This window comes from Calidris pugnax, unplaced genomic scaffold (genome assembly GCF_001431845.1).
Source record: "Calidris pugnax isolate Ruff unplaced genomic scaffold, ASM143184v1 scaffold304, whole genome shotgun sequence".
Taxonomy (NCBI): Eukaryota; Metazoa; Chordata; class Aves; order Charadriiformes; family Scolopacidae; genus Calidris; species Calidris pugnax.
This window is the reverse complement of record NW_015091068.1, coordinates 519,897-590,959: the sequence shown is the minus strand read 5'-3', so window position 1 is coordinate 590,959 and position 71,063 is coordinate 519,897. Positions and strand designations below refer to the sequence as shown.

The 71,063-nt window shown below is 43.1% G+C and overlaps 2 protein-coding genes across 2 annotated transcripts in view; both read left to right on the top strand.

Annotated features, from left to right (window-relative positions):
* LOC106896758 (myosin heavy chain, skeletal muscle, adult) overlaps positions 1-4,720 on the top strand; it is a 20,822-nt gene extending 16,102 nt beyond the window's left edge. Inside the window, exons 27-38 of the mRNA XM_014956974.1 lie at positions 126-244; positions 697-893; positions 1,191-1,374; positions 1,461-1,626; positions 1,789-1,913; positions 2,077-2,385; positions 2,545-2,748; positions 3,009-3,134; positions 3,230-3,400; positions 3,487-3,591; positions 3,735-3,830; positions 4,431-4,720. Of these exons, the coding sequence (XP_014812460.1) occupies positions 126-244; positions 697-893; positions 1,191-1,374; positions 1,461-1,626; positions 1,789-1,913; positions 2,077-2,385; positions 2,545-2,748; positions 3,009-3,134; positions 3,230-3,400; positions 3,487-3,591; positions 3,735-3,830; positions 4,431-4,586 (1,958 nt within the window). The 3' untranslated portion in view covers positions 4,587-4,720. The remainder of the gene's footprint in view (positions 1-125; positions 245-696; positions 894-1,190; positions 1,375-1,460; positions 1,627-1,788; positions 1,914-2,076; positions 2,386-2,544; positions 2,749-3,008; positions 3,135-3,229; positions 3,401-3,486; positions 3,592-3,734; positions 3,831-4,430) is intronic.
* Positions 4,721-31,062: 26,342 nt separating this feature from the next.
* LOC106896755 (myosin heavy chain, skeletal muscle, adult-like) lies at positions 31,063-56,020 on the top strand. Its single transcript, XM_014956971.1, has 37 exons — positions 31,063-31,266; positions 31,355-31,498; positions 31,594-31,750; positions 33,882-33,909; positions 34,008-34,125; positions 34,212-34,304; positions 35,030-35,093; positions 35,186-35,284; positions 35,378-35,481; positions 35,562-35,700; positions 39,121-39,239; positions 39,341-39,490; positions 40,555-40,725; positions 41,485-41,791; positions 41,885-41,955; positions 43,242-43,329; positions 43,421-43,538; positions 44,696-44,819; positions 45,539-45,675; positions 45,874-46,129; positions 46,999-47,241; positions 47,327-47,503; positions 47,589-47,734; positions 47,822-47,912; positions 48,001-48,390; positions 48,513-48,614; positions 49,212-49,408; positions 49,706-49,889; positions 49,976-50,141; positions 50,304-50,428; positions 50,665-50,973; positions 51,078-51,281; positions 51,566-51,691; positions 51,786-51,956; positions 52,042-52,146; positions 52,290-52,385; positions 55,880-56,020. The coding sequence occupies exons 1-37, from the start codon at positions 31,063-31,065 to the stop codon at positions 56,018-56,020; spliced, it is 5,664 nt and encodes a 1,887-aa protein (XP_014812457.1).
* The last annotated feature ends 15,043 nt before the right edge of the window (positions 56,021-71,063 follow it).

Sequence of the window (71,063 nt, the reverse complement as noted above, 5' to 3'; positions counted from 1 at the left end):
CGCAAAGGGACAACTGGGGTCACCTCTCCAGGCCGCTCTTGATTTCATGGGTTTACAGGCAGAAACTGTTGAAACAGTCATATCATTGATAGCTTAGTTACTTTTTTTCACTTTACCCTTCCCAGGTGAATATTCGCGCCAGGTGGAGGAAAAAGATGCTCTGATTTCTCAGCTGTCTAGGGGCAAGCAAGGATTTACACAACAGATTGAGGAACTCAAGAGACATCTAGAGGAAGAAATAAAGGTCTGGAATAACCCTACTGTCCGCAACCTACATCACCCCTAAAAGCATCTGGAGAATATTGGTTCAGTATTCTTTCCCCAAACACATGCAGTACTGGAGGGAACACCAGTAATGCACGTCCCCCAACTCATAGGCGAGAGAGGGAAGGAAGCGCAAAGATTTTGATGCTGGAGAAAGTCACTCACGAGGCTTTCAGCAGATTCTGATGATACTCTCCAAGACAGGGTTCAAACACATATGCTTACACAGTTTCAGAAAGAGGGGACTAGTGTCCCCGGAGCACCTGTCACCAACACATCCCCATCCTCCGGAACATGTTAATGAAGGCTCCATCAGCTCCCAGCTTTGCAGTTGCCTAATTAGAGTTTCAGTCTAATTTCACTGTCATTGTCACTGTCAAGAGAGGCAACTCAAGACAGATATTCAGGTTACCAATCCCAGTGTCTCCACAGGCCAAGAACGCCCTGGCCCACGCCTTGCAGTCTGCTCGCCACGACTGTGACTTGCTCCGGGAACAATATGAGGAGGAGCAGGAGGCCAAGGGGGAGCTGCAGCGTGCCCTGTCCAAGGCCAACAGCGAAGTGGCCCAGTGGAGAACCAAATACGAGACGGACGCTATTCAGCGCACGGAGGAGCTGGAGGAGGCCAAGTACGTGGGAAGTGGGAAGTCAAATGGCTGTAGAAGACTGAGACTGTCAAGGGAAACTGGAGCCTCTGAGAGTGGGCTAGGACAGGGGTGGGATGAAGGCAGGGACATACAGTCTTTGTGGTAAAGGGGAGAGAGAGGGAGAAGAAAAAAATGTTCTGGGAAAAGTGAAGATTGGAAGGACAAACGTAGCCTTTAGGGCTAGAAAGCGTAAGACAGGCCAAATGCTCAGTAGGCGCTGAGACACAAATGCCATTGACCGTTTAGCTCTAACCTGGAGCTGTGCTTATCTCCTCCCAGGAAGAAGCTGGCACAGCGCCTGCAGGATGCAGAGGAACACGTTGAAGCTGTCAATGCCAAATGTGCCTCCCTGGAAAAGACAAAGCAGAGGCTGCAGAATGAAGTGGAGGACCTGATGATTGACGTGGAGCGATCAAATGCTGCCTGCGCAGCTCTGGATAAGAAGCAGAAGAACTTTGACAAGGTGCTTTGGGCTCCAGGCCTGGGGCTCCTGGGCAGAGCTTCCCCTCCTCATTGCCACATGCATACTCACACCCCGTTTCTCTTCAGATCCTGGCAGAGTGGAAGCAGAAGTATGAGGAAACGCAGGCTGAGCTGGAAGCCTCCCAGAAGGAGTCTCGCTCTCTCAGCACGGAGCTCTTTAAGATGAAGAATGCCTATGAGGAGTCCTTGGACCACCTGGAAACGCTGAAGCGTGAGAACAAGAACTTGCAGCGTAAGTCCCTGGCCCTCTGCTCCTGGCAGGGCTTTCTCCAGGTCCACCATTCCCTATGGGTCTGTGCCCGCAGGTCACCCAAGAGGCTTGTCACCTTGGTGTGACGGGGCCCTTCCCATTCTGCTCTGTGCCTGACCATGCCATTGGTCTTTGTTCCCACAGAGGAGATTTCCGACCTCACGGAGCAGATTGCCGAGGGAGGAAAGGCGATTCATGAGCTGGAGAAAGTCAAGAAGCAGATTGAGCAGGAGAAATCTGAACTCCAAGCCTCCCTGGAGGAAGCCGAGGTAGACACAGTGCTAATAAATGGTGTCTGGACTGAAAGTGTGGAAGTAACAATTTCCTGCAGAGATGGCAGGAAATCCATCTTCGGTTTCATGAAATACTGCATAAGAGATTACTTAGAAAGGAGTCAGTAGTTTAAGTCACTGTTCCTGCTGATCTGTGCAGGCTTCTCTAGAACACGAAGAGGGGAAGATCCTGCGCCTCCAGCTTGAGCTCAACCAGGTGAAGTCTGAGATTGACAGGAAGGTAGCAGAGAAAGATGAGGAGATCGACCAGCTGAAGAGAAACCACCTCAGAATCGTGGAGTCCATGCAGAGCACCCTGGACGCTGAGATCAGGAGCAGGAATGAAGCCCTGCGGCTGAAGAAGAAGATGGAGGGAGACCTGAATGAAATGGAGATCCAGCTGAGCCACGCCAACCGCCAGGCTGCAGAGGCACAAAAGAACCTGAGGAACACACAGGGAGTGCTCAAGGTTAGAAGGCCAATATAAGCACACAGGTAGCTCGCTTGCCTAGTAGAGGACCGACGTCAAAATCACACACACACATTAGGAAACGAACCATGCATGTCACCACCCAACATTGCTCCCGTGCTGTGCCATCTCATAATTTTCATTTCTTCTCTTTTACAGGATACCCAGATACACTTGGACGACGCTCTCAGGACACAGGAGGACCTGAAGGAGCAGGTGGCCATGGTGGAGCGCAGAGCAAACCTGCTGCAGGCTGAAGTTGAGGAGCTGCGGGCAGCCCTGGAGCAGACGGAGCGCTCGAGGAAAGTGGCTGAGCAGGAGCTTCTGGATGCCACTGAACGTGTGCAGCTCCTCCACACCCAGGTCAGTCACTAGGCTTGAAATTAATCCCGTCAGCAAGGGATAACACAGAAAGCAAGTGCTATGCATCTTGTAAGTGATTACCACAAAACACTTGAAGAGCTGTGCCATAATATTGCCAGTCCAGACAGGCACCTGTGTCTGGTTTGCACCTATGGCTCTAAAGAGCCTTAAAGACGTTCATAAACAGTGCTTACACTTTCAACTCTTGACGTGGAGGCATTAGGTCTAAAATTACAAATCACATCTTTCTTATTACACAGAACACCAGCTTAATTAACACCAAGAAGAAGCTGGAAACAGACATCATGCAAATTCAGGGTGAAATGGAGGATACGATCCAGGAAGCGCGCAATGCTGAAGAGAAGGCCAAGAAGGCCATCACAGATGTGAGTCGGGGGCTCCTTTCATGGCTGGTGGTGGGTGCATTCTCCCCCAAAATGCCTCCAGCCCCAAAATGGCTTTCATCCTTTGTTCTCATCAGGCAGCCATGATGGCAGAAGAGCTGAAGAAGGAGCAGGACACCAGCGCCCACCTGGAAAGGATGAAGAAGAACCTGGACCAGACGGTGAAGGACCTGCAGCACCGTCTGGATGAGGCGGAGCAGCTGGCTCTGAAGGGAGGCAAGAAGCAGCTCCAGAAGCTGGAGGCCAGAGTGCGTAGGGCTTTTATTTGTGCATGAGGGAACACGTCCCCTGGGGAGATACCAGGGGAGCTCCAAAGCTGGGCTTCTCGTTGCAGGTGCGGGAGCTGGAAGGGGAGGTGGATGCTGAGCAGAAGCGCAGCGCTGAAGCCGTGAAGGGTGTGCGCAAGTACGAGAGGAGGGTGAAGGAGCTGACCTACCAGGTACGGCCAGAGGCCTCCTTGGGCTGAACAAGTTTTCTCACAGCAAGTCACATTTTGTGAACACCACTCCCAAGGGGAATTGATAACCCCACCTGGTGGGAAACCAACAATTCATTCCCTTTCCTCCCTCCTGGCCACTCTAGTCTGAGGAAGACCGGAAGAATATTCTGAGGCTCCAGGATCTGGTGGACAAGCTGCAAACGAAGGTGAAATCCTACAAGAGACAAGCTGAGGAGGCTGTAAGTATTGCCTGGAGAACGGGCAAGAGACACCTTGCATCGGGGCAGCACCCTCATTGAGATGAGTATGAATACCAGGAAGGGAGCATGGAAGAATCTCCCATGACACAAATGACTTGACCACGCCGTTTCCCTACGGTGTCATGAGGCCTTGATCAGTTCTGGGCACCCTGCGTCAAGGATGACGTGAGGGAGGTTCTGCAGCCTGTTCTATACAGGAGGTCAGACTGAAAAAAAACAGGGGCCACATCCCCTGATGGAGAAGTTTGTGAATCTCTGCTGCTGATCGACAGCAGAATGCGTCAGGCTCTTTCTCAACTTAGTAAGTCACACTGGTGGCTGGGCAGCAAGTAGTGGGAGAATAAGTACACAAATGTCAAAACCAAGTGATGAAGCAGCTCCTCAGGAGTGACACGGTAGTGGAGGAGCTTGTCACGGTGGGATCCTGACTAAGGATGGATGAGGAGGTCTGTGCGAGGCTTATGTGTAAGCAGTGGGGGGTGGGGGGTGGAGGTCTGGGCGTTCCCACAGAGAAGAGGCGCAGGAGGAGCCCAACCCCTGCCCTGGGCTCCTCACCACCGACTCCCTCTCCCTGCACAGGAGGAGCTCTCCAACGTCAACCTCTCCAAGTTCCGCAAGATCCAGCACGAGCTGGAGGAAGCCGAGGAGCGGGCTGACATTGCAGAGTCGCAGGTCAACAAGCTGCGAGTGAAGAGTCGGGAGTTTCATGGCAAGAAGATAGAAGAGGAAGAGTGAGGATGTCATGAGGCAGCAAAGTGACCTGAGGGTGGCACAAAATGTGAACCTCTCGGTCGCTTTTTCTGCAATGAGTCTTTGTAGCCATGTCAATGTCTAGAGAATAAAGACCGTAGATTGCTGTGCATATACAATATGAGTAGCTTCTTCTCACTGTCTCTGTTTTCCTACTTTGGTCTCCCAATTAGCTATGGGATTGGCAAATGTTTAGCTTGTGTCCATTAGCTGTCTGACGTGTGGCGGATGCTTTTATTTCACAAGCATCTAAAAGTATAAGTAAGAATGTTATTTTTCTTGCTAGGGGAAAGGGCAGAGAAGACAACCAATTCACAGCAGACACAGCACTGTTTAGGTGCTTCATAGAACCTGACTCGTTCCTAGGACCGGAGCAGGCACAGAGTCCTGGACATCCACTTCCTGAGAACTGAGCCAAACAGCAAGCCACTGATTCTTTGACTTCTGTGTACGGGACAGGGGAAGGAAGGCCAGCCTCCACCTCAAGTGGATTTTGCGGGTAGAAAATGGTGCTGCCAGTCAGAGCATATCCACCAAATCGGGAACTCCAAGGGATCACAGGCATCAACACAGAGTTGTACTTTTATATGGGAGATGTTTTGCTTGCCGCAGCAACAACACTTCTAGGCTCTCCCAGGTTCAGACCCTTATGTGATTATTCACCAGAGAAACAGAGAAGAGGAAGGGGGGGGTTTGAGCAGCTCTACTGAGTTTACATGCCTGTGCTGTGCACATTTGCCTCTATGGCTGCCCGCCAACTACTTTAGGGATCCTTAAGGACAAGATTTTGTAAATTCAGACTACAGCTATGATTGCAATTTCCATGGGGCTGCGTGCCCAGCAGAGACTGTTGTCTTGGGATTTGCTGCCATAGCTGTAGAAGAGGAGCCAATTTCCCCTGACATGCTATTTTTGGAGTCAGGCTGCTGTCACCTGCTAAGTGCTCATGCAAAGGCAATGCATTTGCTGATGCAAATCTCAATGTTTAGATAATAAGGAATGTAGTTTCTTTTGCATACTCAATATGAGAACCAGATTTTATTTTTTTTATCTTTTTACTGATTAACCCTATATCAACATTAGCTTTCGGTCACAAATTTGGTATATAACTTTTGTGTACCTATATCACAGTACGGCTTTTTTTTTTCTTCTAGTTCCTAACTTCTTATCTCTTTTTCCCAGTGTCTGGGACATGAATAGAATATAAGGACAATAACTTCTGACAGTGATCCTTATTCAGCCTTCCTAGTGTTCTTTCCCAGACAACACCTTATGATATATTTACCCATACACCACCTCAGCACTTTCCGGTTGTGCAGTATTTCAGGTGTAAGTTGCTCCTTTTGCTGTCCAAGGCAGATTTGTGGATAATCAACAGAGTTTATGGCTTTTTGGAAAGCTCACAGAAGGTGGTCTTTAGTTGCCAGTAGGTTTGCTTCATGAATTTAATTAGAGCCATGAAGAATATCCTCCCCTTGAACTTAAACTGAAGACGGCTGGTGACAGTTCCTTTAATTCTTGTAAATGAGATCAGTGTCCATAAAAGCTGTCTCTGGCACATCACCCTCGAAAAACTCTGGCTCTACTAATCTACAACACTTTCAAAGAAGAGCCTGTCACTGGAGCTCTTGAAGTTTCCTGGGAACTGCTGAGAGTTGATAGTGGCCCCTCAGTCAATGTGTGTAGAAACCACTGTCATAGCATAGGGCTATTCTTCCAAAAGGCAAAGTGAGCTTCCAGTAAGCTTTGCTCGCTCTACTGGAATCTTCCAGCTGACATTTCCATGTCTGTATGGCTAAGACAGAATTACCAAAATGAGTCTTCAATTATTTATCTCCAAGATGCAATACACCAGTAACTTTGAGGTTGTCCTGCTGTCAGTAGAGAGGATGAAAAAGCAGAAAACCCATATCTCTGAAAGAGTGATGAGAGTGAGCTTATTTTGAACTAATCACTTTTCACCTTTGCCATCAATGTATCTTCTTTTCACTCATCCTTCTATGAGGATGAATGCCTAACCATTCTCTATCTATATTAAGATGCTTCAGTTCCTTAAAAATGCCATTATTGTAAAGCAGTAAATACGATTCTTTTCCATTAATAGCAAAAGGCTTGAGGGCTGGTATTGACCTGACAATGCATGGTCTTAGGGCTTGTCTGACCTCAAGTGGTTTTAGGTTGTTTTAATACTTGTGTAGTAGTCAAACAACTATTACCTAACCTGGTTTACGTTAAGGTCTATGAATACCATATATGGTAAAAGTCTGAATTGGGACTATAACTATGATACCACACAAAAGAGACTGTTATGAGAAAGTATTTTGTATAAAAACTTTAACTGTTTTATTAATGAAACTTTTCAATATCAATTAGATTACTTTTATAATTAGACTTAGAATGGGAACTTAGATCCACATATATGGTATGTACCAAACTGCACGTAGCAAGGAAATACCCACTTCCATGTTCCCACTAGTCAGAATGTATGAATTTTCATGTAGAATATATTTTAGAAACACTTTAAAATCACACTCAACAGACAATGCACAGGTTACTGTGAAATCTTCAGCATGTGTCAGCACCAGTTGAGTATGAGGGACCTTCCCTGTTAGAAAGGAGTGCAGGACAGAATGGTCTGGGCCTCTGTCAAAGACAGTTTTCCTTTTTTTGGGGAAACTTTCTATTATAAGCTTGTATAGAAGGAAAAGGCAAACTGCACTTCTGCAAGAAGATGCAGTATTTGTTGGAAATGTGTAAAATGACTTAGCCGATCATTTCCCATTCCAGGGACTAACCTTACAGATTTGAACCCTGCAAGTGGACCTAAAATCTCAGGATGTATACGTGGAGGTTCTACCTTATCAGCATATCTCTAGCCTATAAATTTCACTGAATTTCACTGAATTTTTAGAGTTGTAAGGGACCATAGAGATCATCTAGTCCAACTCCCCTGCTAAAGCAGGATTGCCTAGAGATGGTCAGAGCATGTTGCTCAGGACTGCATCCAGGAGTAAAATGAAGGTCAAAAGAAATCTGGTGTGCCCTTTTTAGTTGCATGCCTAAACCAGGTCTTAAAAATTTTTCACTGAGCCATCACCAATAATATTTTTGTTTGTGCCTCGTGGAAAAATCTAATCCATTCTGAGATATGAAACATATCCTCTCTCACAGCTGTCAGGCAAGAGCGAGCACAGGCTGTGCTACGAGGAGGTGCTTGCTTTGCTCTTTTCTCAGTACTTCCAAAGAATCTTTTGGAGACATAGATTTCTAACAACCTGCTTAGGAAGATCACACTTGCCATAGCTATTCTCTTCCTTTAGAAACCTGGGCTGGAGGTAGACCATCTTCTGTGTCTTAAACTGTGATGCCAAGTTACTGTGTCATATGCCCACACAATCAATATTCTCATCCCAGTGAGATTCTCATGGCTTACCTCATGAGGCTGAAATGGTACAAACGAGGCAAGCAATATCAGAGAGGGCAGCTCCAGGCTGCAGGCCCAAGCCAATGTGGCAAGGAGTGGGTGGGAACGTAAGCACCCCACCAGCTTTGTGGGGGCAGAGCCCATGGGGTGAGTGCTGGCAGAGATTGGAAGCGAACTGTCTGACTGCTTTCCCCCAGGTGTAGAGGCCCTGAGAAGATGGTGGGTGCAATGAGGCAGGGGCCCACTGTCCCATGATGACACCTGCCCCAGAAACTGCCAACAAATGAAGGAAGCGCAGCCAGCTATGGTGAGACCCCGGGGCAGGTGCTGGTGGAGGACCCAGAGACATCACTTGGGACGCTGCCCAAGCCTTTTCCCTCTCCATTTTTGGATGTCGTTATGAGGGCACAGAGCCACATCAGCTTTCTTCTGGCTTGGGACTCCAGCAGGTTCCTGTCAGTCCCAGGGAGCTCAGCCAGGCAGCAGCTGACCGGGCCCACGGCTCAAGGCACCCGTTGCCAGGTGGGGGCAGCATGGAGCCATCGAGGTGGACCCTCCTCTGGGTGGCCGGCCTGAGACCGACCTGCCAAGAAGTCTCACTTTAAAATGGGTGCTTTTAAAACTGCTGAAACTGCCTGGCCCACATGTTATCAGTGAATCACACCAGATGGGTTAAACTTCAACCAGGTGGGTCAGCCAGAATCAGGTGTTCACCACTGGGGAAGCACAAAGACAGGTGGAATGTGCCGAAGAAGGACTGGAAATGCTAGGGTCATGAATGCTGAAAGATGAGACCCTGAGCTGACAGAAGCATCCAGTGGTCAGTGTGCAGGCCCTCGTTTGCAGGGGCACATAAAGGGCACCACAGAGGTGCTTGGAAGTGTTTGACTATTGAAAGACCAACACGAAAAATCAATGGCCCTGCCAACTCCACTGGTAGAACAGTCTAAGGAGAGCGACTGCAGCACCTCTTTTGACAGCTGTGATCTGGCTGGACCTTCACAATGCAGGTACCAGGAGAGGCCCAGGGCCCTGGATCAGCCTCACTCATCTTGGGATGGCCATGAGATCCAGCCTCCACAGATGAGGACCTCCTAAACTCTTAGGCCAGCAAGGGTGAGCCAGCAAGACCTTTGCAGCCTAAAGTGTAGATGAGTCATTCCCATGCTCTGCCTTTATGCTGGCACAACCACATGAGTAAGCAGAGTATTCTTCCCCATGAAGTGGATGTGAAAATGGCACTGTGAACACAAGCAAAGCCCACCTTCACTGTTCACACACAAAAGCAGAGCAGGGCTACAGTGGGAAGGAGAACTCCTGCCCCTCATCTCCCTCATCTCCTGTCCTGAGGTTTGCCCTTGCAGAGGAAGCCCGGAGCTGGGGTGGGAGCAAACCCCTTTCCCTCTTGGACATGTCAGCAGCATCGGCTCCCTGGGAGACAGGGCTGCTGTGGGAGGCAGGGCCTGCCACTAACACACACTTGAAACACAGACTGTTTCTCATTTAGTGAGTAGAACAGCACGACAGGAGATCAGTGGGGCAGAACAGCAAGTGCTGAGGACCTGGCACCTAGACTAATGAGTTTTGAGAGAAAGGGGAGGAGTCCCAAGAGCTCAATGCCCGTCTGAGGCGGGAGCACGCTAGATGTGCCCCTGGAGCACACCTGTCCTGCAAACCACAGTGTGGGACATCAGGGAGATCTGCCTCCATAACATTTTCCTTTTGACACTAAGCATCAATGAAGACATGCTCAAAGACCTGCAATTAGTGCTGCTTGCACCATGGCAGCATGTGTGGACCCCAGCTGAGGAAGGGGCTGGGTGACACCCACCGCCAAAGACGCTCTCCCTGTCCCAGAGGGGACAGTCCAGTCTGGGAGTGTCTGTGCGGCCGAGGCTGCAGGCACAGAAATGCCCACTGGCTGCAATGCCCTAAAATCCTCTCCTTCCTCTTGCTGACAGGGATGAAGCCTTTCCCTCTACTTCTGCCCTGGCATGTGGCAATGAGCTAGCCACGTCTGCAGGAGGAGAGGGCTTTGGAAGGCCAAGAACAGATACTTGCCTTATTTAGGTGAGCTCTGCTTCATGCCCTTGGTTTTGTGGATCCCCTCTCCAAGGAGGAGTCTGTGGCCAGAATGTGACATTTCCTTCATGATACAGCTATTCAGATGGTAACAGGCTGTTCCAGCGTGAGCCTGCCAGAGACCTGGGTCTCCAGGGGTAGAAGGGTCTCGTGTAACTTATGTACAATCAAAATGTTCCCATGGGAATCCTCAGGCAGATTTTGGGGCCTGATGAATTAAGGTATATGAGCATAAAGAGCCAGACTCAGCTCAATCTGACTCATGACATAAACATAAAAATAGAGCAAGAAATTAGTCGGGCAGAAATAGCCATAATAGTTGTCTGAAATTCACATACGAAGTCTGAGATAAAGAGAGAATTGACAATGTGTCAAAACACCTGAAATAGGGACTGGAAAGGTCCCTTGTGAAAGGGAAGGACATGAAAAAGGGAAGAGGACATTTGGTGATAAGATACAAATTGATGATAGCTTTAGGGACGAAGAATAAAAACTGATAGGTGTTGGGCTTGGAAGAGTGCTGCAGGTAATGGTGTCACCAAACAGAAAGGAATAAGAGTTAGAGGTGGGAAAAAATGATGAGAAATTTTGGTGTCTGTTTATTGTAAGAATTGTTAGGCTTGATCTTTTAAATGTGTAAAATAGTTACAATTCTGATTATAAGAGCTACTATAACCATTATTATTATATTATTGTAATTAGATGTTTCATTTGGCTTACTAGTAAAAGACAATTTGAGCAAACAGCATCAAATAAGGTAAATCATATCTTTGGTTTTTTCAAACAACTTTTGACGTCAGACTGAGCATCTTGGATAAAAGAAAATGTCTATGAAGAAAAATACTGGCAGTTGAATTTTATTTTATTGAAAAACTTTCCTCTTCAGCATTTTCTATGCTGACATTTCTGAAGACACAAAGAAAAGTCTGTATACAATCAGTATAATTTGGGGTAGAACTATATGCCTGTGTCAGTCCAGTGTATATTTTCAGTAACTAAATTAAAACATTTTTAGTTGGTGTTATTATAAAACTATTTGTTTTCCGTCTGCTACCCATGTGTTCAGTACTGTCCATTTTCAATCACAGGTTGCACATTTACCCAACTCTGTACTCTCAGTTGGCTGTTTCAGGACCTTTCCAAGTGTCTAAGTTGCTTTAGTCTAGGCGTGGAACATAGACTTACAGCTAGAAAGAGAAGAATTCGTGTTTATGAAAGTCCATTTTCCAAATTCCCTATGTGGAGACATGGAATGTTTGCTTCCCCCCTGTTTATGTAGTAAGGCTAAATTAGAAATGCACAATGCATTGCAGATACTAGTTCTTGAAACCAAGAGCAGGATTAGGAAAGAGGATGGACACCTCTGCCCCTGCCTTGTATGAACTGTAGCACAACCAAGTCTTCATCAATAATATTCTCAGGAGGTTTATGTTTAGCTCTACACATTGCCTTTTACATGTGTACATAAATTATTTGGGTCCCGGCTGCCTTTCTTCCTAGAGAATTATTCCCTAACTCACACTAGTAATGATGATTACTGGGCTATCTCAAGAAATCAGTTCAAAATTCCGTCTTCCCTGGCTGCAGCACATGAAGTCTTTTTCAGGAACATTCAAACAAATTCTTAGACAAAATATTAAGAGGGTAACACAGCATGTTAAACTCCATATTTAACAGACAAGTTGGATGGTGGATATAGGAAGCATTCCCTGTAATTAATTTAATCTCATCCAATACTTAAATCTAATAAAGAAAGTCTGTTCTTACCATCTCCAGGTCCCATTCACAGCAACGTTAGTCGAAGGGCAGCAACGAGAAGATTCACTCTGAAGGATCAGTGTTCTTGCATTTCTGCTTATCATCTGCCAACATTCCTGGGACCTCTCCTTTTACCCAGGGAACAGCAGAATGAGGCTACACTTCCTACATCATATAATATACACTGACGGTTTATAGGCCATATTGATCTTTCCAAGCATGCTGTAATTCTGATAGCATGGCTGACAACAGCATTTGCAAGTTGCAGATCATATAAAGGTTGTTTTTTTTGAAATGAGTGTGCTGATCAGCTCAAGAAAATGCAGATTTTGTTCTAGATCTCTTTTTACAGAAAAAAGGTAGGTTCCATTTTGTGGATGAACTATCAGAAGTTGCAAAAACAAGTACTCTACACTCAGCTGACTGACTTAAGAAAAATAATTCTCTTTTTTATCTAGAAAGAATTGTGTTAAACTCAACTCATTGTCCCATTTCAGTGATAAGACAGGAAATTATTCCTGAAAATTCTTTTTTCAATGTGATTTGTCAGTAGCAGTAAACCCTGCACAGTGAAGCATTCTGTTCTGCCTAGAGTTATAAATTAGTCAATTTTTTATATGGCATACTGACTAGGCAGAGCCACTTCATTAAGTTTTCTGCAGTCTGCTCAAAATCTTAGAATCCCATTTTTCTCAGATACCAAAATTAGTGAGGAAGCATGAAATAAGTAGACATAATGTTTAGTTCCAATATTCTTTACAGAGTTACTCTCAAAATCACCTCAACTAGATACACTTAAATGACTATTGGCTGTCTTTGATAGAGTAGCATGAACTCTTTATCAGCTAAACCTGGATTGAGAAAAAAACTGTCTTCTGATCCTTCTGCAAAAACTTATCGTTTCTCTTTCTATTTAATTCTTCCTGAAATTGGAAATTATTTCTTCTGAACTGTCCATACATATATCTAACAATGTATGTACCTCCTTACTACCTGCTCTATTTACCCCTGCCACAAAAAGATGTTAACCTGCTCATCCATAAAAGCTGAATGATCTAGCTCTGAGCTTAACAATTCCAGCTCTGAGGATTTTTACTATCATGGGTGATATTATTATTTATTTCAACCTCCCCCTTCCTGTCTTAAACACTCAAATTTTCCATTGAAATCAATGCATTCACATTTTTGTAATATTTATGTGCTTTAATCATATAGCACTTTTTTGAAACTTACAGGTCTTGGGCACATATTGCTCTACCAGATCTAATGTGAATTTACACAATGTTTGAACATATGTAATGATTTGATACACATGAGACTTAGGACTGCCTTCTCATAAATTGCCAATGACATTTGTGGATCCTTCTGACCTTGCATCTTTTTGACCATGTGGTTAATCAAATAGCACATACTCACTGGTGAATGAACAGAGACCAATCTCTTACCTATAGGCTGTCTTCTTAACTACAATGCAGCTTATTGAGTTGACTGCTTGGGAAGAATAATATAGCTCCCCATCAGTAACGGAATACGCTCTTCTACCAGAAGGAGTGCTCCAACTTTAGTACTGCTGGGGCCATGGTTAGTGGGATTTTCAGCCTTTTTTTATTCCAATGCCTGTTACACAAGGTTACACAATTTTGAGAATATATCTTGCTTTCAGATCTGCCCTTCTCTTTATGCAAAGACTTGGGCTCCTGAACCCTTTGCCAACAAAGCATCCTGACATTTGCCTGGCTTTCATTTGGATTTTAGGTCATTCTGCTGGAGGATGGATTGGATGTTTTAGGAACCCGTCTTTACCAGTAGACTAGCTAACTTTATAGGACAATCAAAGGCATAAATTTATGGCCTATGAGCTTGCTTCAAAAAATGACATAGAGCTATTCTTCCTGGAATTTGAGAAAATCTCTGGGCATAATGGTCTGTAATTCTTATGTCCAGGATTCAGGTCTCTTTTGATAATCTTTAAGCGGCTTCCCCATGTTCCATCTTGTATTTTTTCTGGCTTTATCTAGTCTTTTTTCAACTACAGCTGTTGCTATTCTGGCTTCATTCTAAAAATTTTGTTTGCAGTATGAGCTGGGTTGAATGTTTTCAGATACATAGTCTGCCAGTGACCGGCCAGTCTGAGTCCATATGATTTGAACTAGAAGTACTTAACAATTCCAGTCTTATTTCATTCATGCTGTGTTACCATTGATCTCTGTCAATATTGACTCTTTCAGAATTTTTCCATCACAGTACTATTTTTCTATGAAAAAAATGTGTTCATATTCTGTCATGCTGCTTTTACAATGTATTAAAACTCCTTAGATAATGTCTAGAAGCAGAAATCTACTTCCTGGCTAATGAGACTGGCCCAAGCAATCTTTCATCTTGGGTTACTTACCTAACATTTCTGTAAGCACCTTTTTTGTGCAGTCTCATTACTGAGGCTTTTTCTATTTCACAGTGACTATGTGTGAATTGCTTTTGTGCTTGAGATCATTGTACTTCTGCTATCTTATCCATTAAAAAATGAATAGCACTTTCTCTTTCATCCCATTTCCACCATTCCATCCAAAAATGCCCCCTTTTTATGCCATCTAACACCCCTGTTTTTGTCACAAGGTGCTTCAAAATAACTATCAAACAAGTTAATATAGAATCAGCCAATTGTACTGCAGCTGCAAATTTGCTGGGTATTCTTAGTCTCACTCACGATTTCTTGCTAATTAACATTTTACCAGGAAACTGTCTTATAACTGTATTCTCTTGTCTGCTGTTCTTCTGGTACACATCTCTTGAAAGCTGAATACTGTTCTACATGAAGGGGCCTATACCTTAATGATTACAGCATTGTCATACAATGTTATTTGATGGTCATGCAGGCTATTGAGAGCCCACAGCACAGCTATTTCTCTATCTCATCATGTGCCGTAGTCACCAGGCATTCCTGCATCATACATTTGATTACACATCCTGGAAACTGAAAGAGATTTGTAGATAATACTCTGCCTAACCTAGATCCCAAAAGATTTAGGGAGCAAAAAGGCACCTGTCTCCCCAGGCTGAAGCTGCTTCTGAGTGAACATAACACCTAACACTGAACCTCTAAGAGCAGTTCCAGATGGCACTTGTTTAGGCAATAAGAAGTTTAACTACTGCTACAGAGAAAGCAGTCAGGTTCATTGCATTTAATAGAATTTAGGCAGTTGCCATTTTCCTCTGTAATTTTGAGGCTTATAATAGCAGAGGGCAAGATTCATTGCTTGTTCGGTGTTCCTATGATGTTCTTTGTCTAGGCTTGTTTTCTTATGATAAAGCTGACCTTTCAGCTGGCCTTAGCTGGACTGGTAGAAGTCAGTAACCACCACTAAAGATATTTTGGCAGTGTCTTAGATAACTAGTGAGTGACAAGCATGTTTGGAAAGCTCCACAGTCTGACTGGCTTGTAAGACACAAATCTTAGCATTTATCATCTATTTTAAACACACTAATTAACCAGTCAGTGTTGACAGGTAGGAAGCTTGTTAGAAAGTAAATCAGTTAAAGAAGGAGCGACAAGAACCCCTCAAAACACATAGGATTCAGGAAGGCAAATTGTCCTACTTCTGAGTCTTATGTCTTCTTGTTGGATAGAATCTGAGCTATTAAGCCAAATTCAGACACATTTAGAAACCATTCCCTCAGGTATCAGTGCAAATGGAGAAGGTATCTAAGGAGCATTTGGCTTATAAAAGATACATATGTAGTCAAGAAGAGCTCTTTTCTATTCAAGGGTTATTTTGAGTTACAGAAACAATTCAAGCAAAAACTTAATTTGAGCATTTTCTCTTCTGAGTAACAGAAATTCCTAGGTGCCAGTATGAGGCAATGTCTGGCTGATCACGAATGAATTCCATTTCTTTGCACAAATTATGTGCAATTTGGGCAATTATTATAACATTTTGGACAACTGTATGACATAAATCTAAAACCTATTCTATTCTATCCTATTGACACAGCAGCAAACTTGGCTGTTTTTTACCTATGTTCCTATTGCTTTGAGGAAAGGGACTATCAGAGTTACTGATATTAATATTCCTTCTTAACTTTCAACTTTCATAACAGTTCCTGGTCGTTAGTTCTTTTATGTATTAATTTTGTTTGTCCAGTTATGTGGACCATTTTTACATTCCATATTGAATTCTACACTCCAGTCTACATTCCATTCTACATTCCATTCTCAGAATACTTGAGATTGGAAGGCGCTTCTGGAAATCCTATAGTCTAACCTCCTTGCTCAAATAGGGTGAACTAAAGCAGGTTGCTCAAGACCTTGCCCAGTTGGATTTGAATATTTCCAGGGATGGAGGCTAAATAACCTCTCTGGGCACCCAGCTTCAATGTTTGATCACCCTCACAACAAAAACCTTTTCTTATGTTTAAAGAAATTTCCTGTATTTCAGTTTTTGCCCATTGCCTTTTATCACTGAGCACCACTGAGAAAAGTGTGGCACTTTGCAGGTTATTATTGAGGAGATAAAAAAACGTATTTCCACAGGACCTGGCCCAGTCCTGTGATTCAACAACAATTTCTCATAACTGCTATAAACAGGTGGCATTTTAGCCCAGTGCTACTCAATGTAGCCACAGTGCTGTGCAGTTCCATGTCAATATAAAAATTGAGAAAGCACAATACAATTATCAGCATTGTAGAGTCATAGAATAGTTTGAATTGGAAGGGACTTTTAAGGTGATCTAGTCTAACCCCCCTGCAATGAGCAGGGACATCTTCAACTAGACCAGGTTGCTTAGAGCCCTGTCCAATCTGACCTTGAATGTTTCCAGGGATCTACCACCTCTCTGGGCAACCTGGTCCAGTGTTTTACCATCCTCACTGTAAAAAAATATTTTCCTTATATCTAGTCTAAATCTACTTTTAGTTTAAAACCTTTACGCCTTGTCCTATTGCTGCAGGCCATGTGGTGGCGATTATTTTCACTTGAACCAGCTGTATAATTCAAGGCAGCAGTTTCTAACAAGCTTGCTGATGGAGAGGAAGTACTTTAGGAAGCATTTGGGCTGGTGGGATAAGCATTTCTAGGGTAGGGTCTGCAGAGTATTTAGGAAGCAAAAAATAACAGGTTAGCAGCAGGATGGACCATTTGGGATCTGTTTTAATGCACATACAAGTGTACCGAAGTCTCCTGCCTGAACAGCCCCTGCTTATCTTTCTTCAGGGGCAAGTAATTCCAATGGCAAATTTTTATAGCTGATGCCTTTAACCCTGCCAGTCTGTGCAGACAGGACTGCCCCTGTTCCATTCAAATGACCTGTATGTCATTGGTTGTCTCTGAATGTAATAGATGTTTTGTAATACATTTTTTATGCCTCTGCTGTTCCCTCTGAAGAATTATGTTGCTCTGATATTCTTTCCTTGCTACTGTATGGACAAGGGGATGGCACAAAACTGTGTTCTGTCCCAGGGATCGGGTCTGGAACAGAGCTGCTGTGAGAACAGTACAGAGATACTAGCCCGGGGATGTTTGCTATTCTGCTTTTCATACCTTTCCTGTGAAGAAAAGACTTGGGGTAGGAAAAAAGACTCATTCTTCTTTTTTTGCCATGCTGGGGAGATGTCTATCTCACTCTCACTGGGCACTTCTGGGTAAATTACAGTCTGTGCATCTTTCTATTTCAATGCATACTAAGTGCTCTTTATTGGCATGTGAAGGAGTTATCCTTGATTTTGTGTGTAGATAGATTTGTCTGACATCCCAGAAGCAGTGTGTGTAGTTCTGCGTGTTTGATTATGACCACATAATTCAGGGCAAAAGGAGTGTTCTCCACAATGCTGTCTGTCATGACTTCGAAGAGTTTAATATCTCTTGAGGGAAAGAGAATACCAGCTTCTCCTGATCAGAAAACAGCTTATTTGTGGACAAGTACTCTGAACTCAGCAAGCAAGGCTGCTCAGACCACCTATAATGTTCCTGCTATGGACGATGAGAAGGGATTGTTCTTCCTCACCTGATGCTCCTGTAGGGATAGATAACCAAAGCAACTGCACTGACATTATCATTTTCCTAAAAGATCTGAGGACTGATAGGTAATGCTGCAATGGAGGGACCACAAAGGACTTCTGAGCATGGACCATGCTGATAAGTGAAACCTTGCATTATAAAATTCAGAAAAATTTCCCACATAGTTTTCCTAAGTTTGTAAGGCCTTTGGTATTAAAGGCTGAAGGGGCAAATTAACTGCTGCAGCCATTTATGAATAGTAGCTGTGCTTTGCCTACCATATGATGCTGCTGCTTCCCTAAGTAACACTGATGTCACATGAGACCTGCCTCCAGCAGTAGTCAATAAGAAACAAAGTGTGTTTGTGGAGAGTGTATCCTCAATCCTGCTGCTGAGGAAAGAATAGAATCATAAAATCATAGAATCGTCTATGTTGGAAGCGACCTTAAAGACTATCTAGTCCAACCATCAACCTAACTCTGACAAAAACATAAATAAGAAATAAGCAATAAAAAAATCACTAAACCATATTCTTGAGGACCATGTCAACCCTTGAACACCTTCCCTGGTGTAGCCTATTCCAATGCTGGATAACCCTTTCCGTGAAGAAATTTTTCCTAGTGTCCAATCTAAACCTCCCCGGACTCAACTTTTTAAGGGGAAGGCCATTTCCCCTTGTCCTATATCCTGTGACGTGGGAGACGAGACCAACCCCCGCTTCTCTACACCCCCGCTTCAGGTAGTTGCAGAGAGCAAAAAGGTCTCCCCTCAACCTCCTCTTCTCCAGGCTGAACACCCCCAGCTCCCTCAGCCGCTCCTCATAAGACTTACTCTCCAGACCCCTCACCAGCTTCGTTGCCCTTCTCTGGACCCGCTCCAGCACCTCAATGTCTTTTTTGTGGTAAGGGGCCCAAAACTGGACACAGTACTCGAGGCGAGGCCTCACCAGTGCCGAGTACAGAGGGATGATCACCTCTCAGGTCCTATTCACCACACTGCTCCTGATACAGGCCAGGATACCATTGGCCTTCTTGGCCACCTGGGCACACTGCTGGCTCCTGTTCAGCCGACAGTCGACCAACACCCCCAGGTCCATTTCTGCCAGGCAGCTCTCCAGCCACTCTGCCCCCAGCCTGTAGCGCTGCAGGGGGTTGTTGTGACCCAAGTGCAGGACCCAGCACTTGGCCTTATTGAAACTCATCCTGTTGGTCTCAGCCCATCGATCCAGCCTGTCCAGATCCCTCTGCAAAGCCTCTCTACCCTCCAGCAGGTCGACACTGCCACCTAACTTGGTGTCGTCTGCGAACTTACTGAGGGTGCACTCAATCCCCTCATCCAGATCATTGATAAAGATGTTAAAGAGAACGGGTCCTAGTACCAAGCCCTGTGGGACACCACTCATGACCGGCCACCAACTGGATTTGACTCCAGGTAAACAACATCCTCAGCCTTTCCTTTATCCAGCAAGTGGGTCACTTTGTCATAGAAGGAGATCAGGTTTGTCAAGCAGGACCTGCCCCTGGTGAACCCGTGCTGGCTGGGACTGATCACCTGGGTGTCCTTCATGCGCTGCATAATGGCACTCAGGATGATCTGTTCCATGGCCTTCCCAGGCACCGAGGTCAGACTGACAGGTCTGTAGTTCCCTGGATCATCCTTCCCACCCTTCTCAGGGATGGGCATCACGTTTGCTAGATGCCAGTTGGCTGGGACCTCCCCAGTTTGCCAGGACTGCTGGTAAATGATGGAGAGTGGCTCCGCAAGCACTTCCACCAGCTCCCTCAGTACCCTTGGGTGAATCCCATCTGGATCCATAGACTTGTTTGTGTCTAGGTGCTGGACCAGGTCCCTCACTGCTTCCCTTTGGATTACAGGGGCTTCATTCTGCTCCCCTGCCCTTATCTGCTGGTTCAGGGATCTGGGTACTCACGGGACACCCTACTCCATTACTAAAACTGAGGCAAAAAAGGCATTCAGTACCTCAGCCTTCTCCTCATCCTTTGTCACTACATTGCCTCCCATATCCAATAGTGGATGGAGGCTGTCCCGAGTCCTCCTCTTGCTACTAATATATTTATAGAATTTCTTTTTGTTGTTTTCAACATCCAGGGCCAGGTTCAGTTCAAGCTGGGCTTTGGCCTTTCTAATCTTTTCCTTGCATAACTTTGCTCCACCTTTACAGTCTTCCTGAGTGGCCTGCCCTTTTTTCCAAAGGCCATAAACTCTCTTTTTTTCCCTTAGCTGTGACCCTATCTCTTTGTTTAGCCAGGCCGGTCTTTTCCCTCAATGGCTCGCTTTACTGCACACAAGGACGGCCTGCGCCTGCGCTTTTAAGACTTCCTTCTTGAAAAACATCCAGCCTTACTGGACTCTTTTTCCCTTCAGGGCTGCCTCCCAAGGGTCTCTGTCAAGCAGACTCTTGAAAAGACCAAAGCCAGCCCTCCGGAAATCTATGATGGCAGTCCTGCTGGTTCCCCTTCTCGCCTCCCTAAGAATCAAACATTTTATTATTTCATGGTCACTTTGCCCCAGACCTCCTCCAACCATCACTTCCCCCACAAGTCCTTCTCTATTTACAAACAGCAAATCTAGTAGTGCTCCTTCCCTAGTCGGCTCCCTCACCAGCTGTGTCAGGAAGTTCTCCCCGACACACTCCAGGAACCTTCCCTCTCAGCTGTATTGTGTTCCCAACTGATATCTTGTAGGTTGAAGTCTCCCACCAGGACAAGGGCAAGTGATCTTGAGACCTCTGCCAGCAGCTTGTCGAACATTCCATCTACCTCTACATCCTGGTTGGGTGGTCTGTAACAGACTCCCACCACAATATCAGCCTTACTGGCCCTCCGCCTGATTCTTACCCATAGGCATTCAACTCTACCATTGCCCTCAATAAGTTCTAGACATTCATGATCCTCCCTAACATACAGGGCCACCCCTCCTCTTTTTCCTTGCCTGTCCCTTCTGAAGAGCTTGTATCCATCCATTGCAGCACTCCAGTCATGCAATTCATCCCACCACGTTTCCATGACGGCAACTACATCGTAGCTTTCCTGCCGCACAATGGCCTTCAGCTCCTCCTGTTTGTTGCCCATGCTGCGTGCATTTGTGTAGATGCACTTCAGCTGGGCTAGCTGTCCTGCCACTTTTTTGGGGGGATGAGCCCTATTTCCGACTGTGCTCAGTCCCTTCTGTAGTTGCTACTCCTTATGTCTTCACTACCATATGTATCGCCATTGGCCACTGCTACTGAGACAATGGACTGCAAGGCTTTGCTAGCAGTAGTAGTAGGCTTTCCCTCCCCATCGGAAGCAGGCCTGGTATCCTGTAAATCAACCCAAATGAGAGAGCAAGAGTCATCACTACTCTCCCGTCCCTCAAGCCCTGGCATGCTTCCCTTGGGTTTAATCCTCTCAGTCCCAGTTATCTCCCCCTCCCCCCTCATATGTAGTTTAAAGCCATGTCGATGAGGCCTGCTAACTCCTGCCCCAAAATTCTTTTCCCCCTCTGGGACAGGTGCCTCCCACCTGCCACCAGTAGGCCAGGTGTCTCATACAGCGGCCTATGATTGAAAAACCCAAAGCCCTGCCGATAGCACCAGTTCTGGAGCCACAAATTGACCTGGTGCCTCTTCCTGTCTGTTTCCTCATTCATCATTGCTAGTGAAGAGATAGAGGAGAACACAACTTGTGTTCCTGATCCCTTAAGTAGCCATCCCAAGGCCCTAAAATGTCCTTTAATTGATTTCAGGCTTCTTCTCCCCACTTCTTTGCTACCCACCTGAAATACTAAAAGGGAGTAATAATCAGAGGGTTTTACTAGGGCAGGAAGTTTGCCCAACACATATGGAAATCCACATGCAGGGGCAAAGAAATATCCCTCTTAGGCACTCTTTTATCTGATCAGCTGAGAGAATTTTCAACATCCTCTACTGAAAAACTTCTTTTCTTACTGAGTTGGGGATGTGATGAAACAGGGCAGAAGAGGGTGATCATGATGGACATGTTCAGAAAAGTTTGTGGAAAAAGTAGCCACTCTGTACATCACATAGAGATTTCTCCCAAGGAGAAATCCTGTTGCACAGCAACAGTAAGACTAACCCTGAAGGAAAATGTTAGAGCATGGTAAGTGATGTGTGGGTACATGCAGTTGTAAATGAGTAAGTGTGTGTGCATGTGTGCTGGTAACGTCTTAAAATGAACTTAAGATGTCTGAGACAAATGTATAAATCCCTCAGTTCTTATATTTGGCTCAGATCATATTCTCTGTGCAGCTGTTAGAGCCAAATGTTTCACTCACTCTGAGACAGCTCAAGGCTCTGCTTCATATCTTAAGATGTCAGCGAAACACTAGCTTCTTTCTGCTGAAACTCAACTCCAAGGAGCAATGACACCAGCATCCATAAAAATAACTGTCTGGTCTGGGGTCCTTAGAGAAGTGTTTGCTATTGGATTCTTGAGCCCATAATAGAACAGGCATTTTCATAACAAGTCAGACCCTGTCGGGCCCTCACTTCAGCTTGGTCCATTTAAAGAAGTTATTACACACTTCATGTGTGGTGGGGAAAGGAGCAACATTAGGTTGCCTCCCTGCATGCTCCCAACTCAAAATTACAGATATTTCATGCATTGCCAGGGGATGGCCTTCCCACCTTCTGCCTACCATAAACATGCGACATGAGCCTCTGAGAAATTGTATTTTCTTTGAAAATGACTGTTGTCTTTATTAGGCTACAATTCCCCACTTGGGATCAGCCAGGAAGAGGCTGTGTTACTGAGAGTTTGGAGCCTGTATGCTGCTGCTCACGTTAGGAAAAGCTCTGCTCCATGGTAGGGAGGATGTCCCTCTGCATGGGCAGGCAGGCTGAGCACAGGCAACTTAAGATGCAGCCTCTGCACGTGGCACTACATTCATCCTTCCCACAGCTGCTAAGCTCACTGGGTTCAGATGCTAAGGTGTGACCTGCACACCTGAGCTTCCTCACAGCTGAGCAAATCCTGCTCATGGGGGTGCTACGGGCAGCGGGGTCACACCAGCATGGCTTACAGCAAAGCTGCTAGAGCACATCAGGGACTAAAACTCATGTGTAAAATACCTTGTTTTCTGCCTTTCTGGTAATGGTATTCTGATCCTTTTGTTCAATTTCTCCTTTTAGCTCAAAGAGTTATTTTCTCTTAAATTAATCCCTTTTTTAAAGCAGAATTTCTATTCAGAGTTAATTTTGGCTAGGTTATTCAGACAAGAAAAGACCACTTCCTACATCTATCAAAAGCACACTAGTGTCTTTTTCAGACAGTGAACAGGGATTCACAGGCACAGATGTAGCACTTTCTGGGGTTCACAATAGACTGTAGTCATAACATGAAACATCATGCTTATTCAGTGTTTACTGTGCCAAGTTAAATTTCTTTATTGATACATATTTTTATTGAACTGGGCTCCCCAGTTCAAGAGGGACAGGGAACTACTAGAAAGAGTCCAGCGAAGGGCAACAAAGATGATTCAAGGATTGGAGCATCTCCATTATGAGGAGAGACTGAGAGAGATGGGACTCTTTAGTCTGGAGAAGAGAAGGCTGAGGGGAGACCTTATCAATGCCTACAAGTATCTCAAGGGAGGGTTGAAGGAGGAGGGAGCCAGACTCTTTTCAGTGGTTCCCAGTGAGAGGACGAGGGGCAACGGGCACAAGTTGGAACATAAGAGGTTCCACTCAAATATGAGGAGAAACTTCTTCACGGTGAGGGTGACAGAGCCCTGGAACAGGCTGCCCAGGGAGGGTGTGGAGTCCCCTTCTTTGGAGATTTTCAAGACCCGCCTGGATGCTCCTGAGTAACATGCTCTAGCTCTAGGCAATCCTGCTTCAGCAGAGGAGTTGGACTAGATGATCTCTATGGTCCCTTCCAACTCTAAAATTCAGTGAAAAATTCAGTGAAATATGAAGCTCAAAAAAACCCACCTACAAACCCTAAAAAATACCCCAGAAGTATCTTAAACTACAGCTAGGGACTGCCTCTGCTTCCTTCATTCTGGAGTCACACTTCTGGCCTGTCAAAATGTAATCTGTTAGCACAATTAGGTTTTTCTTCATTGCATTGTCTAGATGAAGTGCTGGTGAATGCAACAAAAATATTTGGAATGATGAGCTTGTTAGAGCTTCCATTGTCACCATCACAGCCAAAAGCAGTACCATTTCCATCCCTTATTGCATACCATTTAAGCCATGCACTGGTCTCATACTGTCCAATGCATCCTTTTTAACCACTATCCCCTCCCCATTGTTTTATATATACACAGATGTCATTTCCTATGACAGGAGTGGGTGGTCTATGAGACACTCCTGTAAAATGTAAATAAAATGCTCATAAAATATGCATTGAGTTTATATAGTCCATGACTTGGGTTCCATCTATTACAGTGGTCACTTAGAACAGGAGAAACAGTGTGGTTTTGAAGTTATTTGGCACTAAATCCAGCTCAGCTTGTCTCACTTCTGCATTTGCATGTCTCCTTGTGAGGCTAGTCCTTCACTGGTTTGTTTGGTTCCTGCTATAATACTTCCTGTAACATGTAACACAAATCATGGACTACAACAATTTAAAGGTGTGTCTGTTACAGTCTCCACCTCTTGACCCTTTGGATGAGGATTTAGCATTTGCAATGAACTCCTTACCCAGTCCAGCCCAAACCGTGACACCTTGTCCTTGCCCTTGCATGGGTGTATCCATGGGCCACAGTCCCATAAGAGTGTGCCTGCTCCAGTGTGAGAAGGACAGTATTTCCTGCAAGGCCAGGAGAAGGGTGGGCACTGTGAGGGCCTTGCTGTGCCCAAGGGACCCCTGGGCCAGAGGTGCTGTGGTCCCATCTCTACCCCTGCGCAAATTGTGCAAACTTGGGGTTGCCAGTTTCTGGGGAGGTGCCACTGCCTCTACAGAGCTGGAGGAGTGCAAACCAGCGACTGGTCAGGCACATGAAGGGCTCTAGCTTCCAGCCTGCATTGGGAAGGGGTTGTGGGCAGTAGCCTGCCACTGCCTCAGCAAAGAGGGTGATTCCTGGTGGGAGCTTTGCACGGGAGCCACCACCCAGCCTGTGGTATAACCTCACCCTTCAAGCACTATCCCAAAAGGAGCAGTATGCTGTATAAAAGCTGTTTTCTTTGTTCCCCTCCCCAGAGCTGACAAAGAGGGCTACAGGGAATTTGGGTTGGAATAGTGAATACCTGATGGCTAAAATTGAACCTGGCCCAAGTGACTTTGGAGGAGATGAGGAGTCACTCCTGCAGTGTGAAGATCACTCTTTTGGACCTGTGGCTCCTTCCAGTGCCAGCCAGTGTCCCAGTATGCCTGGGGGAGTATAAAGGGGAGAGGTAGTGCTGAGCCCAAGCTCAAAATTGCTTCTCTTTGTTACATTCTTCATCCTCCATGTTGGGGCCTCTTGCTATTGAACAGACTACTGTTAATATATCTTTTTTTTTTTTTTTTTTTTTTTAAGCCCATAAATATAGTTACCCAATTAAAACCTGATTTTTTTTTCCAAATCAACATATAGGGTATAATTTCACTCAATATTTTTTTTTTTTTTTTTTTTTTTTTTTAAAGTCCATAAATATAGTTACCCAATTAAAACCTGATTTTTTTTTCCAAATCAACATATAGGGTATAATTTCACTCAATCTAAGCTAAGGCTAAAAACAAGTTATATATTCATCTCCAACCTGTTGGGAAACTTGCTGCTTTAGCTAAGCAAAGCTAAATAAGCTCAAAACTCAACAAGTCCAGTCAAGCTCTCATGAGTCCTCGTGTTGCAAAGCTAGCTCAAGGCAGTCCAGTCAAGCTCAGAAGGCTGACCTTCTGACAGAAATGGCAACAGGAAATGTAATATGCTACAGGACCACACTAGCAAACTGCTTTACGCACCTTCTGAATTGGGTTGACATTTGGTCTGGCTCAGAATTTAGTCAGAATTTGGTCATTCTCATAAGTTAATTTTGAGTTCAATCTGTAGCATATGGGAAGAAGTAAGTCACTATGAAAGGTGCTTCTTTCCATGGCCATGACATGTTTTGTATAGACGGGTTTATCATTTACAGGGGTACCTATCTCTTTTCATAGGAAGTCTAGAAGAACAAATTAGACCAGAAGTTGAATTTTTAGACAGTGACATGTACTATACTGCAAATGTCTGAGTCTACATAGGCAAGCAAGATGGTCTTTTCCCATTGGAGTTAAGCAGAAAGTGGCATTTATTTTTCTTGTTAAATGGAAACTTTCTCAGTGTGTTATATACGTATTAAAATCCAGTAAATTAAAGATCCTATTAAACTGTCACTGATAGCCTAAAGTGACAATAAGTTCTGTATCTATTTGCATTTGTCATAGACTCCTTGATCCTTTGCACAACTGTGGGTGGTAACACTGTTATGCCAGTGCATCTAATTTTTTCTGAACATGGTTTAGAAAACTATTTTCTAAAATGAGCTGGTTTTTTCTGTTGCTTTACGTCACTTTTGTTTCATTTTATTTCAGTATGAGAAGGTTGCTGAAGATTTTGTAGTAATTTCTCTGATTATGCTCGATCCCAATATCCTCTCTGAAGCTTTGCAATCTCTGCTATGAGGCAAATGTTTCTGTGGAGGAGTCAATTAAACATTACTCTAAAGGCAGAAGCAGAGAACAACCGCAAATGTAAAAAAAGATAATAATAAAGATTAAAGATTTTTCTACCATCCGGTTACTGGATTTCTATGAAGTCTTGACGGCGGATGGATCTTGCTACTTCTTTGTTGTTGTTGTTCTTGCAGTAACACAGAAAGATCCTTTAACCCTTTTGAACATGCAATTCAAGGTTGTGGACCAAAGATGGAACAGTTCTGCTATAGACCACTTGGCTTCTAGAAAAAGCAAAGTTAAATACCTTCTTTTATGAGGAGCCTTTGTATTTTTAGCTGAGCTTAGTGCCATTAAATGTTGAACTAGCAGTGCAGAGACAGCAACTATGTTATCCTTGCTTTTGGATTAGCAAGTAGTTAAATTTGACACCGTGCCCTCGTACAAATTCAGATTATGGTATTTAAATATTATTCTCTTCAAATCCTTTTGATTCTAAATGTAGCAAATTCTGAAAGGCTGTGAAGTACTTGCAATTTCCTTGATATTTTCTAATTTAATACTCTTAAATCTTTTTTGTGTATCATAGGTCATGAAATTTGCTTCACGGTAAGGAAAATTGTGTTTAGTTTTGAACTGTTACCAGTGAAGGGATAAAAGGACGTAAACCACCAGATCTTTAAAAAAAAAACAAAGAATGGAAAAATTGAGAGTTATGAACTAAGGACACAGAAATAAACAATGCTTGTAGTAGTTGTGACTAGCCCTTCTGTCACAATTGTCAGGTTGAGATGTACAGAGACAGCACGTTGATCATACAAAGAAAAGAGCAAGATGTCCCCTCCTTGGCCAGGACCAATAGCCACTGGGCTGCTAGACACCACGTGTGAGGACTCAACTGCAAGAGCCCTTCAGAGTAACACCTGCTGACCCCACACTGGGGATCCTGCCTGTACTCTGGGTCCTTCTGGAGGGAGATGCCCCCACCAGCACCCTTTGGTGCCTGCTCCCCAGAGAGGCCAGGCTTCAGATGCACCCCTGTGCTCACCATTGCCCACAGGCTGGCTCTGGGTTGCTCTTGGGCAGGGTGCAGGGTGTTTCCATCAGCCTCCCCATGCCCTAAGCATGGACCTCAGCTCTGACTTTGGGCTCCAGGCTGGGGCCTAGACATCCAAATTGTGAATACTGCAGTTCCAGGGCCCTTCTTGGAATAAGCTCTTCATGTTCAAGTCGATGCTTAATGTTGGATATTACCTTGGATCACAGGCATCATTATTCTAATCTTCCTGCAGTGTTATTGACTGAGCTTTATTCACTGAGCTCTTTTAATAAGCAAAATGCCAATGACCAGAAGAAGAGTGTGTTTAGACCTGGCAGGATTTAAAGCCGCTTATGTGTAAGGTCCAACAGATGAGCTCTGTTGGATTTAGTCTTTGTAGCAGAGAAGAGATGACAGATGGAAACATGTGCCCACACATTTCCACTGCTCATAGCATCTTGTATCTTAATCTCAACTTCTAGGGAAGATGGCTTCACAGCTGGAATAGTAGCTAATGTCTGGACACCTTTCTAGTTTCTCTTGTTACCTCCTGTTTCTCTTGTTTCATTGTTTCTCTTGTTACAGTTTTCCTTGTTACCCGTGTAGCAAAGCAGTAGAAAGGAAGTGGAAAGTGACCATTCAGAAGGTCTTTGCATGCTAATATGGTGCAATGTGTGCTAGGTGGGGATGAATATCAGTCATTTCCTCATTAAAAAAAAACAATATCAACCACTTTAATTTTAATCTGCAAATTACTTATTTTTTCACAACACTGAAATTCAAGAATTGGAATCTTATAGTTAGAAAATTTACACATCTAAATAGCATATTTTCTTATATTTCCTTACATTTATACATCATTTTGGAGGGATCATGTAAATGTGTGAACAAACCTAGACTTCACACATGCAGATGATCAAGATGTTAAGCATTCAGTGTACCTCAGCCTTTTGTCCTGAGGTAAAGTTTGGAACAAGTATGTGTTGGCATGGACAGACAGACATGGTCTTTGGGTCTTGTGTGCAGGTAAGAATTGCTCATTCAGTGATTAGAATTGTGGATGTGTGATGCTTCAATGTAGGCATGTTACAGCTATCAGAAGGAACATCTTGCTTTGTGTTTGTGGAGTAGAATATGTGTTAGAGATTGTGAATGTCATTGACCATCTGCTCTGCCTTCTGAAATGGCACAAGTCTAAGCATGCTCTTTCAGAAAGAACCGATCACACGGGACAGAGCAGCATTTCTACAGCATCTCCCACTTTTATGAGGAATATGAAGGCTGAGTTGTATGTGTGTGCATATGTGCAAATGGATGTGTACACTCGTGTATGTACTTTAATTACCTCAGAATTCACTTGATGTACTCTATGTGAGGGTCTAGCTTAGAAACTCAGCATGGTCATGGACTCAGATAGTGAGGGAGCCCCAGCACCAGCACTGTCATGGGAAGAAGCATGGACTGTAACACACCTCATATCTTCTAGCTGTTTTGCTATTGCAGCTGGTAAGTTGTAACAAAAAATTACTCGCTCCTTCACGGCATATTTTATTTAAAACTTCTAGCACATTTCTTCATAAACCTTAGACTGTGCTATGAGAATAATTACAAACAAATGTTTAAGCACCAGAAAATGTGTCCAGAGAGATTGTGGCAACTTCCTTCTTTGAGATTTCCAAAATTCACCTATACATGTTCCTAAACAGTCTGATCTTGCTGTGCTTTGAGAATTGTATGAGACACTTCCAGCAAATATGTTGACCTAAATCTTTTCAGGATGCCAAGATTCAGTGATTTTTCTCCATCAAGAGTGAGACCTGTGTGTCCTCAAACCTGCACCCTGGATATTTTCAGTGTTTAACTGACCAAACCCAGCAGGCCCTTTCAAATTGTCTCTGCCTGACTTGTCCAATCCTTCTTTTACATCCTTCTCATATTATTTATAGGGGATTTATTCAGTCAGTGGATATCAATAATTTCTAATTATATCTGGTCACATCACCTGACAGTTTTTCCTTTAGTTGACTTTGCCAAAAAATTCTTTGCCAGGAACAAAGTTTGCCAAAAATGTGATGACTGAAGAAAGAAAGGGTATCTGTACCATGTGAAAACAAGAGTATAAAATGCCTTGAGACAAGACAGCTCTGCCTTTAAAGAAAATTTCAAGGTAAGTGTGAGGCGTCTTGGCTAGCAAAGACGAGGTAGAGCCTTGCATTCTCTATTATACTGCAGTCCTACTAGCTCTCATTTTCAGAAGGTGACCTGTTTCTCAGCTTGTATTTTAAATATGCTTTCAAGGCATTTGTAAATATTCATTCTGAAACTCCACTCTGAATTACTTCAGAGCAAAAAGTAGAGAAATTGTTTTTCCATTTTACATACTACCAGCCTGCAAGTCACACAGCCTGCAAGTAACTCGTCATATCCCACAAGAGGTAAGATGTTGCTTTATTTATTCCTTGTGTATAAAAAGGACATATAAAGGATATGGACTTGTGTAGCAGCTCTGCTTCGAAATATATATTTACTGGGGAGGGATGTAGGGGGAGAGACGGAAATTACGCTGGGAGTTCATCTGCCTTCCAAAGAGTATGTCTAAAAGTATAATGTAGTGACATGTAAGAAAAATAACATGTATCTTAGAAGCAGTATGACTATATCACTGTCATGCTGCACTTTTAATAATAAACCTTGCTCTTTGGTAGGATGAAGTAACTTGGGTGGAGAAGAGCACACTGATACAGTTCTGCTGCTTCCAGTACTAGATCTTGCAGAACTGATGATGGCCATTCTGTACACAGAACACTATGAAGTTCATGGTGCTTTGTAATGTGCTGTAAACATATGATAGAAGACCATTTAAGGTAGAATTTCTTTCCTGCTGACAGGCAGTTTGCTGTCTGTGTTATGTAAAATCCCATAATTCCACTCACCTGTACTTAAAACCACTCGAAGCTGATATCTCATTTTAATTATGAACCAAAGAAGCGTATGGGGTTCTTATCCCTAAATCTTTGACTTGGCAGTATCCAGACGGATGAAGTTACACCAGAAGAAAATATTTATGTATTTTATTCATTAGCGAAAAACAAGTGAGTCAGTCTATCACTTTATCCCGTGTTTTCTATTAAAATATATTGTGTTGGAAAATATAGTGTTCTGTTGTGTAATCAGTCCTGCTGATTAGCTTTGAAATGTGATGCAGATGATGAAACTAAGAGTGTCCTCTTAGAGCTACAAATTCTCTAGTTGGTGGTAACAAATTTGAGTCAAGCGAGAACACGGATCACAACCACTATTTATTTGAATGACTATCATTAATTAATTTGCTACAATTATTAGACTCAAGCTGTTACTATTAATGGCAGGCAACCGTGGGCATTGTATAATCATGTACTTCCTCACAGCTCTTTCATGCACTCACTGATCCACAGCTCCACAGTAGAAGCAACAATCTTTTTCTTTTATTTTTTAAAGGTCGATCCAGTTAATATTTATATATATATTAAAAATATAATGTTTTGCCCATTGGAGTTCTCTACAGGTGTAGCCCAAATAACCTGGAGCCATGTCTTCAGATGCTGAGATGGCCATCTTTGGGGAGGCAGCTGTGTATCTCCGAAAGTCAGAAAAGGAGAGAATCGAGGCCCAGAACAAGCCTTTTGATGCCAAGTCATCTGTCTTTGTGGCACATCCTAAGGAATCTTTTGTGAAAGGGACAATCCAGAGCAAAGAATCAGGGAAAGTCACTGTCAAGACAGAAGGTGGAGAGGTGAGGGATAAACAAGGCTGAAGGACACCCTTCAATTTCCAGTCTCAGGTCTTAGCTGACAGTCATGCATCTCTCTTTCCTCTGACAGACCCTGACCGTGAAGGAAGATCAAATCTTCTCCATGAACCCTCCCAAGTATGATAAAATCGAGGACATGGCCATGATGACCCACCTCCACGAACCCGCTGTGCTGTACAACCTCAAAGAGCGTTATGCAGCCTGGATGATCTACGTAAGTACCAGCAGCGCTCTTCCCTTGGCTAGCTGGGAGGAACTGCTCTGGAAGTGGCTAAGTGGAAGCCAACGTGCTGTCTGCCTTCCTCACAGACCTACTCGGGTCTCTTCTGCGTCACTGTCAACCCCTACAAGTGGCTGCCGGTGTACAACCCGGAGGTGGTGTTGGCCTACCGAGGCAAGAAGCGCCAGGAGGCCCCTCCACACATCTTCTCCATCTCTGACAATGCCTATCAGTCCATGCTGACTGGTGAGTGGCTGTAACTCCCTTAAGTAAATTCTACTGTGAGTATCTTTCAAGGGGATAACAATTTGGGTCTAAAAGCTCAGTTTGAATTGTTTCTTTCCAGGGTAATTTCCCTGGCCACCCATATTGTGTTACTCCAAATATTCTAGATGTCCCTTTCAACCAAGCCTGAGAGAAGCTGTGTTTAGCTCTAAAGACTATTACAAGAAATAGCATAGACTGAATTACTCCCAATCTTTCTTCTTGTTTAAGTCCCTCAGTAGTGTCACAGCAGCTTTACCAACTTAACACATCATTTCAGGGTTTCAACAGTCCATATCTGAGCTTTATGCTGCAAAAACCCCATTATTTCAATGGGCAGTAGAGCCATTTCTCCTTCTTTTGGGCACAGTACTGAAAGATTCTAAGAACCATAAGAAAATAATTCTAAGAACCATAAGAAAATAATTAGAATGTTTCAAATCAAAAAAGTGATCTTCTCTTGTAGCAGTGTGCTATAGCTACCCCAGTCTATCAAACATTTGAGGAATTCCTTAGCGTAGATATCTCTGTGGCTGGTTGTGGGACATGGTGGGGTGGATTTCCTAAGTGTAGCTCTGAGCATTTCCACTTGAAAGAATGAAAACTGAAAATGACAAAATTTTTGACTTGCACATATCTACCCAATCATGTAGTAAAATTGGAGCACACAAGGCTGTGGGATGTGCATAATATGCTTGAAACAAGAAGTTGGGCATGTGTAAGGAATAGTGTTTTGGACTTGAGTGAGTAAAGAATTAAGATCAGGTATGGCAATATGGTATAGGTGTTGGGCATTGAATCAGGGATTATTCCAAAAGCTAGTCAATTTGCATGCAGACAACAGTATATTCTAGAGGGAATTGGCCATGAATCATATGGATTTATGTCTCTCTGGGCTAGTAGCTTGAATAAATATTGTCCAGGTTTGGAGTCCTCAACACAGGAAGAACATGGACCTGTTGGAACGGGTCCAGCGGAGGGCCATGAAGATGATCAGAGGGATGGAGCACCTCCCCTGTGAGGACAGGCTGAGAGAGCTGGGGTTGTTCAGCCTGGAGAAGAGAAGGCTGTTGGGGAGACCTTATAGCAGCCTTTCAATATCTGAAGGGAGCCTATAGGAGAGCCAGAGAGGGACTCTTTGTCAGGAAGTGTAGTGAAAGGACAAGGGGTAATAGTTTTAAACTGAAAGAGGGAAGATTTAGATTTGATACTAGAAAGAAATTCTTTACTGTGAGGGTGGTGAGGCACTGGAACAGGTTGCCCAGGGAGGTCGTGGATGCCCCATCCCTGGAAGTGTTCAAGGCCAGGCTGGATAAAGCCTTGAGCAACCTGCTGTAGTGGGAGGTGTCCCTGCCCAGGGCAGGGGCGTTGGAACTTGATGATCTTTAAGGTCCCTTCCAACCCAAACCATTCTATGATTCTATGATTCGATGAATAAGAATCACTGGATTACATTAAAAACTTAGTTTTTATAGAATCTTTTTCTGGTAAGATATCTGCTTTAATCTTCTGCAGCCAAGAATATACATGCTTGAAAGAATCATGCCTAAAGTACAGAATATGTTTTTAATGGGCTGATGGATCCTTGGATGGGCTTAGAAAAATCTGGGGCCGGATGTTCTTTGGACTCCCTCAATTGCCATTGACTCTCTGTGCTGGGGAGTTGAGATGGACTTTTATCATGTAACCTAACGTTAACCTGAAATTCTGATTTCATTGGAATTTTTTATCTTTTATTTTGTTTTTTTGATGCTTTAACTTTTAAAACATATGCAAATCTGAAGATTTGCAAGAAACCTAGCAAAAAATAAAAAGAGAAAATGAGGATTTTGAAAAAACACATTCAGAAACATTCTTCTGTATTTAATAAAAAGATGCCTGAACAAAGGAAATGAAAAAGAAAGGGAAGAAAGGATTTCTGAATAAAGGTTTCATTTTTGATAGTATCCAAAAATTATTCCAAAGGCAGATTATTACTGAAGGGAGTTACTTAACTGCCAAAAAAATGTTTTTGTCACACAACTATCATGATACCTTATTTTTAGACCACTTTTAGTGTTTCATATTTTGTTCATTGGCATTAAAGTTTCTTTGTATCTGCCTCTTCTCACAGATCGCGAGAACCAGTCGATCCTGATCACGTATGTACACCCCCTGCTCGGGTCTCTGCGGGGCTGCCCGGTGCCAGGGGACCTCCTGCCTGACCACACGCTCTCTGCTTCTCTCTTTGGTTGGACAGTGGAGAATCCGGTGCCGGGAAGACTGTGAACACAAAGCGTGTCATCCAGTACTTTGCAACAATTGCAGCCAGTGGGGAGAAGAAGAAAGAGGAGAAGCAGCCAACAGGCAAAATGAGGGTGAGTTACCAGTTACTAACATTTTGTCTGGTTCTGCAGTTGTTATGTGGGTTGAACTATGTGTTTTAACAGTAATTATCCTGTAGGGAACGCTTGAGGATCAAATCATCAGCGCCAACCCATTGCTGGAGGCCTTTGGAAATGCCAAGACTGTGAGGAACGACAACTCCTCACGCTTTGTGAGTTTTCAGTCAAAACCAGCTTCAGTTTACAAGTAGGAAGAATTCTATTGATATTGATTTCTTCCTGAAGTTCAATGTAAGAAATTTATATTTGTGTTTCCTCATATATTTCCTCATTTTACAGCTAAGTTTACATTCAATACAAACATATCCTGAAATGGTAAACTGGTAGAATGACATATATATCTTTATTACACTGTATAAAATGTTCATTCTCTTGTTCAGCCCTCAGCAGGACTTACTTGAAATTTCGATCAGATTGTTCAGGACCTGATACAGTCAAGTTTTGAAAGTCTCCAGGACTAGAGATTCCACAGCCTCTGAGTAGCTTTCCTAAAACCACAATGCACTTATAGTAAAAATGTTGGTTTTCATGTTAAGTCAGAATTTCTCTTGCTGCAATGTGTGATGTTGCCATTTGTGCTTTCATAGTAAAACTCTGAAAAAAGTCTAGCTCTGATTTCTCTATAACTCCTTTTAGTGAGTAGAGTTTCCCTCCTGTTCTCCAAACTCAGTCTTCTCATCCTCTCTTTAAGACTGTCATCTCTTTTTTTGCTTCCCCTTCTCTTAAGGGCAAATTCATTGTTTTGTTTATTTTGGAAAAAATAAGAAAAAAATCAAAACAGCTTCTTTTTACATCCTGTTCTCTGTGGAGAATGTAGGATTACACAGTTACAGTCTTAGTGACATTTAATAATGCCTGTTTTCTTTCATTTCTAAAGGGCAAATTCATCCGGATTCACTTTGGAGCCACAGGCAAACTGGCTTCTGCTGACATTGAAACATGTAAGAGACTTCCTCACCTGATCACATTCCTTCCTCCCTTTCCACCACAGTGTACTTGCTCAGATCTAACTCTGTCCTACCATCCTTGCCAGACCTGCTGGAGAAGTCCAGAGTCACCTTCCAACTTAAGGCGGAAAGAAGCTACCACATATTCTATCAGATCATGTCCAACAAGAAGCCAGAGCTAATTGGTAGAAAATACTATAAATTGTTTGATGAAATCTAAATGCGTTTGGCATTTATCTTCATTCCTACTGGCAGATATGTCCTATTCTTCTTTACAGACATGCTCCTCATTACCACCAACCCATATGACTACCAATTTGTGAGTCAAGGTGAGATCACTGTTGCCAGCATTAATGACCAGGAGGAGCTGATGGCTACAGATGTAAGTGTCACAGACCATACCGGTATGGTGAAAGTCCCACCTAGTGGCCCAGAGGTTTATTTGACTGATTCTGTTGCCAGAGTGCCATTGACATCCTGGGCTTCACTGCTGATGAGAAAGCAGCCATTTACAAGCTGACGGGGGCTGTCATGCACTATGGGAACTTGAAGTTCAAGCAGAAGCAGCGTGAGGAGCAGGCAGAGCCAGATGGCACAGAAGGTATTAGAATAATTTGCTACTGATCTCTCTGTACTACCAGCAAAAATTTGTATTGTAATTCTAACCGTTCGTAGAAAAGGTGTTTTTTGAAAATTATAGGCTTTTTTTCCTTCAAAGAAAAGACATTTTTTTTTAAAGTAGCTGAGTTCAGCATTCCAAGGACAATAACATTGCTTAGATATCTTCTTTCATTGTCTTTAAGCCTGAATTCTAAACTTTTAATTTTCTTGGCCCTGAAATCTCCTCCATTCTCTCACATCACATTCTCTATCCTCCCAGTTCTAGGGAATGACATTGAAAGAAGCAAGCAGACAGTTTATCAATAGCTGACTCCAAAGCTGGTGTCACTAGCGGAATTTTGGGTTTTTCAATCATGGGATTATCTAGGTGACATCAGGATTCTGGGGCCTGATGGGATTCACCTTTCTCAGTGGGGAAAAAATATTTTTGCTGATGAGTTAGTGGGACTGATTGAAAGAGCTTTAAATTCAATTCAAAGGGGGGATAGAATAAAATTAGGCTTACTAGAGATGAGCAGGCATGACAACATCTGAGGGATGGTGTGCTCGTGAGTTAAGCTTATCTCCACAATGTACTGAGCGCTCTGGAACGCATTTGAAAAGTGCATACAATAATGCATGCAGTATGAGGAATAAACCAGAGGAACCAAAATTTTTGACTCAGTCCCAGAGCTACAATGTCACTGCTCTAAGTGAGACTTGGTAGGAAGTGTCCCGTGACTGCCGTGCTGTGATGGACAGTTATTGGCTCCCCAGGAGTTAGAGGCAGGACAAACAAGGTGAAGGGATAGCACTTTATGTAAAGGAGTTGGACTGTACAGACCTTGCAGCTGGGGATGACATAGCTCTGTGAAAGGATTAGGGGACAAGCTAATAAAGCAGATGTTCTTGTGGGGCTCTACTATAAATTGCCTGGCCAGACTGGTGACACCGATGTACTGTTCTATATGGAATTAAAGGAAACCTCTAGATAAGTTTCCCTTGTCCTTATGGCTTACTTCAGTTTACCAGATATTAACTGGGACTATCATACAGTAGAGGTGAACAGGTCCAGGAAATTCCTGAAACATGTTGAAGACAGCTTCTTGATACAGGTACTAAGGGAACCAACTAGATCTGTTGTTTGTTGAGATCTCCTTGTAGGTAATGTGACAATTAGTGGCTGTCTTGGCCACAGTGATGATGAAATGGTTGCATTTAAATCTTTGGTGATATGAGAAAAACTGTCAGAATTTGGGAGAGAAGATTTTAGGATGCTCAAGGAACTAGTTAGTGAGGTCCCCTGGGAATCTACTTTCAAGGGTATTGAGGTCCACTGATCACATTTTGAGAGCCATCTTTTAAGAGCACAGGAACAGGCAATTCCAATGTGTCATAAGTCAAGCAAGCAGGGCAGAAGGTGGGTTGACTGAACAGGGATCTCATTCTGGAACTTAGGAGGAAAAAGAATGTGTATGGACTTTGGAAGCAAGGTCAGGCTATATAGAAGGACTGCAGAGATGCTGTTCACCACTGTAGGGAGAAAATGCATACAGCCAAAATTCAGTTAGAGCTGAAGCTGACCAGTACTGTGCTGGATAACAAAAAAGGCTTTTTAAAGTATGTTAACAGCAAAACGAAACAGTGGTCCATTACTCAATGAAGTTGGTCAGGGATATAAGGATATAGGGATAAAGATGAAGTGGATACATTTAATGACTTCTTTGGATCTGTCTTTAACACCAATGGGACCCTGGGACACCTAGAACCCAGGGTTGGAGGACTGTGACGAGGGGAGTGATAAGCTCCTAGCTGAGTTTGAACTTGTACAGAATTTGCTGCTGAAATTGAATGCACATAAGACTATGGGCCCTAATGGGATTCCTCCCAAGGTACTGAAGGAGTTGGCCAAAATTGCGAGACCTCATATGGTTATTTATCAATGGTCTTGGGAATCTGGAGAAGTCCCAGTTTATCAGAAGCTAGCAAATGTTACTCCAATTTTCAAACAGGGCAAAAAGGAAGACCCTGGTAATTTTCACTGTCAGTTTCACTTTGGTTCCTGGTAAAAACACGGAGAAGATTATGCTGGGAATTATTAAAAGACACTTAAAAGACAATGTAGTCATTGGGTCAAAACCAACATGGGTTCATTAAGGTAAAGTCATATCTTAATGTCCTTTTACATTAATATCTTTTTATGACAAAGTTACCCACCTAGTGGATGAAGGGAAGGCAATGGATGTGGGTTTTTTGGGTTTTAGCAAAAAATTTGGTAATATCTCTCACAGTATCCTTCTGGACAGAATATGCAGCACACAGCTAGACTTGTACACAATATGATGAGTGAACAATTGGCTGAAGGGTCTGACTCAAAAGGTTGTACCAAATGTGGTAACATCTGGTTGACTGCTGGTCACCAGTAGTGTTCCCCAGGGCTTATCAATGGCCTGAAAACAGCAGTTAAGTGCACACTAAGTTAAGTGTGCCAACGTTATTAAATTAGGGAGAACCAGTGATTACCTTGAGTGTAGAGGGGTCTTACAGGGAGATTGTGGTAGATTGGAGTGCTGGGCAAATGTCAAATGCAGGAAATTTAACAAGGACAAATGGTGTGTTCTGCATCTGGGACAGTATAATCCTTGATGTACATATAGACTTCTGGACAAGATGCAGGAGAGGAGCCCTGCAGAAACAGATCTGGAGGTTTTGGTTGATAAATCAACAGTCTACCCTGGTGGACAAAGGGCCAACCATATCCTGGGGTGCATTAAACATAGTATAGCTAACAGGTCAAAAGATGTGATTGTACCACCACACTCAAGATTGGTATAGTCTCACCGTGAGGCCTGTGTGCAGTTTTGGGCACCACAATATAAAAAGGATATAAAAATATTTGAATATGTCCAAAGGAAGGCATAAAATATAGTTAAAGGACTAAAGGGCATAATTCATGAGGAACAACTGATATCCTCAGATTTGTTTAGTTTAGAGGAGACTGAGGGGTGACCTCATGAATGTGGGGGAGTGGAGAGTGGGGTTATGATCTTCTTTCTGGTGTATGGTGATAGAATGCAAGGGAGTGACTTAAAGTTGTGTCAGGGGAAGTTCAGATTGGATATTAGGAAAAGGTTCCTCACTGAGAGGGTGATCAAGCATCAAAACAAGATTCCCAGGGACGTGATCATGGTCGTAAGCCTGTTGATGTTCAAGAAGCATTAGGGCAATGTTCATATGGTTTAACTTTCATGTTGCCCTGTGTGGACACAGGATTTGAACCCAATGATCCTTCTGGGTGCGTTTCAAATCAGAACATTCTATGACATTTCTAAACTACCCTTCAGAGAATATTTTGTTCTGAAATAATTTTAGCAAAACCTGTGCATCATCAGATAATGTATTCTTTTCTTTCTGTTGTCAGTTGCTGACAAGGCTGCCTACCTGATGGGTCTGAATTCAGCTGACCTGCTTAAGGCCCTCTGCTACCCTCGAGTCAAGGTGGGGAATGAATATGTGACCAAGGGTCAAACTGTGCAGCAGGTAACAACCAGATCATGTTTGGGAACCTCTGACTTGAATGAATGTCATAAGCATTCTCTTCAGATCTGTATGGTAACTTACTTACTTTCCTCCTTGTATAGGTGCACAATTCAGTAGGTGCCCTGGCAAAGGCTGTCTATGACAGAATGTTCTTGTGGATGGTTGTTCGCATCAATCAACAGCTGGATACAAAGCAGCCCAGACAGTACTTCATTGGTGTCCTGGACATTGCTGGCTTTGAGATCTTTGATGTAAGGAAAACAATTTGTTGATGCTTCTTAGAAGACACATCCAACTATTAAGGAAATTCAATAAATATGTTGCTTTATTTACACGATAGTGGAAAAATCATTACACACTTATAGGACCTCAGAAGCACCTGGGTCATGGATTTACATGAAGAACAACTCGGTAATAATACTCTCCAGAAGTACAAAAATTCTCATAAGACATAGAAAATGGGTATTGAAGGACTATCAGGTATGCCATTATAGGCTGAAAATGGTGGCAAATTAATACAGGCTTTTTGCAATGTCAGTTTTGATGTATTAGGGCACCAAAAATTATGAAATTCTGTGTTTAAGGATGCAGTAAAGCAAGGATTTGATCTCAAAGAAGAGAAAATTTTGAATTGAATACTTGAAAGATTAAAATTGAATCAGAAAGAAGTGCTATAACATGTTTAGGGACTAATCTTCTATTTTTTACCCTGCGTATGCTTTATAACTGTGTACAAATTAGTAATATTTGTTGCAAAAAATACCATAAAATCCTTTGAGAGCACTGAATTTGAAGTCTGTCTTTCTTCAATGTGAAGGGAAAGGTGTTATTGAGAATGCTGCATGTAGTACTTAGTATAGTGTAGTTTTCACTGTGGAAGCTTGTGAATTTAGATTTCTTAAGTTTCTCCTTTTTCAACATATGATACCATTGTTGCATGATGAGCAGAGTGCTGATATGAGAGAAGAGAGCTGCAGTGTAGTCTTCAGATGCATGACATGCAATTACATAGAGTTCCTCTGACTACAGGCAATTAGTACATCGAATAACCCTAGCCGGTGTTAGGAAAAGGACACTTGCCCTGCCACTGGCTCTTTCCTCTAGATATAGCTGTTAAGTAGATCACAGATCAGGCTGTTCAGCTGTGTCTGGTACATGCTTGTTACAGGAAAGATGCTGTAGAAGAGTGCTACATGTGAATTATAAGCGTATCTAACCATAGATTTCTGAGCTGGAAAGTAATAGAGTAAATCTCACTGTTTTATAGCAGTAGAAACACAGTTCAAAAATAGCTGCATCTGTCTGTGCTTTGCAGTACAACAGCCTGGAGCAGCTGTGCATCAACTTCACCAATGAGAAACTGCAACAGTTCTTCAACCACCACATGTTCGTGCTGGAGCAGGAGGAGTACAAGAGGGAAGGAATCGAGTGGACGTTCATTGATTTTGGGATGGACCTGGCTGCCTGCATTGAGCTCATTGAGAAGGTATCCTTCCTGTTCAGGTGCATTATGAATCTGGGAATTCTGTTTTTACTTGGCATCAGTTTTCACACCCAAATTTTGTTTTGGTTATTTGAAATCCCTGACACATAGCTTGTTTTTATCTGTGAGGTTTCAACACCTTCATGGCAACAGCTCTGCACAGACGTCTTTTCAAGAGCCAAAACACTGCAAAGCTCCCAATAATGGTATTCATTCATAAGAACTAGAGTTAGTTTCCACTCTAAAGCCAACAAGTTTCTCTTAAGCTCTGATAGATTAATTTCTGCCTAGCTACAACAGGAGATTTTTAATTATGTTTTTTTATATTTGCAATATAAAAATGGAACTTCACAACTTCCAGTTGATAGCCATCCTTTCATGTGCATTAATTAGTGTGCTATGTCAGCGGTCAAGTTTATTAAAAGACATGGCATTCAGTCACTAGGAGGATCTTGAGCAGAGAGACTTTTTATTAAGACATATCCATATGTTTAGACCAAGAGTTTTTGTTAATATGACATTTTTAACTTTATTTTTCAATTTTTATTGCACAAATAATGTAAACTTCCATCAGTCACTGAACCTTTGAAAGTAAACTGGGTAAGTATCCATGTTTAACCCTGCTATTTGGATTTGAAAAGAGTAGTATTCCTTTGCTGATACCACAGTCTTTATTTTTATTTCATATTCTATTGAGATAAGCCCAGCCACCGTTGTGTATAAAGGCCAATTTAACATCTGTGTTTTTTTGCTTTCTTCCAGCCCATGGGCATCTTCTCCATCCTGGAAGAGGAGTGCATGTTCCCCAAGGCAACTGACACCTCTTTCAAGAACAAGCTCTATGATCAGCATCTGGGCAAGTCCAGCAACTTCCAGAAGCCCAAGCCTGCCAAAGGCAAGGCTGAGGCCCACTTCTCCCTGGTGCACTATGCTGGCACGGTGGACTACAACATCACCGGCTGGCTGGAGAAGAACAAGGACCCCCTGAATGAAACTGTCATTGGGTTGTACCAGAAATCATCTGTGAAGACACTGGCCTCACTCTTTGCTTCTTACGGCGGAGAAGCAGGTAAAAAAAATAAATCTTTGGGTTCATGCATGTACAATGTATAGGGAGAATCACAAATTAAAATTATATTTTTTTTTTTTTTTAATTCTGTAGAAGGTGGTGGTGGCAAGAAGGGTGGGAAGAAGAAGGGTTCTTCTTTCCAGACTGTCTCAGCTCTTTTCCGGGTAAGTACATAATTTGTTATCTCTGCTGATCTGGACATAGAAAATAAACTTCCTTGAAATTCCCATAGTTCTTGGTTCCAGTTTGGCAAGCTGTAGTCATAGTTTTTTAGAATTCTTGACCCATTTTCTTATAGCAAAAAAATCCATCATGTCACTTGACCTCTGTTGGAGTGGATACAGAACTTATCATTTTATCCCCTAATTTACAATGATGTTGTCATCTGTCATAACAAAATTTTCTTATGTAGCCTAGAAGCCTTCTTTCCCTCTCCTCCAGATTTCAAGGTGAAAAATAGTGTTGTAATGAGATTGTTTTGCCTTTTGGGTTAAATGTCTTATTTATCATTACCATGTCAGCTGTGCATTCTAGGAGTTATTCTGATATGTGTGAAATATCCACGTATCTTGAGCTCTAAACTGATAACAATTCAGAAGCTTAATGGTTCTTTCTCAAGCCTGGGCCTTCCTGCCTGGCTTTTCCTTATGCTTATCCTAGGAGAAGCTGCTGGTCTGACCACAAACTGTGGTCCTGAATACCTGCAGGGAAGAACAGCAGATTAACCTGGGAGAAGTAAACTGTGTAGACCTCTCACAGGTGAAGGACATTTGTAAATGTCTCCCTAGTTGTCCTTCTATTCTTCTTGGTAAAGTCATGTTTTACATCACACCCTTGAAAAACTGTAGGCTTTCCAAGGTAAACTTAGTAGCGTCTGCCACACTGATTTTTATTTTGGTATCCACCATCATTGCAAAAACAGGCTTTGCAAAAACATGACTTACATATCAAAAATACATTTTGAAACATGTTAAAAAAAATGCCCTCTCTGATGTGATTTGAGGCAGGGTGAGTGTTACTGATAGCTGTTCAGTTTAGAACGCTTTGGACCACAGCTGAAATTTGTTGCCTTGTCCTTCTCTTCTGTCATCCTTGTGCCTGCCTCTGAATCACATATAAAAAAAGCAGCTTTCACACTTGGCTCCGCAGGATACACAGGTGATAGGCTTTTTGAATTAATACCAATATTCACTCAAATTAACTCATTATCTGGAATAGATTTGTGAGGTATCAAATATAGTGATATTTCAGATAAAATTATATTAGCACTGTATGAGCTTTCCAGAGCAAAATGGCATTTTTTTTTTTTTTTACATTTTATCACAGTATTAATAAAATGGACAATTCATATGACTACAGCAAGTTTGATGGCATTGTAGTAGTTTTACTGTAAAGGTGAATCCACGGAACAAATATTTACTAATATAAACTTTTGTTCATAATTCTTCAGGAGAACTTAAACAAGCTGATGACCAATCTGCGCAGCACTCACCCACATTTTGTGAGATGCATCATCCCCAATGAAACAAAAACACCTGGTAAAATCCTCAAATATATGGAGGTTTTCCTGTGATACAGAAGATCTCTGTGTTGTGATCCATGATGTTCACTTGTGTTCTGAATTGTTAGGTGTCATGGAGCATGAACTGGTGCTACACCAGCTTCGGTGCAACGGTGTGTTGGAAGGGATCAGAATTTGCAGAAAAGGATTCCCCAGCAGAGTTGTCTATGCTGACTTTAAACAGAGGTCAGGTTTCTACAGCATACTGTCTTATTATAGCCAAGTCTATGCACACTGAACCTGGTGGGAAAATTTAAGACCATGTTATGACATTGATATATCTTTTGTAGAGATGGGATAAATAACCTTTGTTGTCTTTACTCAGCACCTTATATCTCACCTGTTCTTTTGATAGTCTTACATGACTTTGAAAGCAAACAGAACATACTGGTATCCTCTCTAGAAAGGTCCTGACATTGTATGTTGCAAGAACAGCTGGAATTTGTATAAGCAATTATCAGCAAGCAACAATGGCCAACTGCTCCCTAAGAGAAGGAGAACAGGGTGCAGGGTGCAGTCCAAGAGGGTCTGAACACAGTGGCCAGATCTGGGGGCTGGGGGTACATTGACAATCCCAGTTAAGGCAAGCATTGAATCAGATTCAGGGTCCATCCGGGTGGTCCTGCCAGGAGCAGCAGGAGATGGGGATAGAGACAGCAGACAGCACTGGCAACAAAGCTACAATATCTGTAGAAGAGCTCCAAGGAGGAGACAACCACCTACAGTATTGATCCAAGGTCCATTGAGAAAGCAAAGCCAGAAACAGAGCTGAAGAACAGCTATGATGCAACTCATGCAAGAAATGAGATCCAAGGCCTAAGGTGAAATGGAACACATGGGCATATGGTGGAGGCCCTAGGTGAGGCTGATCAGGGCCATTAAGTTCCTTCAGGACCCTGAAAGCTATATGATTACTTAAACACAGATTATTTGGTGTGGCAGGTTTCCTTCTAGCTAGCTCAAATTCCAAACTAATGTAGCTTTTTTAAATTCCTATATTATAGTTATTTAAATAATACATTCATTGTAATATGTTCCTATTTTCTAACATTTATTTTATTGTCAATGATACTGTAGTATCATCTGCTCCATGAAGAATTATAATGGGTAAGTTGTAGCAAAAGTTTCTCACATTGCTCAGAAAATGTATTCCTATTTAACAAAGGAATATCTCAAAAAATCAGTCAATGTTCAGCCAAGACATTGTCTTGCCATATTGGGAAGCCATCAAGCCTGTCTTAAAAAAAAATAATAACCATATTGGGAAGCCATCAAGCCTGTCTTAAAAAAAAATGTTGGCTTGGGTAATAAGAATATTCTTACCTTTTATTTTTTTCCTACAGGTACAGGGTATTGAATGCAAGTGCTGTCCCAGAGGGACAGTTCATGGATAGCAAGAAAGCTTCTGAGAAGCTCCTTGGATCCATTGCTGTTGATCACACACAATATAAATTTGGTCACACCAAGGTACAAGTACAACTTGGTTAAAATATAGACATTTTTTACAGAAATATTGAGAGGTATGAGTGAAATATAAATAGAAATGTACATACATAAAAGCACTAGAAACAAAAGCAGTGCAAGGACTAAATAGCCAAGGATATGTTTGCCAGCAGTAACCGTGGTAGCATATGTAGCAGAAAGATATAGCTTGCACCAAGACCACAGGATGGTCCCACCACCAGCCAGTCTGTGCTCTGTTTCTCAGAGGATGACAACAGAAAGTCTGCATCCAAAAGATACAGAAAATGAGGAAACAAAAGAAAATGGACAGCAGCCTTCACTGAGTTTTGTGAATTATGAAGAAATTTTCTGAGGTTAAAGAACATTCTGCTAAGTTATTGATTCCTAAAAGGGATAAAAAGGCCTGTCCAGTTACCTGACTGCCAATCGAGGTAAACCTAGAGGATGTAGTGAGGAACTGGTAGCTGAAATCCCTTATCTTCTGTGTATCACACAACTCATACCATTCAGACTGCCTGGTCACACACACTGATGTCTGTGAGTACATTGGTGTGATGGTGTCAGTGGTTACAGTCAATTTAGAGAACTAACTAAAATAAAAATATCACCTTTTCATTTCATAAAGTAACAGTGCTACCAACACCAGTAATCCCTATGGAAATGTGATCTGTTGGTATTATGATGATCTAGCATTGATGCCTTATGTCATCCTCTTTCTCAAGGTGTTCTTCAAAGCTGGACTGATAGGTCTTCTGGAGGAGATGAGGGATGAGAAACTGGCACAGGTCATGACTCGCACACAAGCCAGATGCAGAGGCTTTCTGATGAGAGTGGAGTACCAGAGAATGGTGGAGAGAAGGTAGACACTCTTCTTAAAGTTCATATCATTGCACATTGTTTCTGCAGACACGACACTGAGAATTCTTCCTGTGTGTCCTGAGAAACTTGCTCTAGGTGACTATGCTTGAGCAGGAGGGGTTCAACAAGTTGTTCTAGAGTTCCAGTCTCAACCACTCTGTAAGTCTGTGATTAAGTCACTCTGTTATTTGCATTTCAGGGAGTCCATCTTCTGTATCCAGTACAACATTCGGGCATTCATGAATGTCAAGCACTGGCCTTGGATGAAGCTGTGCTTCAAGATCAAGCCCTTGCTGAAGAGTGCAGAATCTGAGAAGGAGATGGCCAACATGAAACAAGAGTTTGAGAAAACAAAGGAAGAGCTTGCAAAGTCTACGACAGATAGGAAGGGGCTGGAGGAGAAAATGGTGAAACTGGTGCAGGAAAAAAATGACCTGCAGCTCCAAGTGCAAGCTGTGAGTACCACCAGGGCACTTCATGATTCTTGGTTTGTAGAAAATGAAGATCAAATATGCCTTCCAAAGAACAGAATCACAGCAACCATGATAAAACTCAAACTTATAAATAAGGGTGATATTTAAGACTGTCCAATATGTGGCCCTAGCAGGAGAATTGAATTGGAGAGACCTTAATCTTACATCCTTACAGACTCAATATAAAGAAGAAAATATTTTCAATGATAGTATATGTGTAAAAAAATAGAAATATATATCCATGTGTAAACACATATGTGTGAATATATATGTATATTATATACCTACACAGAAACTATGCATATCTATAAAATGCATATATACAAAGTTTACAAAACTACATGTATATGCACAGTGTGAAATAGGTAAATATATATGAATTACATGTGACCATATGGTTATACTCTAAAAAAAATATTGACTGAAGTATTCTAAAAGGAACAAGAGGAAACAGAAGCGTGAAAGAATTCCCATTATTTCAGAGCTTCAACGTATAATGAAAAGCATGGCAGACATCTTTATCCTCAGAATAAACTTGTAGATGAGGGGGTTCCTCTTCTCTGAAAGAGCATTTCCTTCATGATTCAGGATGCTGGGTTCCAAATTCTCACCAGAATTATTAATAGGATACTTAGCAATGATCACTCAGTCAAAGGTCAGAAGAAAACCTTACAGAATATATGTGAGTCTGTATAGGGCTGTGCTTTGACATATACCTTTGGTGAAAAATATGAAGCTGATTATATTTTATGCATTATTCTAAGCAACAAAAGTGAATTAGTGAAAAAAAAAAACAACAACAAAAGATATAAATAGTTATGAAAAATTTTCAAGAAATCTTTCTATTGTAGGAAGCGGACGGCTTGGCTGATGCTGAGGAAAGGTGTGACCAGCTGATAAAAAACAAAATCCAGCTGGAAGCAAAAGTTAAGGAGCTATGTGAAAGAGCAGAAGATGAAGAAGAGATGAATGCTGAGCTGACAGCCAAGAAGAGGAAATTGGAGGATGAATGTTCAGAACTCAAAAAAGATATCGACGATCTTGAGTTAACACTGGCCAAGGTAGAGAAGGAAAAACATGCCACAGAAAACAAGGTATACAATACATTTTGTTACACTCAGTCAAGGAAAAGATATTAATTTACAATTCCTGTAACAGGATTGTTTTCTTTTTCAACAGGTGAAAAACCTCACAGAAGAGATGGCAACCCTGGATGAGACCATCGCTAAGCTGACAAAAGAGAAGAAAGCCCTCCAAGAGGCCCATCAGCAGACACTGGATGACCTGCAGGCAGAAGAGGACAAAGTCAATACGCTGACCAAAGCTAAGACCAAGCTGGAGCAGCAAGTGGACGATGTAAGCACACAGCCATACAGCAAGAACAGGACCGGTACGGACTTAGACCTGGCTGGTAGAGCACTGATGGCCTTGTTCTCTTTAGCTGGAAGGGTCCCTGGAGCAGGAGAAGAAGCTGCGCATGGACCTTGAGAGAGCTAAGAGGAAACTCGAAGGAGACCTGAAGCTGGCCCATGACAGCATAATGGATTTGGAAAATGATAAGCAGCAGCTGGATGAGAAACTGAAGAAGTGAGTGTGGCTGTGGGGCACCTGAGTGCTGGGCTGGTGGACTTGTCTGTGTTCTTTGAGCTCTAACGTGGTTTGCTTTGCCCAAAGGAAAGACTTTGAAATCAGCCAGATCCAGAGCAAGATCGAGGATGAGCAAGCCCTGGGCATGCAGCTACAGAAGAAGATCAAGGAGCTGCAGGCAAGTCTCTGTTCCTTCCCCTCTTTCATCCAGTCTTGGGTCAGGAAGGAGAAGGGCATGGGTGTGAGGGGTGCCTAATGTTCCCCAGGCGCGTATTGAGGAACTGGAGGAGGAAATTGAGGCAGAGCGAACCTCTCGGGCAAAAGCAGAGAAGCATCGTGCCGACCTCTCGAGGGAGCTGGAGGAGATCAGCGAGCGCCTGGAAGAAGCAGGAGGGGCCACTGCAGCTCAGATGGAGATGAACAAGAAGCGTGAGGCAGAATTTCAGAAGATGCGTCGCGACCTCGAAGAGGCCACGCTGCAGCACGAAGCCACGGCTGCCGCCCTGCGGAAGAAGCACGCGGACAGCACGGCCGAGCTCGGGGAGCAGATCGACAACCTGCAGCGAGTGAAGCAGAAGCTGGAGAAGGAGAAGAGTGAGCTGAAGATGGAGATCGATGACTTGGCCAGTAACATGGAGTCTGTCTCCAAAGCCAAGGTGCACAAATACCTTATAGGTGTTTCTGTTTCAATGGAATTGCATACAAGGCAACTTCTTGCACCTACTATTATTAAGAATGTGAATGGTTAATCCTTCCCTTTCCATGTGTTGACATACAGGCAAGTCTGGAAAAGATGTGTCGCACACTGGAAGATCAACTAAGTGAAATTAAGACAAAGGAAGAAGAGCATCAGCGCATGATCAACGACCTCAGTGCTCAAGTCCAACTCCCCTGCTGAAGCAGGATTGCCTAGAGCTTGTCAGAGCATGTTACTCAGGAGCATCCAGGCGGGTCTTGAAAATCTCCAAAGAAGGGAGATCTCCAAAGAAGGGAGAAATCTCCACAACCTCCCTGGGCAGCCTGTTCCAGGGCTCTGTCACCCTCACCGTGAAGAAGTTTTTTGAGTGGAACCTCCTATGTTCCAACTTGTGCCCGTTGCCCCTCGTCCTCTCACTGGCAGCCACTAAACAGAGTCTGGCTCCCTCCTCCTTCAAACCCCCCTTTAGGTACTTATAGGCATTGATAAGGTCTCCCCTCAGCCTTCTCTTCTCCAGCTTTCAGCAGATTCTGATGATACTCTCCAAGACAGGGTTCAAACACATATGCTTACACAGTTTCAGAAAGAGGGGACTAGTGTCCCCGGAGCACCTGTCACCAACACATCCCCATCCTCCGGAACATGTTAATGAAGGCTCCATCAGCTCCCAGCTTTGCAGTTGCCTAATTAGAGTTTCAGTCTAATTTCACTGTCATTGTCACTGTCAAGAGAGGCAACTCAAGACAGATATTCAGGTTACCAATCCCAGTGTCTCCACAGGCCAAGAACGCCCTGGCCCACGCCTTGCAGTCTGCTCGCCACGACTGTGACTTGCTCCGGGAACAATATGAGGAGGAGCAGGAGGCCAAGGGGGAGCTGCAGCGTGCCCTGTCCAAGGCCAACAGCGAAGTGGCCCAGTGGAGAACCAAATACGAGACGGACGCTATTCAGCGCACGGAGGAGCTGGAGGAGGCCAAGTACGTGGGAAGTGGGAAGTCAAATGGCTGTAGAAGACTGAGACTGTCAAGGGAAACTGGAGCCTCTGAGAGTGGGCTAGGACAGGGGTGGGATGAAGGCAGGGACATACAGTCTTTGTGGTAAAGGGGAGAGAGAGGGAGAAGAAAAAAATGTTCTGGGAAAAGTGAAGATTGGAAGGACAAACGTAGCCTTTAGGGCTAGAAAGCGTAAGACAGGCCAAATGCTCAGTAGGCGCTGAGACACAAATGCCATTGACCGTTTAGCTCTAACCTGGAGCTGTGCTTATCTCCTCCCAGGAAGAAGCTGGCACAGCGCCTGCAGGACGCAGAGGAACACGTTGAAGCTGTCAATGCCAAATGTGCCTCCCTGGAAAAGACAAAGCAGAGGCTGCAGAATGAAGTGGAGGACCTGATGATTGACGTGGAGCGATCAAATGCTGCCTGCGCAGCTCTGGATAAGAAGCAGAAGAACTTTGACAAGGTGCTTTGGGCTCCAGGCCTGGGGCTCCTGGGCAGAGCTTCCCCTCCTCATTGCCACATGCATACTCACACCCCGTTTCTCTTCAGATCCTGGCAGAGTGGAAGCAGAAGTATGAGGAAACGCAGGCTGAGCTGGAAGCCTCCCAGAAGGAGTCTCGCTCTCTCAGCACGGAGCTCTTTAAGATGAAGAATGCCTATGAGGAGTCCTTGGACCACCTGGAAACGCTGAAGCGTGAGAACAAGAACTTGCAGCGTAAGTCCCTGGCCCTCTGCTCCTGGCAGGGCTTTCTCCAGGTCCACCATTCCCTATGGGTCTGTGCCTGCAGGTCACCCAAGAGGCTTGTCACCTTGGTGTGACGGGGCCCTTCCCATTCTGCTCTGTGCCTGACCATGCCATTGGTCTTTGTTCCCACAGAGGAGATTTCCGACCTCACGGAGCAGATTGCTGAGGGAGGAAAGGCGATTCATGAGCTGGAGAAAGTCAAGAAGCAGATTGAGCAGGAGAAATCTGAAATCCAGGCTGCTCTGGAGGAAGCTGAGGTACATGCTTGTAATCATTGTTTTCTTTAGACGGATACTGAGGAAAAGTGTGTTAGATAAAATCTTGGGACTGTCAAGGAAATGTCATTGCTCTCTTCTTGTTTGGTCTGAAGGTCAAGCCTCAGTTTTCACATCATCCAGAGCAAAGCATCACTTTTTATTCTGTAAGACGTCGTTTGGAACAGAGGATCCGGATATGAAATCCTTTAATGACACAATGTTTCTTTCTTATTCAGGCCTCCCTAGAACATGAAGAGGGGAAGATCCTGCACCTCCAGCTTGAGCTCAACCAGGTGAAGTCGGAGATCGACAGGAAGATAGCAGAGAAAGATGAGGAGATCGACCAGATGAAGAGAAACCACCTCAGAATCGTGGAGTCCTTGCAGAGCACCCTGGACGCTGAGATCAGGAGCAGGAATGAAGCCCTGCGGCTGAAGAAGAAGATGGAGGGAGACCTGAATGAAATGGAGATCCAGCTGGGCCATGCCAACCGCGTGGCTGCAGAGGCACAAAAGAACCTGAGGAACACACAGGGAGTGCTCAAGGTCTGTTCAGCAAAGCTACAGAAAGAGAAATTACATCCCCATCATTTTTGGTGCCCAAGTTCACATTGCCTCCTTGCAATTGCTCTTGCCTCTTTCTTTTACAGGATACCCAGATACACTTGGATGATGCTCTCAGGACACAGGAGGACCTGAAGGAGCAGGTGGCCATGGTGGAGCGCAGAGCAAACCTGCTGCAGGCTGAAATTGAGGAGCTGCGGGCAGCCCTGGAGCAGACTGAGCGCTCAAGGAAAGTGGCTGAGCAGGAGCTTCTAGATGCCACTGAACGTGTGCAGCTCCTCCACAGCCAGGTAAGGGAATTGTGTGGAAACCAGTCATATAGCTCCTCCAGTGTGGAGGACTGGTGTGTTTCAGAGAACTGAATGATCTGGAAGAGCTTCCCTACTGTTGTCTAGAACAGAAGGCATACTTACAACCCATCAGCTGAGCCCAGCACTGACATTTTTTAAATAACCTTTTTAAAAAGTATTCCAGGTTTTGATTATAAGTCTGAAGAGTAAAGACTTGGCTCAGGTGGTAGATTTGGTATTGCAAGCATCAGAATACAAGTCTTGCAATCTTTCTTATTACACAGAACACCAGTTTGATCAACACCAAGAAAAAGCTGGAAACAGACATCATGCAAATTCAGGGTGAAATGGAGGATACAATCCAGGAAGCGCGCAATGCTGAAGAGAAAGCCAAGAAGGCCATCACAGATGTGAGTCGGGGGCTCCTTTCATGGCTGATGGCGGGTGCATTCTCCCCCAAAGTGCCTCCAACCCCCAAATGGCTTTGCTTCTTTGCTTCACCAGGCAGCCATGATGGCAGAAGAGCTGAAGAAGGAGCAGGACACCAGCGCCCACCTGGAAAGGATGAAGAAGAACCTGGACCAGACGGTGAAGGACCTGCAGCACCGTCTGGATGAGGCTGAGCAGTTGGCTCTGAAGGGAGGCAAGAAGCAAATCCAGAAGCTGGAGGCCAGAGTGCGTAGGGCTGGTATTTGTGCATGGGTGAATACGTGCCTTGGAGAGACACCAGGAAGCTCCAAAGTTGGGCTTCTCATTGCAGGTGCGGGAGCTGGAAGGGGAGGTGGATGCTGAGCAGAAGCGCAGCGCTGAAGCCGTGAAGGGTGTGCGCAAGTACGAGAGGAGGGTGAAGGAGCTGACCTACCAGGTACGGCCAGAGGCCTCCTTGGGCTGAACAAGTTTTCTCACAGCAAGTCACATTTTGTGAACACCACTCCCAAGGGGAATTGATAACCCCACCTGGTGGGAAACCAACAATTCATTCCCTTTCCTCCCTCCTGGCCACTCTAGTCTGAGGAAGACCGGAAGAATATTCTGAGGCTCCAGGATCTGGTGGACAAGCTGCAAACGAAGGTGAAATCCTACAAGAGACAAGCTGAGGAGGCTGTAAGTACCACTCTGAGTTCTGGCTAAATCACTCTTAAAGGGGTATTGAGGAAGTGATTTTGAGCATTTATGAGTTGTTTTTTTCTTTTCATCATGATGCGTTTGAGGTTTGATTATGTATCCGTGGGACTGATTAGGATTTCACAGAATAATATGCAAATATTTGAAAATATGAGGACTGACAGATTATAAATTTACTTATTTTTGAATGTAAATAATCCTCAACTCTCTTTAACAAGAACACAGCAATCAAATAATTTCTTATTACTGTCTGGCTAATATAATATTTTTAAATGATTTTGGTTCTTCTTAAAAAAAAAATAATCATGGTTTTATTTGATATTTCTGTCCCTGATCATAGAAATGTGGTTTTAATAAGTATGCTAGGCTTATGGAATTTACACATAATATGGAAATGTACCTGCAAAAAAGTTAAATTCTTAGAGGGCTGCTGTGCTTCTATTTATACTATTGCTAGGGAATATGAGTGATCAGGGTGTGCAAACAGCAATTTAACATTTCACACTGCATTAAATGCAGATGGGGGACCCAGAAGTACTACTCAAGATTGTTGGTGGCTCCTAGAAGTGCTCCAGAAATGGTGGCAACATGCTATAGATCAGTTTACAGCACCAGGTGGGGTGATCATCCCAGCTCTTCAGAATTCTCAGCCAAAACAGATCTTCTGAGAGAAAATAGATTTTTCTTGCTGGAGTGCAAAGGTTTTATTCCTGAGGCTTGGGCTTATACATTCTGGTCAGGTGATGAATTGCCAAGTGAAGGAGCTTCAGGAGGAGGTGAGCAGGTGTTACTTCTGGAATGCCAAACAGGCATGAATGATCAAACGGACCCTCAGAGAGAACCTGGAGCTGCAAGAGCTCAAACTCAGCATTACACGGAAGGGCAAATTGCCTCAGGCTAGACTTGATGAAGACTTCCAAGAAGCTGGGAGCCTTTGATATCGGCCATTATGAGAAGACATATTCACCACCCACAGATGTACACTAATAGACTAGATACAGGGTCTGGTGACAAGTGAGATGCCTTTCTTCAGAGAAGACATCTGGGCCAGGTGAGCCTGACCCATGCTTCCATGAAGGGGTGGTGAAACTGGCTGGACACTCCTTTCTAAATAGGGTTGAGGAACTAATCTGCTAACCAGATCTGCTTTCTCAGGAGCCTTCTCTAATTGCTGAGAGCTCTAATCCAGAATGTTCTGGAGGGACTAACAAATTTTGGCTAGCCATCAGATTATCAGCCACTGTTTCTTCTGGGCATGTCGGTCCTGCTTTGAGAAGGAAACAGGACTGGGAAAGCTCCTGAGATCTCTTTCAAAATGAGTTAATCATTGTTTCTGATATGCAATAGTACTGCCCAGAGATTAAAGAGCTCTGGGGACTACAGTGAAGGACATGAGAGCTCAAGTGTTGTCCTCCCTGATTCTGCTGATGAAGGGGACTGCTCGGGTATGAAAAGATGCATTCTTCAGGTCAACAGCTGGTTATGTGTCTGATGTCACAGGCAGGGCTTTGGTTTTTATGGCTACATCTTGTTTTGTGAGGAACAAGAACTTCTAGGGACTAGTGAATTTATTTTAACAAATAAGGTAAGAGCACATTTGCCAACATGCTTGCTGATTCAGTAAGGCCTTTAAATTAAGTTTGTTGGGGGAGCATAACTTAATTCCACAAGCAAAAAGACAAATGGATGCAGGGAGGAAGTATCTAGGGGACAGCAAATCAGGGGAAGTACTTACACCTCCCCTGAGAAAGTAGCATGACAGGAAAACATCTCATTTGTCTGTAGACAAACTCATATAGCATGGGGAACATGCAGGAGAAATGAGAAGTCTGTGCAGTCACTGCAGAGCTAAGACCTCGCTGAGATCATAGACACAGTGTGCTAGCTCTTATGACTGACGTGCTGTATTTTTAAGGACCACCTCTACAGAGCACAGGAATTAGCAAAAGTTCAAGCAGTATATATATAGTAGTAGTATAGTATATAGTAGCAGGAGGCTATATATTATGAATAGAGAAAACCTGACTAAGTTCAAAATCAGAAAGGAACTATATGGAAAGTGGAAGCAGGGATCAACATCTCATGAGGACTATAAGGACATTGCCTGAACATACAAGGATGGAGCCAAGAAAGCTGAACTGTAGAGGAAGATTGAGCTAGGAACCACTTAAGTAAACTGGACATACACAAGTCCAATAGACTAGACAGAAGCATCTAACTGTCTAGGGAAGCTGGACAATGACATTGCAATTTCTCTATTGACTTTGAAGCTTATGGCAAGTGGTGAAAGTCTCTGATGACTGGAAAAACACTCATCTTAAAGAAGGGCAAGACGGAGGATTTAGAAAGCCCCAGCAAGTCAGCCTTACTTCACACATTGGGAAGATCCTGTTCCAGATCCTCCTGGAAGTAATGTCAAAGCAAGTGAAAGAGAAGAAGATAAATGGAAATTGCAAGCATTAATTTAAGAAGAAGAGTTCTTATGTTGTTTTCCTTGGTCAAATGTGATGTTGAGCAGGAGACTACTTGTCTTGAAGGTGCAGATTGAAAGGGACAGGTTCCCAAAGGGCACAAGTTGCTTCAGCAAAATTCTGAGTGTAAGATAAATATTTTCACCATGAAAATGTTTAAGTCCTGAAATGGGAGCCCAGAGAGTCTGTGGAATCTTCATTCTTGTGGACACTCAAAACTCAACAAGTCCCTGCAAGCAGATCTAATATCGGTTCTAGCCCTGTGTGAGTGGGAGATTGGACTGGATGGTAGCCTAAGGTTCCTGCCAACTTCTAAGTTTGAAGTCTCAGTCCTTGGACTGAATAAAAGTTGTTCACAATTGTCCGAGTCTTTCATTCAGAGGTAACATGTACCTGTTCTAAAAATGCATGCCAATCAAAAAGAGGTTGATAGATGGTCATTGAAGGCAGGCAGGCAAAAAGAGGGAAAAGGGGTGTAAAAACTGTTTGGATTAGGAAGTGACTGGTGTCTGTATACATTTACAGGTATTTGTTTTCTGGGAATGTTTTGCCAGATTCAACAGGCCTAGAGCATCAAACGGAAGGTTGTTTCTACAGGTCAGCAAGTCTGGATCATTAAAAGCGGGATTCCAAATTCAACACAGTCATATTTGAAGATATTTAGGTGGCCAGCCATGGTTTCTTTTCAGTTTAGTTCTGAAATCCAGATATACACGAATGCACTGAACTCCTGATCTGACAAGTTATTCTAAGATACGACATAGCACGTTGTCAGTCTCCTTACTGCTATAAGAATTTGGTTAAAAAATACAGTTTTAGTATTACTCTATAGATAAAAAGGAGTTACATCAACCTTTTAGTGAATTTTCTAGGTAAGCAAAAAGATGAAGGAGATTTGTATTAAGAGCCTAGATAAGAGCTGGAAAGTAGAAACAGAGGCTTCTGGTAGAGGAAAATGGAAGTGTCAGCCTTTACATTTTCACAGCGCTCTCTTCCCCACAGGAGGATCTCTCCAATGTCAATCTCATCAAGTTCCGCAAGATCCATCATGACCTGGAGGAAGCTGAGGAACGGGCTGACATTGCAGAGTCGCAGGTCAACAAGCTCCGAGTGAAGAGTCGGGAGATTTATAGGAAAAATTAAGGAGAAGAATGAGGATCTAGAAAGTTGAAAAGTGACTAGGGAACACACAGAATGTAAAGCTCCATCACTTTTCTCTGAAATTGTAGTTTGTTCCTTTAGAAATGTGTAGAAAATAAAGATTGTAGAGGTCTTGGCATATTAAGCGCTTCAAATGACTTTTCTTTTGCAATCTCATTCATTTTTTCTAAATCCTCAACTTTCTCTGTTGTCTATTGTATACATGCATTATGATGTATCCTTACATATCCTTATATATAATAATGGAAAATTATTAAATGTGTAAGTACATACACATATGCTTATACATATTCCATTACATACACATGTTTATATAGATATACACTCCATATGCTGCTATACATGACTGACAATGCAAACTGGTGTTAATGAAGCACCAAGTGGGGAAACTATTGTTTGATACTGAGTGAGGGCTGAAGTGCCTTAGCCTAAGCTGGTTTTCTGCAGTATGGCTTTTATCCTGTCCTTAATATCTCTTTCTGGGCCACATCAAGTAATGTTATAATCAGATCTTTCATGTTTAGTAGTTTTAACATTTCAGAGGGATAACTGTATGTGGGATGAAGATTTCAATTTTGTTGGAGATTTCCTCAGTGGGAAGAAGATATGGTTTGTTAGCCTATTTTCCTTCCATTATATTTGTATCAATATAAACAGTGCAGATTAAAGAAGTTTCTTGTGCTGGCACTTAGCATATTACACTGTGATCTATCAGTTGATTCTTTTCAGCCATTCCTGGGGCTCCTCCTATTCTGTCACATCCTTTCTGAGATGACATCACCAAACCTGCCTTTAGTAGTTGTGTTGTGAACAAGCCATGGATGCACCTTGTAGGATATTAAAGCCTGAGCTATGTGCCATATGAAGGTATGATAAGAGGATTCCTGCCAGCCATAGCTTGGGGCACAACTACCTCAAACCTTTTCATAATGAGCTGCCACAAAACCCCAAAGAGCTTTTAAACTAAAAAGGTTTAGCAGCATATCACCTTGTTGCACTTACATTATTAAAAATGAAAAAAGACTAGAAAAGACATGGAAACAAGCAAAAGCTTATCAACAACTGGTCAACTGCCTAAAGGGTCCTTGCAGGCAGGTCCTTGCATCCAAATTGACTTTAGTTAATTCTTATGTCTTTCCTCAGAACAGCAAGGTCCTCCCAGTCCCATCAGGGCCCAGGAGGTTGCCCTTTTCTGCACTCCTACATCAGGCTGGCTGCTCTTCCTGGCTGTTGCAGTATCCCATGAACTGCAGGCTTCTAGCACCATGCTGTGCCTCTATTACCTACTACACCCTGACCAGGTATGATGCTGCTTGGGAATAGGAACCTCTCACTCCTACAAGCCTGTTGTTGTGCTTAAAAAAACATAATATATTTACTAAGAACAACTAAATTAAGCATAATCTAGCAAAGCATGTTTTATAGAGGTAGTAATAGCCTTTCCTGGTATCAGTTGACATATCTGAGAAATATGAATAAATATTCTGAACAGCCTTACTTCATTCTTTCTTCAGTAACCTGAAAGCTTTGTGTAATCTATATTGGAGCTCAGCTTTAAAATGCAGTTTAGTGCAAGTAGATAGTGCAAGGGAAGTTCATCAGTCCAAATTAAGGATAAAGACCTTTTGTTTTAAAGAATTGGGGATCTTCAGAGTAAAAGTTAATGCACACCTGTTTGGTACTGAGAAAGTTATCATTTATCAGAAAGCAATTCGCACACAGCCAGCATTTAGTTAAAGCAGGATAAGTGGGGAAAAAGCACACTTAAAATACCTGAGACAAAGGAATAGGCAGCTGTATTGATTTTGGCAGGAGAACTTCTTCAACCTGGCAACAATGGTCTGTCTATCTTTATAATAAGTGTTTTCCTTCATGTGTGCTATATATTAACCAGCTGTATTCTAGACCTACCGAGATCAGTTTACAATATGACTAGATGTGGCGTGACAATAATAAATGTGACCAAAAGCAAGCGCACACTTAAATTACACTCTGTGTGTTTATATGTGGCTAAAGTATGTTCATTATAAGCTATAGCTATATAAGCTATGATTTGGACTTCCATTGAGATGATCTTCCCACATATTTTTTTGACTAGATGAGACTTATCAGGTGTTCTTATATGTCACAAAATTAATATTGCTACCTTAGTTACTTACAGTTGTAGGTTAAACTGGAGCTGGGAACTGGATTTTGTTGGATACTGAACAGGGTCTGGCAGTAGATATGCTGTTTGCCTTTTCTACATTTCCCCTCTGGAACTCTGTAGATTGCTTCAGAGCATGCCTGTGACAGCTTCCTCAAGCAGAATAGCACTATCATGCTTGGCAGCACTGCCGCCACGGAGTATGAGAATGGATGTTTCTGCATCCATCTACTGGCAGCAGGGCACCATGCATCAGTGCCACTAAAGAGTTGTTTTCATTCCACCAGCCAGACCATGCTGGCTTTAGAATAATGATCTTGGTTAGAATAGCTTTTGGCTGGCCTTTTCTGCCTTCTCAAAGAGTTAGAAGTGGGAAGTTTGATACTAAATAGCAGTTGGCTAGAGCAGTATTTCCTGTGTGGACCTGGAGTCAGCTGCTATGGAAGTACTGGAGTATTCTCTCTTCATCTCATTAGGGTTTTTTGTTAATTCCTAAAAAAAAGTAAAATATTGCTCAGAGGATGGGAAGGAGTGCAGGACTTTCATTTTCAGATGTCAAATGAGACAGTCAAAGTAGAGTACAGTAAATAACCTTTCATCATTTCTTTTTAGATCCATTACTTTACTAGGTAATTCCTATTAGCCCTGTGAAGTGAAACCAAATATGAGATGTCAAACTCAGGTAATAATATATTGTAAATGTAATCTTTGAAACAATGTAGTGAAATTTGAACTTTCTCCCTCATTTCCCTAGTGTGTTGATTTGAATGGCCCATGACGAAGGTTTAATGTAAAGAATCTTTCCCACTAATATCTGATCTGTAATGACTCTCTAATTGGCTGTTTTCAATTTATTAAGAGAATGGGCTATAAAAAGAGGCAATTCATCTGACACCTGTCTTAGATTTTCTTGCCTTTGACCATGCAAGGAGGCTGTGTTAATTACAGACTCAGAAATCTGAATTTTTGATGCTGAAAGCTTAAAGAGGTTCCAATCCCAAACTCCTTCCAGTGCATCCAAAAAGGAGGTTTTAGAACGTGATAACTTGTCAAGACCAGAGTGCATTAACCTCGCAGGGTGGCTTCCCAGGAGAGCTAACAGCTTCAAAACTGCTCAGTCTGTTGTATAACTTAACTTTTCATTCCTCCTCAGTACACAGAGTATGGAAAAAGAGCCATCAGTGTTTCAAAAAGATTTCAAGAATGATTTTAAGGAAACCAAATCTGAAGAAACTGTAACCAAGAATGTAATTACTGAACACATAGTAAATTATCCATCAGAGATTCTGGAGGCACCGGAAAGGCAAGAGTATAGTTATTCTCACTATAGTATTGCTATTCACTCTCAGATAATTTATCTTATTAACAACTGCATGCTCAAAGAATACTTTGTCTTCCCTCCTGTGAGTCACTGATGGATCTGGCTGCCTGTCTGAGGGAATGTCTAGCATGAGAGATCCCGCCCATGGAGCTAAATCAACCGGTAAATGCAAAGACCAATTACCTTCCCACCAATAGACAGAGTTTAAGGTGTGTGAAAAGACTTCTGCTTGAGCTCCTGTGGCACCTAGATACTCCCTGGCATCCTCATCAACCTGTCATGGTGTATGGGAAGGGTACATTTCTGAATGGCTTAGCCACTCACTGCTCCAAACCAAGGCGAAACTGAAAGTAGTTAGGTCCAACCTAGCAGAGGTGGCAGCTAAAATCAGAACTACCTCCAGAATTAACTGTTAGAAAACAGCTCCTGCAAGCTGTCCTCTGTTCATGCCTGTTCTCTGAAAGCCATGACTCCCATTGTCACCCAGCATCAGGTTCTTTAGCTTGTTTCTATACTTAGATTCTTTGCTGCTCTTTCACAGGACAGTTTTACAGGACCACATTGTTTTTTTCTCTGCTCAACTCTGGATTCAGACTCCTCATGATCATTTTAAGTCCTTTTTGTTTTGTCTTCCCTCTGATTTTGTTTACATGTCTTTTATAAATCAATGTCCATCCTGAGTAAGAATGTGGTGATGGCAAAGAATCATGTTTCCTTGGTAATTTTGTCACCTGGGGCCCAAAATCATCTGGTGCCCAGTGACATCTTGACTGGATGTGTCCCTCTGTCTCATGAGAAAACATTACATAGGTTTATGCCTCACTTCTGTGTTCAAGAGTGAAAAGAAGAAGCAATGTCAGATTAAGATGGCTTTGGTGCTTTGCCAGCTGCTTTGCTTCAGTGGTTCTCTTCATGAGCCCACTCTGAAGCTATTAGTATGCCTAATTGTGTAACCGTATAGGTAAAATTTGTTAAAAGAAACCTCTTAAAGGAAAACTAAATCACTGGCCAATCTGAAAAATTATCAACTTCATTTTGCTTGTTGTGAAATGAAATTAAACGCTCTTGAAGATTTGCCAAAGTCCAGAGACATTAGTGTGATGCACCTGTTTTTCTTTTACTGTCAAATATGGTGTTGAATTTCTTCTGTGATTTACTAACCTGTCATGTCTAACAGACTACTGCTGATCCAGCATGAAATCTTGCTCTGGATCATGAACTGTGCTATTAAGAACCAGTGTTTGTAGGAAGTCCTTCTCCACCAGTCTTTTACATACACTAAAAATGTATCAGATTTTTGGACTCCTCCTCTCCAGTGTCTTTTTTTTGTGAAGGCATTTCTGAACTGTTTGATCTAGATGGATCATTTTTACTCTAGTAATTTCTTGTGATTATACAAAGGATTGAGAAAAAGTTTAGTTTAATATAGCTAACAACCCACCAGCATTGTCTATGCAAGGGAAATGGTGGGGTCACTCAGCTGTGGCAGAGAATCTCATAGCCAGAGGAAGATCTGTGTACAGGAAAACAAGTCAAAGCCAGAATCTTCTCGATATTATCCAGTGACCGAACAAGAGACAATGGGAACAAACTGAAATGTAGGAAATTCCACTTAAACATAAGAAAAAAGGATTTATATTGTGAGAGTGTTCAAACACTGGAACAGGTTATCCAGAGTGATTGAGTAGCATTTGTCCTTGGAGATACTCAAAACCCAGCTGAGCATCTTGTTCTGTTTGATACTGCTTTGAGCAGGAGGGTTGGAATAGATAATCCCCTGAGACCCCTTACAATCTCTTAATTCCATGGCTCCATGATTTTATATAAATTTGTTTCACCTAAGGTTATAGAGGACAAGAAAGGTAACTCTTGTTAAGGGCAACTCTGTAAAGGGTTATTGGGCACCGATGATAACATTTGGTTTCTGGATACCAGTAGCACCACAGGGACTTAAATGTTTGAAATCATCCCACAGTCTTCCATAACAAAGAAAGGAGAGAATGTGAAGCCTTTAGTTTACATTTTTCTCTCATGAATCCATAAAAAAATTCGTATTTGAAGTGTGGAAAAGGTTGAGGCCCGTGTCTATTTGCTGAGGGGGAAAGATTTTAATGGTACTTTTGGGAATTTATAATTAGAATCATAGAATAGTAGGTTGATTAGAGTTGGAAGAGATCTTAAAGATCATCCAATTCCACTCCCCCTGCCCTGGCCAGGGACACCTCCCACCAGACCAGGTTGCTCAAAGCCCCATCCAGCCTGGTCTTGAACACTTCCAGGGATGGGGCAGCCACAGCTTGTCTGGGCAACCTGGGCCAGTGTCTCACCACCCTCAGAGTAGAGAATTTCTTTCTAGTATCTAATCTAATTCTTCCCTCTTTCAATATCCATTACCCCTCGTCCTCTCACTACACTCTCTGATAAAACAGTCTCTCTCCATCTCTCCTGTAGTACCTTCAGGTACTGGAAGGCTACCTGGAGCCTTCTTTTCTCTGGGCTGAACTACCCCAACTGTCTCATGCCTGTCTTCATAAGAGCTCCAGCCCCCTGATCATTGTTGTGTCCCTCTGCTGGACCCATTCCAACAGGTCCATGTCCTTCCTGTGTTGAGGACTCCAGAACTGGACATAATACTCCAGGTGGGGTATCACTAGAGCAGAGTAGAGGGGCAGAATTACCTCCCCGGACCTGCTGTCCACGGTACTTTTGATGCAGCCCAGGATGCAGTGGGCTTTCTGGGTTGTCAGCGCGCAGTGCTGGCTCATGTTGAGCTTCTCATCCTCAAGCACTCCTGAGTCCTTCTCCTCAGGGCTGCTCTCCAGCCATTCTCTCCCCAACCTGTGTTTGTGCCTGGTTTTGCCATGTCCCAAGTGCAGGACCCTGCACTTGGCTTGGTTGAACTTCATGAGGTTGGCACGGTCCCACCTCTCAAGCCTGTCCAAGTCCCTCTGGATGGCATTCCTTCCCTCCAGCACGTCAACCGCACCACACAGCTCAGTGTTAGCAAATTTGCTGAGGGTGATCTCAATCCCACTGTCCATGTCACCGGCAAAGATGTTAAACAGCACTGGTTCCAGTACTGACCCCTGAGGAACCAGTTTGGTTTATTGTTAGCCATAATCAGTTCTATTTACTTAGGATGATGTCACAAAGAATACGAATTGGATGATAAATATTTATTTTAAAGCAATCACATAATATTTTAAAGCAATTTATTTATTTATTAATTAATAAGTTATTGGTTTACAGTGTTTTGAACAAATTTTTGATATTGTGGAATATTTTGTATAGGAAAACTCTCCAAATTTTTAAAAATAAAGATATCAGTTGGGTTTTATGTTACAAATGGAACAACCAGGAAACATGCAATTCCCACAGATTGAACTGTGCATAACTCCACTACACACCCTATAAAGTGCAGAGGATTATGAGGATCAAAATGGTGTATTAATAGAGGTGGAATGGAAAATTAATTTCTCCCTGCTTTGTGATTTGCTGCCATACACAGAGGACAGGAGTCATTTTGCACTGACACTATTTCTGGAGTCAGGCTGCCAGTCAGTCAGCTGGGAAGTGCTGATGCAAAGGTAACTGATCTTGGGAAAACATGGGTCCATAATAGGCATAAAGGAACAACTCTGAGAGAAAGTTTAAAATAGCTGCATCTGATACTTTGTTTGTATTGTATAGACTTTCAAGTTCATAATAATATTGATGTAAAAGAGCAATGTATATTTCTTAGCGTATATAAACTCCCTTACCTTTCCTGTCATCAGAGTTAGACAAACACATCTCAGTTCCACAGAATGTATTTTTTCTTGAAGAACTTCAGTTCTGGAAGGCTAACTGGTGAAACTGCTTTAACCCTAGTAATCTGATGCCCAGGAAGAAACTGAATCTGACTCCTGAGATGTAATTTCATGCTTGATAATATATTTTTTTTTTCACAGTGGAGAATGTTCACCATTTGCACATGTTGCTAGGCTCTTTCAAAATAAAGAGGATACTGGTATGAATAAATGCTATTTATGCAGTGATGAGTGGAGATTCGCAATCTTTAAAGGCAAATGTGTATACCAGAAGAAAGAGTGGAGGTGAATCTCTGGGAAATGTCTGGAAAAGAGATCTACCAGTCTTGGGCAGATTCTGAGTTCTTCGTTTCATGCCCATTGCCTGAGTACTTCAATGCCTGTCTCCCTGGATATTGAAAGAGTGCCCTGGGAAATTATCCATTTGCCAAATCTCTGCTTTGCCATGGCACTGCAGGAAGGCAGGCAGGCTGTCTCTGGTGCGTTCTCATACCCCAAGTTCTTGTGAGCTGTGGTGCCAAAAGAAATGGCTGAAAACAACAAAGGAAGGGCACCGCATGCAAAGCTATTCTACAAGCAGGTAACTCTTTGAGATACAGATAGGTTGAGTGTGACCTTCAGGCAAACAACTATGAAGCAAAGAGCAGTGAGATCATGATCCTTCTCACAGTGCCAACCTGACCACTAAAGGAGTGTATCCTGCCCAGAAACAGTCTGGGGAGTCTTAGGCAGGGTGGAAAACACTGTCAGTCAGTGATTGTCGGGTCAGTAAAAGGACTGATTTGGGAAGAAAGAAATACTTCTTTCTGAACAAAGCAGGCATTAGAGTTACTGTTGAGCAGTAAAGGCTTTCCCACAATGTTTGAACCCAGCTTTCTTTTTGCTCACCTCTCTATTGCTTTTTTGACTTCTCCTGCCTCTTACTCTCCTATCTCTCCCATTCCACCCTGTTCATGCACTGCCTTACTGAAGCCTGATAATTGCTCCAGTTTGCAGTGGAGAGCACTGTCAGTTTAACATTTCTGTCACAACATGCACTGCTGAGATTTCCTTCCCCCTTTGCTGTGAAGGTAGAATTGCTCTGACTGAATAGGAAGCTCTATCACACTGTCTTTTGGCACTATAATTGTCCATTTGGAGATAAAATGTGTGCGGTGTACCCTATGGCACTGCTGATGAGCCATCTGACAGGGAATGCCCAGCCGCTGCTGCAGCAGCATTTCTGCTTTTCTCTGTGTAAAATGAGACCTAACCAGTTGCTCTTCATCTTGTGCAATTTATTGTTTATTTGTAGTTTGACTAGCTTGTACTTGTCCTTATAGAGTTACATCTCTTGTCTGAAGCAACTGTTTCAGTTTATTATTCCAGTGTCACTTTTTCAGCACTGCCTTCTGATATGTTTGCAGTCTCTTAGCTTCTAGGATCACCTGAAAATTAACTATGAAAACTCTGTAATCTACCATCCACATATTAATGGCAATGCTCATCTCAATTCATTGCTGCACAATGCAGCACATTCTTCCATTTTGACACTGACCCTGATTACCATTCATTCAGCAAAAAAAGAAGGGTTTCTTTAGTATTTTGATCTCAGCCTTTGTGTCTTAGTATGTCTGTGTGTTTTAAGGGGATATCAGGACTGCTCAGAAGTTTTACTAAAGTAACTTACTAGTTTTTTTTTTATCCTAAGAGCCTCTCAAAATGTCGCAGAACATTTAAGCATGGTTTGGGTTTTGGTTTTGATAGATCAGTGTAGGCTACTATTCAACTGGCAAATGGACAAATAGTGTCACCACACTTATGAATTAATGGATAATAGTATTATTTTTAGATTTGGAGCCCAGAACTAACTGGATCCTGTGATTTTGCACATGCAGAAAGGCCCAGGAATAAAGCCTTCAATATCAACAAAGAGCTGATGAAAACAGGAGAAGGACAAGACTTTCATATATGTTAAAATATTAGCTCATGTTATGAAAGCAACTCTTTTTAGGTTCTTGCAAACATGAGCTGGATGTAACAACTCATTTAGACTTACACCTGTGCTAACAAGTATGCAAGTAATCCTTCCCAGGGGGCAGTGGGGAGATGGGAGCCTGAAGGAGATATGCCTTGATCCCTGTGACTGGAACCATGGCTTTAGCAGAGGTAGAAAAATGTCATCACTGCTGTCATAATCCTGTTACAAGCTTTCCTGAAAAAAAAGGCATGAGATTTCTGATAAAGCTGCTTCGGCCAGTAAAAAGTCACAAGACAAAATAAAAGTAAGAAAAATTGCTAGTCTTTCTTCCTTTCCAAAGGGTGTTGATGAAGCATGTGGAACAACAGATGCAAGGAGATGTGCAGAAAAACAGTTGAAATAGAGATTGTAAGTTAGAACTTTACCTTCTGAAACAATGTTAAGGGATAAGAAATAGCTGAGGATACATAGCTGAGATGACCTTCACAATGCCTTTAAATGTTAAAACCTGTGTTACACATTTGTTTCATGTTTTTCCATAATTGTAGACATGAAATGTATGCATATTTGAAAGCACAGGAACTTTAACCCAAGTCCCTTTCCTCTACTCTGAGTACCTCTTGGTTCTTCTTACCTGGCCTATGACTTCTGCCTTCCTTCTGCACGTGGCTCCAGTGGGGAGACAGCAACTCTGATCAGTGTTTCAGTTCTGCTGCCTGTGCTGAACACACAGACACCTTCCTGTGAAGTAGGAAATGTGGTTGTGATCCTTTCCAGCCTGAGAGACTATTTATGCCATTTTGTGCTCATGTGAATCTATGAAACAATAGCTGTTGTACTGCGATGAGGAATGAGGAAAATGCATACATCATTAAGAGCCACCTCAATAAAACAAGTACTGATGAAACAGTTGAGAAAGATTGATTTATCTGAAACAAGTGCAACTCAGAATTATTCAAATGTCCATGAGAATGGATGAACTAGTTTATTATGAGTTATGTGAAAAGATTGGCTTGTTTAGTCTAGTGAGATGAAGCTGACACAAGATGGATTTCTTTGTGTAACTCTACTGAGGAGAAAGAAACAAGGAGGAAAAGAGTCTCCAGACTGAAGGAAAATATAAGGAGTAAAATAAATGAATGTAAAGAGACCACATATATTAATTATGCTAATTCATTTTGAGAATTAGAGGTACATTTATGATCCCCAAACACCTATATGCTAAATCCATGTTTTGAGAGTTTTAGAGGTAAAAACTTTAGAGGTGAACAAATAAATTTTATAGAAATTGAGAACTGAAAAGATGCAATCAAATTCTGGTCACTGCAGTGGTGAACACCGTATCATAACATTTTCTCCATCCCTGTATTGTTTTTCATCATAATTGTAGTAATTTGGGACCCAGTGAGATTGCAGAATTGATTGTAAAACCTGTGGATTGATACAGACAGACTGAGAAGGTGCCTAGTTCTGTGTTCCCATCCTTCTGATTTCCAAGTGACAGCACTCTTGTTTCTAATTTAAAGCTCAACCTTCTTTATTTGATCCCAACTGGGCTGTCAGGCTCAAGCCTTCTGCTCAAGAATTTTTGGCATCGTCATGGATAACAAATGAATGACAGGGACATTTGTCAAGTTTCTCTGTCTGCCAGATTTGTAGAGCACAAACTGCATTATTATTATGTAGACAAATTAATATACTAAAATGACCACTCAGCAATAGCAATCTGTAAATCACAAGAACTATTTAACAAAAACTTTCATGCCATACCAAGCATTTCACACCCTTAGGGATAGAATTGCTAGGGGAAGAAGCATGTACCTTCTAAATATTGAATTTATATGAAGGAGTGGTAATATTGCAGTGACTGTTAGTGACTTTTCTTCTGTTCTTCTAAAATGACTGATGCAATTTCCAGAATTGCCGGGGCACATCATTACTTTTTATTTTTTTTGCTTTGCTTCTCTTTGTTTATGTTATTAACAGGAGATTACTGGTCACTGTACTCACTGGCACCCACCTGCATTCTCTCTGGATGAGCTACTCACTAGAGGTTATACAGTGCCATGCTACAGAAGGGGTCCGTTCATGCCACATTATACTCACTGATTGTGACAACAAAATGGAATCACATTCTGCCTGCCTGCCTAACACTTTGTTGGACTGCATCAGAAAAGCCCTGAGTGGTTTGCATAAAACAGAAGCCAAACTTCCTTGTTATGCAGACAATCCACTCTTCAGTAGATGCCAGCCACTCAGGCTCTTTGCAAACAATCCAAGAAGCCATTGCATGTGTGGATTGTTTCCTGGGCATGATAACAAGCCCTTTGGCACAGGACTGCCTCTGGCAGGACCTCCACATGGACATCTCAGCTGAGGACACGAGGGAACTGCTGCTCTGGCAAGAGTGAACTGATGGAAGCCCAGCACCTGCAAGGCACCATCAACAACTCTGTTTCCCTACAAAGAGACCCAGAACAGGGTTGTCCTTTCACGACAGGGGACCAGAATTTTTTCCTGGGAGGGAAAAGACTGTCAGATTAACACAGGATAAGTAATGCTTTCGTACTCTGGAGAGGGTGTGTTACATCAGCTGCACTGGACCAGAGCAGCAAATCAGCTCTAAGACTTCTCTCTGGCCCAGTTTTCACTTCCTTCCATCCCTGCCCCCTTAAGAGAAGTATGTCGGTACTGATCTGTCCCAGGGTTGACCGCACCATGCTGACTATGCCCGGCTGTGGCAGTGGAGTCCCACGCTTTTCCACTCCTCCCTGTTCAGTGCACCTGGGGTGAAAGAAGAAGAGGGTACAGGAGTCCAGCCCCACAGTGTGGGGTGCCAACACATCTCTGCAAAGGCTCATTCTTCTTTTCTTCACCCTGTTGTAGGGATGACCTTCCCAAACCACATCCCCACTCACTGTCTCCTTTTCCCAAAAGTTCTGGGAACTGCTTGGAAACGTTGCAATGGCGAGAGAGCAGGGCACATCTAAGCATGGCTGTGTGAAGTCTTCCATAGTAAAATTCAGGAAACCCCCTGACAACTTCGCTGAGTTAGTGCCTGTTACAGTCTTTGAAACTGAAGACTGAGGGGGCAGAGAAGCTGCTGCAGATATTTCTCAGTGGTGCCTGTAATGTGCCCAACACATGGTGATCCTGGTTCCCTAAGGAACTCTGATGCCACGTAGGAGACCTCTCTTCAGGTGAATTCCATGGAGACCAGACAAAGGGGACATTTCTAGCACCTCACTCCTGCTGCCAAAGAAGAAAGTGAGTCCCCTCTCCTCCATGGAAAAACAGGAGTGGATAAATAGTTCTTCCAGGAAGTCTTTCGTCACATCAGCCTGGGAAGGTTTTAACCCACTGACACAAAGGAATCTATTTTTTTCCAGAAAAGCTGATGAGTATTCGGATGAATTTCCTTGGAAATAATGAAACTAAGGACTGGGAAAATGAAATAATAGGGGGAATAATGGAATTTCTGTTCAGAAACATCCATGTGTCTTTCAGAAGAAAGTCACCACACTGTGCATTCCTGTAGAGATTTCTTCCCAGGAAGAATCCAAGCTCTGCACAGCCATCGCAGAACCAACAAAGGAGAATGTTGGAGTGCCATAAACAGCGTGTGGTCAAATGTGGGTGTCCATTCATTTTTCCATATATGTACTATTCTGAATGCAGAAAAAAAAAGTAAATATTTTAGATGATATTAGAATGTCTTCAATTGTATAAATCCTTGTGTTCTCATTATAGACACAGATCATATTTTCTGTGCAGCTCACAGAACCAAATGCTACACTCAATCACTTGAAAGTTCTAACCACCCCCTTAAATTTTAAGATATCAATAAAGAACAAACTCCATGTTGCTGAAACCAAACCCCAAGAATCAATGATTTCAACATCTGTAAAAGTAACTGTCTGGTCTGGGTTCCTTAGGGATGAACCGCTGACAGAATTGCTGAGGCCAAGACAGTGCAGATATCCACATGAAATTAGATATGATTTGGTCCTTTCAAACCAGCAACATAGATTTGGAAAAATCATGTTCACAGTTCATGTCTGGTAGACTAGGAAGAGCTCTTTGTCTCATTTCAGTCTGCTCCACTATGAAGAACCATCCTTTGGAGACCATTTAGTGTCAAATATTCTTCAAACAACTAGTAGTTAATTTTCGCAGCTCCTCACCACCAACAGAGTGGCTACTGAATGTTTCCATTCATTCAAAAAGCTGCCACACAAATCCATGGGAGGAGAACCAGGTGCAGACTCCTGATCCCACACACGACAAATGCATCAGGATTGGGATGTGCCTGAGCCAGGAGCACCTGAGGAATGGGCCAGTGCTCAGGGAAAGCCTCAGCGCATCTATTTGTTCTCATAATTCCTCCTAATAATTGTCAGCCTCAGACACCAGGGAGGCTCAGCCACTGCCAGGAAGACACTGCTCAGGGCTGGCCTTTGGGCTGACCCAGAGCTACTGACAGGTCCTGCCTTGCCTGTCACCACCAGCCAACACGCAGCAAGAAGACAGGTAGGTCCCCCACGAGGTCAGCACCTGGCAAAGAGGCCATGAAGAGCGTGGAGCCCAGGTGCTGCTGCTGCAGAGCCAGGGCCAGGGCTGGTCCCTGCGAGGGAGGACACCCCCCTCTTTGCACAGGCCGGTAGGCTGAGCACAGGCAGCACAGGATGCAGCGGCTGCTCGTGGCTCTGGGCAGAGCGTGCACATGGGCGGCAAAGCACTCTATGCATTCATGGAGTGGATGGAAAGCTGCTGGATCCAGGAGTAGCTGGGACCCTCTTTGTGTCTGGACAAGGCAGCTCGTGCTATACCTGGTGGTACTTGCTCCAGGCTGCTGTTGGCATTGAATTTGGCAAGTCATCAATGTGAACAGCATGAGACAGAGAGCCAGGGAGGCAACAGACCATAGGATTGCTTCATGAGGGTCTGTCCCATCTGAAAGAAAGTGGGTGGCTTGCCAGTGCCTCTTGGTCACTGGCCAAGGCCCAGAAGCAAAGGAGGAGCTCCAGAGGAGGGACACTATGCTGGGAGAGGAACTGAATGACCAGGACTGATGGCAGGCCTGAGACGGGTTCAACTACGTTTGGGGATGTTGAGGAATTAGAAAAAAGGCTGGATGTTTTTCAGGGAGGAAGTCTTAAAAGCGCAGGCGCAGGCCGTCCTTGTGTGCAGTAAAGCGAGCCATCGAGGGAAAAGACCGGCCTGGCTAAACAAAGAGATAGGGTCACAGCTAAGGGAAAAAAAGAGAGTTTATGGCCTTTGGAAAAAAGGGCAGGCCACTCAGGAAGACTGTAAAGGTGGAGCAAAGTTATGCAAGGAAAAGATTAGAAAGGCCAAAGCCCAGCTTGAACTGAACCTGGCCTTGGATGTTAAAAACAACAAAAAGAAATTCTATAAATATATTAGTAGCAAGAGGAGGACTCGGGACAGCCTCCATCCACTGTTGGATATGGGAGGCAATGTAGTGACAAAGGATGAGGAGAAGGCTGAGGTACTGAATGCCTTTTTTGCCTCAGTCTTTAGTAGTGGAGTAGGGTGTCCCGTGAGTACCCAGATCCCTGAACCAGCAGATAAGGGCAGGGGAGCAGAATGAAGCCCCTGTAATCCAAAGGGAAGCAGTGAGGGACCTGGTCCGGCACCTAGACACAAACAAGTCTATGGGTCCAGATGGGATTCACCCAAGGGTACTGAGGGAGCTGGTGGAAGTGCTTGCGGAGCCACTCTCCATCATTTACCAGCAGTCCTGGCAAACTGGGGGAGGTCCCAGCCAA

Bases quoted from the DNA above. Each gene is read 5' to 3' on its own strand.
- LOC106896755 (XM_014956971.1), top strand. From the start codon at position 31,063: ATGTCTTCAGATGCTGAGATGGCCATCTTTGGGGAGGCAGCTGTGTAT. The intron at 33,910-34,007 runs GTATGTACACCC...TTGGTTGGACAG, and splicing joins AACCAGTCGATCCTGATCAC to TGGAGAATCCGGTGCCGGGA. The intron at 41,956-43,241 runs GTAAGTACATAA...ATAATTCTTCAG, and splicing joins CTGTCTCAGCTCTTTTCCGG to GAGAACTTAAACAAGCTGAT.